At 39.5% G+C, this 70,880-nt stretch overlaps 8 protein-coding genes across 8 annotated transcripts in view; 3 read left to right on the top strand and 5 right to left on the bottom strand.

The window, feature by feature from the left end:
• LOC6042586 (probable RNA-binding protein 19) overlaps positions 1-7,657 on the bottom strand; it is an 8,135-nt gene extending 478 nt beyond the window's left edge. Inside the window, exons 1-3 of the mRNA XM_038248057.1 lie at positions 7,500-7,657; positions 5,894-7,439; positions 42-669 (exon numbers count right to left, since the gene is read on the bottom strand). Of these exons, the coding sequence (XP_038103985.1) occupies positions 42-669; positions 5,894-7,439; positions 7,500-7,535 (2,210 nt within the window). The 5' untranslated portion in view covers positions 7,536-7,657. The remainder of the gene's footprint in view (positions 1-41; positions 670-5,893; positions 7,440-7,499) is intronic.
• A 423-nt stretch (positions 7,658-8,080) lies between these two features.
• On the top strand, positions 8,081-8,645 carry LOC6042583 (28S ribosomal protein S14, mitochondrial). Its single transcript, XM_001852600.2, has 2 exons — positions 8,081-8,214; positions 8,283-8,645. The coding sequence occupies exons 1-2, from the start codon at positions 8,152-8,154 to the stop codon at positions 8,604-8,606; spliced, it is 387 nt and encodes a 128-aa protein (XP_001852649.1). The 5' UTR covers positions 8,081-8,151; the 3' UTR covers positions 8,607-8,645.
• A 3,708-nt stretch (positions 8,646-12,353) lies between these two features.
• On the bottom strand, positions 12,354-13,063 carry LOC119771191 (iron-sulfur cluster assembly scaffold protein IscU). The gene has a single exon (XM_038266814.1). The coding sequence runs from the start codon at positions 12,936-12,938 to the stop codon at positions 12,489-12,491; it is 450 nt and encodes a 149-aa protein (XP_038122742.1). The 5' UTR covers positions 12,939-13,063; the 3' UTR covers positions 12,354-12,488.
• Positions 13,064-18,975: 5,912 nt separating this feature from the next.
• Positions 18,976-19,820, bottom strand: LOC6042582 (translocator protein). The gene is given in 4 exon segments (XM_001852595.2): positions 18,976-19,304; positions 19,366-19,544; positions 19,547-19,566; positions 19,568-19,820. Coding segments are annotated over 4 exon segments (522 nt in total). The 5' UTR covers positions 19,684-19,820; the 3' UTR covers positions 18,976-19,097.
• Positions 19,821-30,030: 10,210 nt separating this feature from the next.
• Positions 30,031-30,875, top strand: LOC6042581 (translocator protein). Its single transcript, XM_001852588.2, has 2 exons — positions 30,031-30,487; positions 30,553-30,875. The coding sequence occupies exons 1-2, from the start codon at positions 30,164-30,166 to the stop codon at positions 30,748-30,750; spliced, it is 522 nt and encodes a 173-aa protein (XP_001852638.2). The 5' UTR covers positions 30,031-30,163; the 3' UTR covers positions 30,751-30,875.
• A 7,343-nt stretch (positions 30,876-38,218) lies between these two features.
• Positions 38,219-40,324, bottom strand: LOC6042580 (translocator protein). The gene is made up of 3 exons (XM_001852584.2): positions 40,012-40,324; positions 38,553-39,876; positions 38,219-38,490 (listed from the first exon to the last, which is right to left on the bottom strand). Exons 2-3 carry the CDS (start codon positions 38,871-38,873, stop codon positions 38,299-38,301), a joined length of 513 nt encoding a protein of 170 aa, XP_001852634.1. The 5' UTR covers positions 38,874-39,876; positions 40,012-40,324; the 3' UTR covers positions 38,219-38,298.
• Position 40,325: 1 nt separating this feature from the next.
• On the bottom strand, positions 40,326-43,521 carry LOC6042579 (zinc finger protein 311). Its single transcript, XM_001852580.2, is given in 5 exon segments — positions 40,326-40,590; positions 40,664-41,073; positions 41,076-41,244; positions 41,306-41,887; positions 43,353-43,521. Coding segments are annotated over 5 exon segments (1,518 nt in total). The 5' UTR covers positions 43,470-43,521; the 3' UTR covers positions 40,326-40,350.
• Positions 43,522-43,708: 187 nt separating this feature from the next.
• Positions 43,709-44,821, top strand: LOC6042578 (peroxiredoxin-2). Its single transcript, XM_001852564.2, has 4 exons — positions 43,709-43,898; positions 43,972-44,032; positions 44,088-44,229; positions 44,292-44,821. Exons 1-4 carry the CDS (start codon positions 43,866-43,868, stop codon positions 44,752-44,754), a joined length of 699 nt encoding a protein of 232 aa, XP_001852614.1. The 5' UTR covers positions 43,709-43,865; the 3' UTR covers positions 44,755-44,821.
• Positions 44,822-70,880: the final 26,059 nt, after the last annotated feature.

Below are 70,880 nucleotides of genomic sequence, written 5' to 3'. Positions count from 1 at the left end.
GTTAGTAAAGAGTATTCTAGCTTAAGTTCTTCATAACTCACTTGAACAAATCACGTAGTTCCTTCACGTTGGCCTGGAACGGTACGTTTCTCACCAAAATCTTCGTTCCGGTTTGTTTCTTCACCTTCGTGGCCTTTCTTCCACCCGCGGCATCCGTGTTCAACGTCCTATCGCTCCTCGAAAGCTCCACCTGACGGCCATCGATCCGAACCGACTGCATGTTCTTCAGCGCTGTGTCGGCCGACTTGCGCAGCTTGAACTGCACGAACCCGTAACCGCGACTCTCGTTCCGTTCGCCGTCCTTCCGGCGAACCACCTGCACTGAGTGAATCGGTCCCACGTGCCTGAACGTGTCCCGGATGGCATCCTCGCGCGTTTGGAAGCTCAGATTTTTTATAAACAACGTGGTGCCCTCTTCGGGCTCGCGATCGTCTTCCGTTTCTTCCCGCTTTTCCACCGGGGTTTCCTCTTCTTTTTCGAGCGTTTGCGCGTCCGTTTTGGATGATTTTTTGGTCTCCTCAGACTTTGCAGCATTTTTGCGGGATTCCTCGGTTGCGAATGTGTTTTCCGGTGCCCACTCCAGGTAGAGGGGTAACGATTTGAATCGCGTGTAGGCTAACTTCTTGAATGCCTTTTTGGCTTCGCTTGGGTCCAGGAACTCGATGATGGCTGAGAAAAAAAATTGTACTTAGTCCAATAAATTTCTCATAAATTAATATGCACATCATTTCTTTTAATTGATTTTTTAAGCTCAAGCCACTTTTTTAAAATGCGTTTAAATTTTTTATGTAAATTTCTTACAAACATAACAAATATTGGACTCGGATAAATACATACAGAAATTCCCCATCCCAATAAATACATACAGAAATCCCCCACAGCACAGTGCACAGCATGATTCGAAAAAAATAGTTCTCCGATCGGGCTCAAAATTTTTCTTGGGGATCCTTGGCCGAAATAATTAGACCCGTATTTTTTTGTTTGGCAATTAGGGTGACCTACGCCGTGTTATGGTGTTCCGAAAAATGGCAATTTTCGTAGATTTTCCCAAAGACCACTTTTTCAAAAAATCATATCTCCGCGCCATTTCATCCGATTTTACCTGTCCTAGACGCAAAAGAAAGGTGATTAGTTTGGCTTACTGGGAAAAATAGTAAGAAGTTTGAAGAATCTAGCTTAACTTATGAAAAAGTCGCAATTCGCAATTTTCAGTGTAAGAACGGGCCTTGACCGATCTTATGCACTAGGTTCCCGACGAACACGCACTGCCCTTACACCTACATCTCACCCTTGCTCTGAGTCAGTACGAGCGACACGCTAGAACACGCTTTGAGTGTTCGTGCCAGGCATGCACACCTTCTTTTCCGGTTACGCATTTTAACTCGGCCGGGGGTGGTACATTGCGTAGGGTTTGATGTAAGTATAAGCGCCTAACCATTGAAAGTGTGCCTATCAACTTTCATTAAAGCAAAAACTGTTTTATTTTTAGTTTGAATTCAAAAACTAATTATTTTACTGTGTTTTGTTTTCTCCTGAAATCTTTCCTAGTGTTGAGTCGTGTTTAGATGTTGCTATTTCTCTTGTCGCGGTGTTTTGTAACAATTTTTGGTCCTAAGCATTTTATAAAAATGATCATTCCAAAAAATGAGTAAGGGCTCGAACCTCATTTGTTTGAAGAAAAGGGTGAAGGTTGAAAACAATGGACAGTGAAAGAAATATACTATTCTAAGAATCAATAGTAAAAGAAAGATAGTAATTTATGAAGTAGATGAATAAATTAACAATAGTTTATAAGAAGAGGTAACTAATAAGCTTAGATTGTATCAAGTGCAATTTATAGGGCAGATGAAAAAATATTCAAATAGATAAATAAAGATAAACAAAATTGACATCGCTGCCAAATTAAGGGAAAACAGACAGTTTGTTACAGCAGCATCAATTAGTAAATAGAGTGGAAAAGCGTTGAGAAATAAGAGAATCATGAAAGTAAAATCGAAAACAAATGGACGATAATAAACAAAAGGCGTGTTAGAGAATCAGTGAAACAAAATAAACAGAATATAGATGGTAGATAAAAACGGAAAGAATAGAAATCCCGTTGTGCGATGTTTCAGGTACATCCATCCGTTTCCACAGGCCACCAGCTAGGTCATCATGAAAACCAAGCCAACGTGGAGGTAAGAAACCAGAGCTATACTGTCATGATCAAGAATGATCTAACAGGACTACGGACGTAGTCAGTGACGCTCCTTCCAGGATGTTCCTCGCCTGAGCGTCAACTGAAGAGGTATCATCAGCATCATTCGCCCTTGACCTGCTAGCTTAACTTATGAAAAAGTCGTATGAAAACTTAAAATGCTGTTTTGAAGGTCTCGGGACCAAAGAGCTTATGTCTGAAAATATTTTTATCGGATTCCTCGGAAAATTTCACGTAATATATCAAAAAATGGTGAAGTTATTTTTTAAATACTTTGAAATACGATTTTTTGAAAATAAATACTGGGTTTTTTGACGCGCAGGAATGGGAAAGTGACAAAAACAGGGGAAAATCGACTTTTTTCACTAAAACTGAGATAACTTGAAAATTTCAGCGATGACCTATACATCTTAGGGTACCAACATTTTCGTAATTGAAATACGCAGCATTCCCCGTTTTCGTCATTTTCCCATTTCTGCGTGTGGCGCGTAAAAAACCCAGATTTACTTTCAAAAAATTGTATCTCAGAGTATTTTTTTTTTTTTTTTTTGGGAGGGTGATCCAGCCGCACATCGTTGATGTCGAAACCTCTAAACTGGGCCCTCGTCCTGTCACGTCCGTCAGTAGTCTTGTCGTACATTACAACTAGAATCAGATCTGCCAATGAATTAGTACACTTCGACCAAATAAACACTGACGCTGTATGGATCTGACTCTAGAATAAATGCACAGTTGTGTGTTATTCATAAGTCCAAAATGTTCAATTATTCATATAAGTCCAAATTTTCATTTGCGGATAACTACCTAACTTGAATTGAATACAAGATTTAAAGTAACCTATCCAAAAGCTACTCTTATCTCTAATACCCGACATTTTAATTAATAGCCAAAAAATCTAGAACGTTTCTTTTAAAATCTGTCTGGCTTCTTTAAAAAAAAAAACAATAACAAAAAATAGATAAACAGTTCATATTTTACAACTCGTGAATTGAAAAAGAGACGACCATTTGATCGTCAGAATTCCAGTAGATCCTCGATTCGCAACAATGATCGATACAATCATAATCCGACAACCGTTAGTTCAACAGATCAACGAATTTGGTCCGATATCATTTCACTATTGATTGATCGAGACTCTACGGAAATTTTGACAAATCAGAATGGTTTTTATGCTACTTGAATGAAAATCACCGATTCTGATAGAATCACTAAATTCACTATTACTAATTTTGTCACTAAATAACTAAAGGCAAAATATAAAAAGTTGATATTTATGGTTAAAATCCTAAATTCTACAAAAACTAAATTTTTAAAAACCCGCATCCTAACCTGACACCCACATTAAGATAGGGAAAAATCACATATGTTGCGGTTCATTGTACAAATGTGATATTTCCACTATCGGAGAACCTCCTGGTCTCGATGACAGCTTACCGGCCATCGATTAAGCCCTGAGACTGCGTCAAAGTGGGTTCTCGTAGCATGAAGTGGTGTCCATGTGTAAAAATGGAAGCTTCAGCAATATACTGGAAACTTCGATTTTAATTCCACATCGGATCAAATCATACTCTTTGCCAAACAAGCATCAAACCTATGATACTCATTATGACAAAGCCCAGGGACTTTCAAAAAAATTGTATCTCAGAGTATTGAAAACATAACTTCACCATTTTTTGATATGTTATTTGAAATTTTCCGAGGAATCCGATAAAAATATTTTTAGACATAGGCTCTTTGGTCCCGAGACCTTCAAAACAGCATTTTAAGTTTTCATACGACCTTTCCATAAGTTAAGCTAGATTTTTTAAACTTCTTACTATTTTTCCCAAATAGCCAAACTAATCACCTTTCTTTTGCGTCTAGGACAGGTAAAATCGGATGAAATGGCGCGAAATATGATTTTTTGAAAAAAGTGGGTTTTGCGAAAATCGACGAAAATTGCCATTTTTCGGACCACCCTAACACGGCGTAGGTCACCCTAATGGACAAACAAAAAAAATACGGGTCTAATTATTTCGGCCAAGGAACCTCCAGAAAATTTTTGAGCCCGATCGGATAACTTTGTTTTCGAATCATGCTGTTTTCGTGGGGAATTGCTGCAATGCTGCATATGTATATATTTAAATAGTTATAGGTAGGGTGTTGATAAGTATGTAAATTCAGTGCAATATAATCCGTTCGCAGAATCTTCTCGGCGGTTAATTCAACGCAGTAGGCCTGGCTAATGAGGGTTGTGGGGGTTGTGTGAAAAAGTTAACTATAGCCTAAGAATTAACAAAACAACTCCTCATAGACAATCATAAATGCAAGAAAGTCAATGCGGATGGCAGCGATGGAATAATCGCAAAAAAAATCAATTTCGCTAGCGAACTTTTTTAACCCGCGAAAGAGAGAGGAGACAAATCACTCCCGAAATTCTTCAAGAAAATCAATCTGCTGGTGATTTTTTTGTGATTTTCCATGTCAGCACAATATTTATTTCACTTTGTTTACACACATTGCCCATCTACAAAATGTGACAGGTCATTTTTCGACGTGTGACGTTACACTTGCAAGTGTAGTAGTGAATAAGATGTTCCGCCGAATAATCAAGACGATGTTTTTTTAGATTCCTTTTAATGATCTTTCGTGCGCGAGACAGGAGAGCCATGCTCCCTTCGGATTTTTTCTCTTGATAAACGTCCAATGATTTTCTTTTGATGATGTTTATTCCATCGCTAGCGGATGGAGAGAAAATTAAACTCTCCGTTCACAGAAAAAAAAATCAATATAGAAAAATATTCAACAAACTACATCAATCAAACTTCAATCAATGTTCAAATGTAAGATATCATTTAGGAAGCAAAATAAATTGCTTCCTTACTTTTTGTTGTTTTTCTTTTATACGTTACTTTTTTAACGGTTCACAACTCTGTGAATGCACCAAGTCGATCATAAAATGCCTTCTTGAAATACAGGTTTTCTATTACAGTTAATTCCCTCTGTGTCGATATTAAAGGGACCGTCGAGAGCGGGATGTATCAAATTATCTAACGAAAAATCAAAGCATGCTATTTGAAGGGAATGAAGAATCCATCAATCGATGATCGACAACGAGTCAAAAAAAAATATGAAAACTTGGTTGAACGATTCAATAGGTCATGGAAAATAATCTTTTCGTTCATAGCAAAGCCTCCCACAAAGTTTCAGCAAATTAAAAAAAATCTTTCCAATTTTCATAGAGAACTGCTAATCAAAAGCACCGACCAACAAAATGCATTCCCTCGAAATGGACATGCACAGTAGTTTTTGCCAATTTTTGTAGCCTAGTTACCTAGTGTAAGCGATAAGAGAAATCGAAAGCTTTCACACTAAAAATGAGGAGCACAGGCGAAACTTACTAGAGGATATCTTGGAGAATTTCCCTTATCCTCTTAAAAAAGTGGAAAAACAAAAAAACCTTCTGTCAAATCCCATTATACCTTAGTGTGCGATGAAAATGGAAGCGGCCGGCAATGAACGCCTGTCATGGTGTTAAGAATCTTGGAGAAAATCCAGTATTCCATCTCAATCGTGTACACAAAAAAGTAAAAAAAAAATCTATTTTTTGTCTCTTTACCTGCGCTCATCTGGAACTTCTCAAGAATCATTTTTTAGGTAAATGCCGTAATTGCTTTTTGTCGATAATACAAGATTATCACCGTCCCCTTAACTTACCCGTAACTCCACTCGGCGGCAGAATCACCCGGCCTAGCAGTCCAAACTTGCCGAACCGCTCGCTCAACTCGGCCGGCTCCGTTCCGGCGGGCAAATTTTTGGCCAAAATAACCGCGTTCGATCGGCTTTTGGCAACCCCGTTGAACGCATCCAGCTGAATTCCCGCCTCCTCGAGGAATTTTTGCATCTCCATAACGATTTCCGTTTCCCCCAGGGCCAATCGCACCGCGGCACTCGTCGTTCCGCCCTCGCTGCTCAGCACTTCCTCCTTGGTTTTGCCGTACTTTTTCGCGACCGCTTCCGCGATGGCGTTTTCACCCATGAAGAGCGTGTTCCAGTTGTGGGAGGATTGTGCTGTTTTTTTCAGTTGCTTTTCTTTTTTTTGCTTGAACGTCAGACCGGAATCGTCTTCGTCCGCTTCGGCGCGTTCTTTTTCGTCCACCTTGGCGGGAAGAAGGTGAAACATGCGACCGTGGAAGAACGTTCCGTTGAGCTCGTTGTACGTGAGGACCGCGTGCTCCGGCATCAGGAAGGTTACCGTTCCAAAACCTTTCAGCTTCCTGGTGTTGGCATCGATGGGCAGGTCAATCTCCGAGACGGGTCCGTACTTTTCAAACAGCTGCTTCAAGTCCTGCTCCTGCACGGAATACGCCAAGTTCCGGAAGAAAAGCTTCCCAGTTTCCACGATGCTTTCGCTGCAGACCGATTCTTTCTCGCGAACCCACTTGGGATTCTCTTTCTTATCCAGTTTCGAGCTTTCCTCCCCACGCATGCGATCTTTTTCGGTAAAGTCCACGACTTTCACCTGCTTTCCGCCGAGGAAGCTTTTGTCCTTGAGCAGCGCCTTCCGCAGCTCAGCTTCCGTTTTGTATCCAATGTATGCAAATCCCTTCTGTTTCGGGGGAATCCGAATCGAGTACGGTTTGATGGGCTTAAAGAATCGGAACAAGTCCTGTCGCTTCGTCGTCGACGGAATGTTGTGAATTTTGGCCACAAACAGATTCGTTATCTTTCTTTCCTTTTCCGGCTTTGCCAGACCTTTTCCTCCTTCCAACTGTTCGTCGTGCTCCTGCGTCTCTTCTTCATCTTCCCCTTCCGAACCCGACTCGTCCTCCTCTTCGTCCTTTTCCAGCTGATTGTCCCAAACCGACTTGCCGGCCTTGTTCTGAACCTGTACAAATTCCTTAAACTGAGGATCGTTCTTGCGCTGCTTCAGAATATCCTCCGACGTGGGCGCCTGTTCAGTTTTCTTCTTTTTGTCCTTGCCAGACTCCTTCGCCGGCTTCGATTCCTCCGGTTTTTTGCTGTACTTGCTCCAGGATTTTAGTTCCTTCACCTCGTTCAGCGCCACGCACGGAGCGACGCTCAGCTTCGACGTCCGTAGGAAGGTGTTGTTAAAGTGCTGGATCGCTTTTGCCGCTTGCTCCTCCGACTCGTACCCGACGAAGCCAAAGTTTCGGAACTTGCCCTCCGGCGTGTACTTGAGCTGCACGTCCGTCACGATGCCGCACCGGCTGAAGTGGTCGCGCAATTTCGATTCCGTGAACTGGAAGAGTGCAAAATCGTCACATATACATTTAAAACCAGTGCTAACATCTGTACTCACCCCATTAGGCAAATTTTTAACAATTATTCGGGACATCTTGATTAGGAAATTCACATAACTTCAGGGAAAAAAGTCGTAATTTTGTGAGACAAACTAAATTCTTCAACGGCAATGTTTACATCCGATGCACGTGCGAAGTCTCTTTACGCGCATGTGTCAAACATACACGCCAGAATGGTTCTAAACAAAATTAAACTAAAAGTCACACATTGAATATAATTTGGCGAAATCTGTTAAAATTCAATCAAATACACCTAAACTTGGGTTGTTCGAGGGGTGCATAATACATTGTTCACTACCAATCCAACTCCATCGAGAAATTAAAAGTGAGAGTGTTTGCGTGCAACATGGAGTTAAACTTTTCGAAGTGCCATGGAAAACTTCACAGCAACTTCACAGAAAGTTTAACTCCATGTTGCAGATTTGACAGCACGTCCCGTCCGGATTGTTAAACAATTGGGGTTACAGAGTACTTATTTTGCAACTCGTTACATAAACTTCTATTGAATTTAAGCATTACAAGCCAAACGTGTAAGTTTCGAGATAATTTAAGTTATTCTTCGCAATCGTGTAAAATTATGTAAACATCAGAACTGTCATTTTACATAATCAACAGTGGGCGGGTTGTTTCTGCTTTCCTCTTCAGTGCACGATGTCGGTTCCAAGTTTACTGTCCAGGTTGACCGTTTCCGGCTCCAATTTGGCCGGGTTTGGCGTAAGAATCACCTAGTGGAGCAAACAAAAGTAAAAAGCTCGTTCACAAATTCTCTTGTTTCCGTACAGTTCCAGCAGGTTCGCACCAAGTGGACCGACTGGCGGATGCTGAAGGACGCAAAACGCCGCAAGTGCGTGGTTGAATCCGCCAAGGACCGGCTGCGGGTAAATTCGCTCCGCAAGAACAACATCCTGCCGGTGGAGTTGCGTGAGGTGGCCAGTGCCGAGATACACGCCTTTCCGCGGGATACCTCGCTGGTGCGAGTTCGGGAGCGGTGTGCCGTTACTTCGCGTTCCCGCGGTATCGTGCACCGGTGGCGCGTTAGCCGAATCGTTTGGAGACAATTTGCCGACTATAACAAGCTGTCCGGCGTGCAGAGGGCCATGTGGTAAGTGGATGGAGTGGTAAATATAGAATAGTTTCAAAAAATACGAGAAAAGATTGGTTGATGTATTTTCCATGCTTCTAAAACCTGCCGAAAGACTTGTCTCTTCAGAATATTTCCTGACTAAGAATAAATGTTGCACAAATATCAAACTTTCAGATCCTAGCTAATACACTCAAACTCCGATGGTTTGACACCAACTGTTGTCAAACGAACGGGGTCTTTTTTTAGTTTGACACCCCTTTTACACGAAGTTCACACACACTACCAAACGGTTCTTTTGATAGTGTGCGTGAGCGCCGTGTAAAAAGTGACAATTCGTCACTTTTTAGTTTGACTTTGACCAACCAACGGGGACAAACTAAAAAAGTGTCAAACGAAACAGTGACCAACGTTTGGGGGTTGAGTCGGTTGAGTGTACAATTTATCATGGTCAAAAACGCATTTCCCAACTTTCACTGCCCTTGTTTCAGTCGCGAAATTCAATTCAATTCAATTGTGTTTTTATTAGAATTTAACTGTTCTTCTCCAGGATGTTAGGGAGCGTTCTTTTATTACGTAACGCAATATTTGGGATTTTTACCCCCCTCCCCCCCTTCGGAACAAAACGTAACAGATGAGCGATCCCCCTACCCCCCCTGTAACGCGTAACGCACGGTCTTTTTGCAATTTTTTAAGAATTCTTATATGAAAATTTTGCGTTACGTAACATAATTTTTCAGCACTCCCCCCCTCCCCCTATTTTCGTAACATTTCGTAACAGACACCGACACCCCCTCCCCCCCCCTAACTGCGTTACGTAATAAAAGAACGCTCCCTTACACCCAAAAAGCAAAAACTGGAAATTTGGTTTATTGGACCTTTTAAAAAAAAACTCCAGATTTGCAATTCAATTTGGGGACCTTTCAACTGAGATCAATTCATAAGCCTTTGCAGGGAGGATACGAAATTCTCAGCAAAAATAATTGCCTGTCTCAATCTCGTGTTAAGCGCTTCCGTGTGACATTCTGTTTCTCTCCCATTCCCGGATTCACAATAATTCCTTTTCAACAAAGCATAGCCACAAAAGCCTTTAGAAAACAAACATTTCCAACGCAGTTTAACGGGACGTAAAGTGTGGTCGGTTCCCAATCCCCCTCTCGCATTCTTTGATAGCAGTTTTCTGAGAAAACAAAAGAATCTTCGACGAGTGTGTGTGAGCGAGAAAAAGAAAAGGGGTGATACAGTAGTTGTTCGGTAACTGGGCGTTGTTTAACTGGGCTGCTTTTTAACTGGGCACTCGATAACTGGACCGTAGCCCAGTTAAAAAGCAGACAAACGTCAAAAAACCAAAACAAACCGAAACGACCGAGGGGTTATTGGATGCAAAGTTCATGTTCAATAAATAAAAAAACTTTTTTCAAAATTTTATTTAATTTCAAGTCACAATTTAAGAAATATGAAAAGTAAGCATTGGAAATAGGCGGTCCGCGGATTTGAATTGTTTAGTCGGTAGTTTTTATAGTAAATCGCGTGAAAAGTAGTGAAAAGAATTTAACAATGTGTAGATTTCATGTGGAAAGTGAAGATTTCCTGCAAGTTTGGGAATTTGGACAGTTTTTTCGCGATTTTTGTTTTTTATGCCGCTTGGTCAAGGGTTTGACAGTTCATCGCGGCGGCTCCGCTTTTGCAGTAGTATTAGTGTGATGTGGGCTAGCTCGTTCTAAGGTGATATTCAACTCGTTAAAAAAAAAACAAATAGTGCGAAAGAAATAAAAGCAGTTTGCCAAAGAATATTTTTGGAAGTGTCATCAAGCAGCGCTCAAGCCATTTCAACTGATACTGGAGAGGGTGTTGCAGATCGAGAAAAAGTACTTCGAAGATCAGCAAAGCTTGGTGGGCGGTCTGTGATCGGTAGAGGTTGGTCGGAGAACGTGGATATCGTGCTGAAGCAACAGCTGACCAAGAATTGCCAGCATATCAGTACGCCAGGATTTGAGTCGTGTCGGTAGGAATAGGATCAAGCTGCTCGTGATAGAGGCTCGTGAGCGCAACTGGAATTCCGAACGCATACGGCCTAAATATGGGACAACTCCCAGAAACCAGAAACTTGGTGAGATCTATCCAAACTGAAATTTTCATATTTTGCCTACTTTTCAAAAATTATTAAATACGCGTTGATCCCTGTTTTGCCTTATGGGATTGGAAGTTTAAAGATAGGTCGAGGACCCGTCTGGTTCTTGTACTATGTTTAGGTGGGGCCAGACAATGCACTATGGGGTTTCAGGCGGCCATAAATCGAAAAACCGACATACTCTAATTATTTTTTTGGTATTTTTTTTCGAAAATAAACATTCTAACTAAGAAAAATCCGGAGTTTGAAAGTTGTAGGATCAAAATTCACTGAATTGCAGACCTTCAAAGGCGAAAATGGTAAGAAAAAACATGTTTTTTGACAAAAAAAATGATTATTTTTCATAGTTGTACTGTGTAGCTGTTTATGTATTTATGAAATAATGTACCTACTATGCATGTTTTGAAATTGATTTGATATTCATGACTTTGTTGGTACTTAGGTACGTTTATTAAAATTAGAAATTCATTCAAAGAGAGGTGGATTTTAACTGAAGAAGAAGGGGAGGGAGATTGAACGTAAATCAGAAACTTTCACATAGCATAAACCGCCATTCCGTGCATCAAATAGACAGAGCAAGAATATTAAAATTCACCACTTTAATGCATGTGGCCTCAAATATATGAAAAAATCGAAAATTAAACTTTTTTTTGGAAAAATATCAAAATTCATTTGTTTTCATTATACTAAGTACAAACAACACAAAAAAGTCACAAAAAAGCAAAAAAATATTTTTGGCCGCTCGCTTATATGGAAATACCCCATGGTGCAATGCCCAATGACCTCGGAATTGGGCCGCAAGGATCTCTGCCATTCTGAAATGGGTAAGCATTGGAAATAAATTTGAGTAACTTTTATTTTTACATTTCATCTGGAAAATATTATGCATCGGTGGTTCCCTCGTTATTTATCGTTCAGCCCAGATACCGAGCAGCATTCGGTGACTGGGCTACGTTTTCAGCCCAGTTACCGGACAAGTACTTTAGAAAGAGAATGCCCTTGCAAGAACAAGTTAAAAGAGGAGAACTTGCATACTAGCGGCGGTCGTATAATGACAATGATGTATAGGAATCACCAAATGATAGTTTTTTTTCTATCACTCATTCATAACACCGGCTGCCATATTTGTAAAACGATATCGATTAGGCCATTGCCAATATTTTTGTGATGTTTATATTTATGATTTTAACGACGTTGAACATTTGATTGTTGTTTTGTAATCATTAGTTTTCAAAATATCTATGTATTGACGGAAATTATTTTTTTCCCGAAAAAATCTTTTTGTGGGATTGTAAAATGGTATTTCATCAGAAAATCAATAAAAAAAGTTCAAACATGCTAAATATTACTAAAACGCTTACTTGAAGTGAATGCATAAGTTAGTTAGAAAGAAACATGACGTTAAAGTCAACACTAGTACAACTATGTCACTAACATGAAAAATAATTTTTACACATATCAAGCAATACAATGTGAATGGTTCTTCGGCTTTAGCCCATTAATATTGTTGTTTGCTTGCATTTTATTACATTTCCCTTTGAATAGATAAGATCCCTCTACAAAACAATATCGATACGCTGATTTCGAATACGTGCGGAAATATTGCTGTCCACTCAATGACTAGGCAATTGAAAATCTTAGTTTTCCTCTAAGCAACTCTTTATTTTTCTCTCTCAAACCGATATCAAGTTTAATAACACCATCTTGCATAATCAACCACACACACTCTAATTACAATGTAATATACCTTTACACTAGACTCTTTGCGCTCCCTTTCTACTTGTCCTGCTTCTTCTTGTAATCCTCGAGGGCCGCCTTGATGGCATCCTCGGCCAGCATCGAGCAGTGCAGCTTGACCGGCGGCAACGACAGCTCCTTCGCAATGTCCGTATTCTTGAGCTTTTTGGCCTCGTCCAGGGTCTTTCCCTTGACCCATTCGGTGGCCAGAGAGCTGGACGCGATGGCCGATCCGCAGCCGAACGTTTTAAACTTGGCGTCGATGATTTTGCCGTTCTCGTCGACCTTGATCTGCAGCTTCATGACGTCACCGCAAGCCGGAGCACCGACTAGGCCGGTTCCGACCGTTTTGTCCTTCTTGTCCATCGAGCCAACATTGCGCGGGTTTTCGTAGTGGTCCAGCACGTTCGCGTGGTAAAGCGCCCCGGGGACGCTCTGGACACGGCGGAGCTTTAGGAGAACCGGAACCGTTCCACGCAGCGAAGCCATTTGTTTTTGTTTTGCAACTTGCACGAATTTCGCAATAACACACAAGAACGTTCTTTACTTCGGAGCAGTCACTTCCTGTCTGATGCGCAGTTGTTTTGGGGAGAAGGAAAAATTGCTGCTGCAGCTGATTTTGACGTTTCTCCGATAACAAACCTTTGTGTTGCACGAGTATTCAAATCTACTCAATATATCGCTGGTCTTCAGCTAAGTGTTTTACTCAATTTTGATTTCTACCCTGAAAGCCCGACCATAGAGCTATCTAAGCCCGATCTCACGCACACTAGCACACCATTTGTTTTGCTGGCTGGTACAAAATTAAACCTCATTTTTTTTTCGTGTACGTACACGCAATACATGCGCACGTAGATAACTCTATAGAGTTATCTACGCGCGCATGTATTGCGTGTACGTACACGAAAGATTTCTAGGTTAAAATTTGTACCCGCCAGCAAAAACAAATGGTAAGCTAGTGTGCGTGACATCGGGCTTAGATAGCTCTATAGAGCTATCTAAGCCCGAGCTCACGCACACTAGCACCCCATTTGTTTTGCTGGCGGGTACAAAATTTAACCTCAATCTTTTTCGTGTACGTACACGCAATACATGCGCACGTAGATAACTCTATGGTCATTTTAAGAACACCATTACCAAAAATCATGACTTTTTGAGTTCCAAATCCCACCTTTCATACAATTTTTTCAGTTCAACCCATATAACCATTTTTATGGTTGTAGTACCTGAACTCAAAAAATCGTATGAAAACTGGGATTTGGAACTCAAAAAATCATGATTTTTGATAAGGGTGAACATTTCTGGAGTTTTTTTTTAAAGATCCAATAATCCAAATTTCCTGTTTTTGCTTTTGGGTGTTTTTGAAACCGCCTTGAGTCAGGGGTATTAAATACACCCAAAAAGCAAAAACTGGAAATTTGGTTAATTAGACCTTTTAGAAAAAAATCCAGATTGGCTAAAATGCTGCTTTTTGCCTTCCTCAACTCAATGAGAAAATGCTATACAATCGTAGACCCATCTTCACGTATACATATCGACCTAGAATCAAATTCTGAACAAATGTCTGTGCGTGTGTATGTCTGTATGTCCGTGCACCGAAAAATATGCACACGATTATCTCCGGACTGGCCAAACCGATTTGGACCGTTTTGGTCTCGTTCGATCCGTCTTAGGGTCTCACAAGACCCTAGAGCAACTCTCTACGAAATCGGCCGATTTCGACCATTTTTATTTTTTGTATTTTTTTATTTGGCTCAAACTTTGTGGGGGCCCTTCCTATGGCCAAATAAGTTATTTTGTGTCATTGGTTCACCCATACAAGTCTCCATACAATTTTGGAAGCTGTCCATAAAAAAATGGTACGTACATATTCAAATAGCTGTAACCTTAGAGTGAATTTTTTGATCAATTGGGTCCTAAAATAAAGCTTAGATTGCTGATATTATTGTTTACAGCGATAAAACTTATTTTTCTGAGTACAATGACCCTTTGCACGACCACAAAGAGTTTAAAATGGATTTTTAAATCAATTTTGAAAAATTAACCTCGTGGTCCTTCTTGACAGAAAAGCTCCTACTTGACAGCTCGTTCCAAGGGGACCATAGTTGATCCATCGGAAAAATGTTGTCTTGTCAAAAAAAAATTTGCATTTAAATGAAAAAAAGTGATCAGAAATTGTTTTTTATCGTGTTTTTTACCGTTGTACATAAAAATTTACATAGGGCTTTAGTACCCAATTTGCACGGAAACTAAAATCATGATTTATTCTATATGGCAATTGGGTACTAAAGCCCTATGTCAATTTTTATGTTCAACGGTAAAAATCACGATTAAAAACCATTTCTGATCACTTTTTTTCATTTTAATGCAATAAAAATGACGAGACAACATTTTTTCGATGGATCAACTATGGTCCCCTTGGAACGAGCTGTCAAGTAGGAGCTTTTCTGTCAAGAAGGACCACGAGGTTAATTTTTCAAAATTGATTTAAAAATCCATTTTAAACTCTTTGTGGTCGTACAAAGGGTCATTGTACTCAGAAAAATAAGCTTTATCGCTGTAAACAATAATATCAGCAATCTAAGCTTCATTTTAGAACCCAATTGCACATAACTTGATTTTGAACTAGCGTAATAAAATATACACATTGTCGATTTAAACATTATATGTTCCATATATAATTTAGATAACAAATCTTCATATATTTTATATGCGCGTTGCACATAACCGAGTTTGTTTTCTGCTTATTAAACGATATTATTCTCGCAAATAAACTTTGTGAGCACCGCATATAAGTTGTATGTTCACGATAGTATAGATTTTTGCAGTATGCTTTTACACATACAACTTATATGCAATGCTCACGAAATTTATGAGCTCAGCATGCTCGAAGGTGTGCAATGCATAACCACTCATAAATACAACATGGCGAAGAATTGAACAAAATCGGTTTACTCGTGGTTTTGCAGCAAAATAATTCCTAATTTTCTTAAAGAAAGAGAAGCTAAGCAAACAAGCTACCAGAAGAGATTACTTGGCCGAATTTGGACCGACGTCTGAACCAATGCCAGTTGCAGCAGCTACTTCGAATGATTTGTGCGTTAGAATCTGCTCGGAAGTATGTTGAACTCCCTTCAAAGGTCCACTTTAGTGCGGATGAGAAACGTGCTCGTGTTATTTCAGCTGGTGCCGAGTTGACCATGTTAACGCAGCATCAGTTGCTGCAGGAAACGCCAAATATTCGTTCCGGGGAGAAGTTGGTCGCGATTCATTGGGAATTGGTGCTACCTCCTAACCCACCTTCCCCGTCCCGGACCACATTCGGCCTTCTCACGGATAGGAGCACGTTGAAAGGAAAGTGCACCCTGGCGGCGAGGCGCGTCAGCAACGAATCAATGCCACCAAGATCCGGCCACGTACCAACGGCCTGCCAAAAGAGGTCACCGCTATCGAACGCGATTATTTAGAGTATTTATAATGTAAATAAAAAACACACACACACAAACATAAAACCCTCCCCCAAAAACAAAAACACTTACAAATAAAAAAAAAACGTAAATTAGTAACATCATAAAAACATAGTTATGAATATTGTAAGAAAATTGAAACTGAAAATTTACATTAGCAATGCCAAACAAAAATAAAGCGCGTTTCTATTAAAAATCAAATGAAAAACAGAACACTGATGAAGTCTGCAAGTAGTAGACGAAATACGTATCTGTCAAGATATTAAAAATATATAGCGGAATTAAAAGGAACAACTCGTCTCTTTGTATTCACAGTAATGCATTCTGCTAAAACGCTCAACCAAACCACAAATGAAAAACATATTAAAAACTATGAATTTGCAACATACATATTATAAATGGGTGCATTTAAAAATCTGTGAGCATTGCATATACTGTTCATATGCTTTGAACATACATTTTATATGCGTTAGCATATTTGAAATTCGTGTCCATGTATATGTAATGCTGATAGAGTTTATATGCAGGGCTCACACCGTTTATGTACAGAAACATTTTGCAAAAATCTATATGCAAAGCTAATAGCAACAATCGTGATATTTATTTCAGTGTGGTGTCTTCGGCAAAGTTGTAGGTATTGTTGAGGACTATTGAGAAAAAATAGGTACACGGAAAAACAATTTGCAGATTTTTTAACCAACTTTTTTTTCACAAAAACTCAATTTCCCGTTTTTTTTTTTGATTTTCGAGGTTTTTTAAATGTTTTAGGGGACAAAAATCCGCAACTTTTGAGCTATAGAGAAACAAGATCAAAAAATCTGCCGCCGAGTTATGATTTTTGAAATAGATTTTATGCAAAAACAAATTTAACGTAATTTTTTAATGCAAAATTGAATTTGCAATCGAAAAGTACTTTACACATTTTTTGATAAAGGGCTCTGTTTTCTAGATATATCAACTGAAGTTTGATTTTAGCGAAATATTTGCAGTTTTTTGATTTTTAAAAATAGTGACCATGAGTGACCACTTCTGAAAATATTTTATTTGAAAAGTTCGGAAAATTTGCTATGAAATTTCTAAGAGACATTGAAGATTGGACCTCGAGTTACTGAGATAAAGCCGCTTTAAGAAAAAGAAACACGAAAATTGAAGTTTTCTAATTCTCACCTAAACAACCCACAATTTTCTAATGTCGATATCTCAGCAACTAATGGTCCGATTTTCTATGTTAATACATGAAACATTCGTGAAATTTTGTGATCTTTTCGAAAAAAATATTTTGAAAATAATCAAATTAAGAATAGCCTTTAAAACGGGCGTAATATTCAATGTTTGGCCCTTTTAAAATGTTTGTATTGATTTAAAAAATCAAAATTGTTTTTGCATGAAATTTCGATTTTTTCCAAAAATCACTATTTTTTCAAAACTTGGCTGCAGATTTTTTTGACCATGTTTCTCTATGGCTCAAAAGTTGAGGGTTTTAGTCCCCTAAAACATGTCAAAAAAATTCGAAAAGCAAAAAAATACGTATTTTAGGAAATTGAGCTTTTGTGAAAAAAAAAGTTGATTAAAAAATCTTCAAATTTTTTTTCCGTGTACCTATTTTTTTCTCAATAGTCCTCAACAATACCTACCACTTTGCCGAAGACACCAAATTGATCAGAAAATTCACTTAAAAGTTACAGCTGTTTGAATTTGTAAGTACCATTTTTGTATGGACAGCTGCCAAAATTGTATGGAGACTTGTATGGGTGAACCAATGACACAAAGTAGTTTTTTTGGTCATAGAGAAGGCCCCCACAAAATTTGAGCCAAATCAAAAAATACAAATAAAATCCATTTCCGGTTTTGGTAGACAATTGCTCCCTAGTTAATATTATGACGTTTAGAAAAGTACTTAAAAAGTTATGCTTAAAAAACGATTTTAGCTAAACTTTGGAAGATTGTTAAAAAGGGTGGTTTTTGTAAGAAATGCTATACATTTTTAGAAAGGTATTTAAAAGACCTTTCCAACAAGCCCAAAACGTTGAAGATCTATATGTCAAAAGTTATAACCACTTAAGTGTTATTTATACACTTTTTAGAGGCCGGATCTCACATATTTTGATGAAAACATTGTCCGGATCTACCATGCGACCTGTCGTTGAATTAGTAATCAAGAGATCTTTCCAAAGAGTCCAAAAGATTGAAAGTCTGACAGCTCTATCAAAAGTTATTAGCACTTTACTACCGTTCTACGCATAATTGTCCCATGTTAAAAAAAAGGCCAGATAGAGGACAAAAAACCCACCTCTTGCAATTTGAAGCATCCGAATTCCTCCACTCAAATTCCCCAAGCAAAACATTCTGACCCAGGACCGACCCAGGGCGGACATTACGCATCGGCAGACGTTACTGATCGTGTGGTCCGCCCTGGCGGACCGAGGACGGGTCGCCTGGGTGGTTGAAATTTGACGTTTGAAATTTTTCAATTTCTTCCGCCCTCCATCCGCCTTGGCGTGCCATGGGTGCATCGCCTGGGCGGTTCAAACTGATCGCTGAAATGTTTCAATATCGTTCGCCCCTCAATCGCCGCGGCGGTTTGCATCTGAAGGAATTTATTTCGAATTTGACATTTCAGTCAGTTTTTACCGACCGTGTTGTTATTTAATCGGCGGCTGCTGATTTTCGTTGTACAGTTTGTGTTCGGAGAACTGTTTTGTTGTTTTGATAGTTTACTTATGTAAACACACAGTTAAAAGTGCGTTTTAATGAGTGGTTGAAGGTTATTTTGAAAGAATAATCGTAATTGTTGGTGTAATTTCTGTGACACCCCTTATAAATATTGTTTGCAGATGTGCAATCATTTGAAATACCTGAAATTTGATATGTTTCATTGTTGTTACGATTTTTATGGAAATTTGATAAATCCGTTGATATTCGTTACGTAATAAAAGAACGCTCCTTTAGCAAATTTGTTCAGATATGAGAATACAACCGTAGCGAATGCGCTATCTTACCCAAATTATTTATTCAGACGTGCGTCATGATAGCCCAATGAAATGCTGATAGACAATTGATTCAATAAGTCAGATAAATATATTATATAAAAATATATTCTACACAACTGCGTTATATCAAATACAATACTAACTAAAAGAGCCTTTGATCAGCAAAATGCCGGTTGCATAATTGATAATTTTTACAATTTCTGCTTGCCTTCGGTGATCTCCTCAATGGTTGCGGTTTGCTTGGGATTGCGCTTGTAAATTTCATAATTCAATAGAGCCGCAAACGAGCACCACGCAAAGTATGGAATGAACAGGTAGCCGGCAAGCTTGTTCACGTTGAAAAATGCAAATCCTGTGGCAGCGACAGATCCGGTCAGCGCGAGCAGTTCCACGAAACTCTGCAAGGAGAAAGATAACATTTTCCACTAATCTTTGGTAATTAAATCATATGAGTCATACCCATTTCAGCTCATGGCGCTTGAAGAAGATTGGTGTCCAGGCCCAATTCAGCGCCAGCTGAGCTCCGTACAGGATCAATGGTCCTCGGGCGATTCCGTTGAATCCTCCACCGTCTCTCCACACCAGATAGGAAGCGTAACCCATTCCTGCATAAAGAGAGGTCCACACGGGTCCAAAACCCAGTTTGGAGGTCGGAACGAGGAAAGTTAAGCCCTGGTACCAGCCCTTAATTTCCTGCCTGGTCAGGTACCCGTTGACCCATCCACCAAGCTGGGGCAGCGCGATGGCTCCGACGATTTTCGGAATTTCACCACTCATAATTATTGCTGCTGTCCCGGAATGTACTGAAGATTTTGTTTAATTAAATTCGGCGGACGTCAAATCTCCTGTCACTGCACCAAGTAACTGCGATAAGTTTCGAGTTCGTGTGGCCGGCCAGCCAAAAAATGCTAGAAACATCTATCTGTTTACCAACACACAAGCAGGTATTAACTTGGGCTGGTGTTTGCAAAGGTGACCTATCTACCATTTGGAATTCTTTTTGACTGCAATAACAATATTTTCTGTTAGTCCAATATTGAAATTACTTTAAAGGAAATAATCGTAGAAAAACTAGTACCTAGTAGTTTTGAACTAAAGTTGACTTTTAGTTATTGGGTAGAAAAAGAGCGAACCGCTCAAAGAGCCGGTTCACTGAAAAGAGCGAACGAACCGTGGCTCACAAAAAAAGAACCGCGGTTCTTTTTTAAGCTTCGGTCTTTTGAAAGAACCGTTTCAATATGGCATGATTTTTGTTATAAATATAATTTATTGAATTTCCAAAATACTACATAAATTTGTTTTTGAGAATTGAAAATGCAATTTCAAAAATTTCTATGCTTATAAAAATAGATCCCAAAAGTAAATGATTTTCTAAACAAAATGAAATAAACTTTTCATTGTACAACTGAGTGTACATTAAAGTAATACTGGAACACAAATTTGAGCATTTCAAATAGCATAATTTTTTATATATTTACAAAAATCTACTGAATATTTGAAATACTTTGGAAAAAATAATCATTTTGTCCAATTAAACTTAAGCGTTTATAGACTTTATAGATTAAATCATAAGTTCAATTCTTGTAGAAATGAACGCAATTTTAAAATTAATAGCAATTTTTCCAGCATCCTAGATTAAAGTGTGGATGCCTTTCAATTACTCGAATATTTAGTTTTGAGAAGAAATCTTGACATAGAGACCACCAAGACCTATGGTTTTCAAGGGCATCTTCTCGTGTTCAGTATTTTTTTATCAAATATTGCCGTTAAAAATATTTTTCAAAGTTTATGTCACCCCTCCCCTTAAAAATCGGTCCGAAAAATCAGGGGGCAACAAAATATTTTTTCAAAAAACTTCCAAATTTTAATGGAAAAGTTTTATCAACTGAAAACAAATTCAAAAGCATTTTGGGATCAATCAAAAATATTTTGGATTTTTGTGAAATTCCGTTGCACAGTAATGCAAAAAGTTTTTTTTCAGCATAAAAAAAAGTTCATCAATACTTCGATATTTTAAAACTAATGATTGCAATACAGCTGGGATGTGTAAAATATTTTGTACGGCCCAATTTATAAAAGTCCAATGTGAAATAACTCATAAAATCACACGATTCTTGAAAAACCCCTTTTCATCGAAATTTTTAAAAAGAGCGAAAGAGCCGTTCAAAAGAGCGGCTCTTTTTAAAGAGCGAACGAAAATGAGCGACTCCTAAAAAAGAGCGGTTTTGCCCACCTCTAGTTTATACGGATCATCGAGGAAGAACCGTATGAGTTTACAGAACGATGCAAAATGACGAATCGATTCATTTTTTTTCTGATTCCTAGGGATAGAGTCATGGCAACGTCCAACAAACAAAAACAAACGGATGTCAAACTCTCTACAAAGCTCCGTTTCACAAAGAAAACTGTCTATGCAAGCCATGAGCAGGGATTCCAGGTTGCCAGATAAATCTGGCATTGCCAGTTTTTTTGAGTGACAATTTGTAAAATTTTATTTTTGATTTCTTCCTGACTTTGTTAAATTGATTAATGATGTTTATTTTGTGAAGCTACAATGTATACAAAGTGAAAATACACAATTTTTGAACACAATGTTGCTCTCTACTTTGAGAAAAGTGGCTTGCCAGGTTTTTTTCTAGTTGTTTTGCCAGATTTTTTTCTGTTCAGAGCTGGTAACCTTGACAAAAGGAGGGCATTGTAGGGATTATGGGTTGCAGGATTGAATATGTAATAAATTATTAAATGAGTATTTATTATAAGATTGATATAATTCATAAATAAGAGTTTAGAGCGCAACAAAAAGTACGCACCTTCTTGAATATTGCCTTGTTAGCAGACAGATTGCGGATTGAGTGCGAGAGCGCGCTAGCGAGCTGCGAGAGAGAACAACGAGCGAGAAAACAACGAGATGCGCGCGGCCGGCGAAAGAGAGAATGAAGATTGTCAAATCAGTTTTGTGGTTAATTTCTGTGGAATAAGACGTGTTGTTTGTTAACTGCAAAATATCTGTGTTTATATTATAAAAGAAAGTCCCCGATCACGACAGGCATTTTTAGGAGAAATACCTTCAATCTTTCCTGCTTTTTGTGTGATTTTGTGTAACATTCTGAAATATGTTCATGAATTCTGAATTTTAGAATACTCTTTCAAAATTGTTACATTGCTGGTTTTAATGTTGACATAATTTGATTATAAAAATAGTCAAATTTGGTTGTAAATCCTTTTGTAGATAATACTCATTGTGTGTTTTTTTTAAATATAGTTATGGTTTTCTTAGATTGAAAGATACTAAAATTTGTCCACAGATCCTGGTAGATCCTGGCGGAAAAAAAGTAAAAATTCGAGTTATTTAATTTTCTATGATACGTCAGCGAAACAATCAGCTTGTTAAAGAGACTGCAAATGAGACTTTTATGCGACCACATGGCTAATTACACAATTTTTATCACTTTTTCCTCAGCGCGATACGCACGAGAGGGCACGCCGACGAGACTGAATACAGTGGAAAGAGCGAGTGAGCGCAACCTGGCTGTGTGATGGTGGCTGAATCAAATGTTAGTCCCGGCATGTTTGCGATGACAATGCAAGAAAAACAAAACTCAATCAGATGTTTCGTGGGCTTGTCGAAACCAGTTTTGAGCAGTTTTTTTTAGATACCCCATAGAAATTCGAGCCGACGTTCTCAACGATTTAGTCGGTTTCAGTCTGTTGAATCGACCGACTAAATCTACCGACTAATTTTTTTTTTGTAAAAATTTGTTTATTTATTTGTTAATTGTACTAATAACCTTAACATTACAGTACACACGAGAGGCGAAATTCTAATGCCTGCACCTCTAACCTATTGTCAGAACTATCACAATAGTCTAAGTATTCGCAGAGAAGTTTTAGTATTTTAAGTCTTTGTCTTCTTCCGGCTCCCTCTAGGGCAGGTCTCAGCAGGTTCTCGAATGAGATAGAACGCCTTCCTCGCAATATCACAGTGACCTTGTTTTGAAACATCAGCCACACGTCTGCCACGCGTGAACATTCACTGAATTTATGCTGCAGCGTTTCCACAGCAGCGCCACAATGAAGGCAACTCTCACTGTTCGCCCTCTGTATCGTGTGAAACAACTTACGATGTTCAGTTTTTTCGTTCACGAACATGTACAGTTGATTCTGTTGTGCAGAAGTGAGCCCTCTCAAAGCGATGTTTTTCCAAATTCTCCGCCAGTTGACCGCTGGGTTAGCTTGCTGAACCTTCGGCTGTTCGGTTTGCTGCTCAACATAGTACTGATGTAGTCGAACGGTAGTTGGATTTTGCAGGATGTCGGGAGGAATACTGGGTTTGTTTAGAAATATTTGCTTGAGGCAGGGAAATTCAGTGGGAGGGATAATCGGGATGGGATTGTTTTGCTCAATGTAGGATCGATAAAATGGGATGGACGCTAGCTCTGTCAGGTGTCGGTTCATCAATAATGCCTTGCACTTCAGCGCTGGTAGCTGTAGCCCCAGTCCGCCTTGTTCCCGTTCACGCGCTAGCTGTAGAATGGGCACTCTCGCTGGAACTCTGCTCCACAAAAACGTACCCATCGTTGATGTAATTTTGGCAATGTGCAGGTTGAGGGGAGGCACTATTGAGGAGAGATACCAAAGTTTGGCAGAAACAAAAGTGTTGAGAAGTATCACTTTTTGTTGCAGCGTCAAAGTGCGCCAAGCGTGCATCCAAACGTGTCGCGAGAAGCTTGTTACGAGTGCATCCCAGTTTAGACGAATCATTGAGCGGATCGAGTTTGCGTAAATCACTCCCAATATTTTCACCGAACTTTCGGTTCGTAGCCACGGAACGTCGTCATCAGCACCGGTTCGTCCTACTTGGATACTCGTTGTTTTCCGCAAGTTGAGTTTGGCCCCAGACACACGTTCAAACCTCGTAAAGAGCGTTCGTATTTGTTCGAGTTTGCGTGTGGAGGTTACCACCACACTGATATCATCCGCATACGCCGCAGCTAAATCCGAACCACACTCTCTCTCTCGATCCGACAAAGCAGCGGGTGCAGATAAATTACGAAAAGATGCATCGACAAAGGATCACCTTGTCGAACCGAACACTTGATGGGAAAGGCTGACAAGAGGTGACCGTTTATCAGCAATCGGGACGAAGCTGCCTCAGCTATCCGGGACAGCAGACCGACGAGATCACTGTTGATTCCAAGAGAGCGCATGGTCCGGAAGAGATAGGCATGGTCAACACGGTCAAAAGTGTGGTCGAGATCGAAAGAAACGACCCGACCTCTCTGACCACGACGGATCAGCTGTGCGATTCTATCTTTCAGCGCCAATGTTGCTTCGTAAATATTCCTCTCCGAGTTGGAACATTTTTGAGCAGGGCTGAGGATTCCGTGGACTCGCATAACTCTCTCCAGTCTTGCTTTCAGCACTCTGGAGAGAATTTTGTAGTCAAAATTCAGGAGCGAAAGAGGTCGAAAAGAGCGAGCCGTGTTTCCTGCATTTTTCTTCTTCACAAGCACGATTACCCCGTCCACGAACTCTGGCGGGAAGGCTCCCGACAATGCCTCGTTCAATACAAGGTTCAGCTCCCGATGGATGACGTCGAAAGCCCGAAGGTAAAACTCCTTAGGTAGACCGTCCGAGCCTGGCGATTTTTTGGATGCACTCGTTCGTATCGCCGAGAATATCTCCGTTGTCGTGATCTCACACATGCAAGCCTGATTCGTCTCATCTCGTTCAGGCACCGCACGCTCACACTCGAAAGTGTTATCAGTGTGGTCGATGGTTTCGTCTCTTCCGTACAGCCCTCTGAAGTATCGTAACAGATGCTGCTCAATACCGTCGGAGCAGCTGATATGGTTACCCTGCTCGTCGTCCAGCCGGGTTATCGTGGTACGTTTTCTCTTTCTCTCGCCAAGCTGGAACGTTGAGATTGGTTCACCTGCTACAAGCGTTTCATTGATGCGAACAAACATCTGTGTGAAGTTCCTCTGCAAAGCTAACAGCTGACCCTTAATATGATTGATGGTTGTGAGCATGTTTGGGTTGCGGTAAAACGCATCATACGCAAGCCGAAGCTCCTCGTATAGCCGTTGGTGTTTTAGGTGATGATCGTCGATTGCTGCTTTCGATTTCCATCGAAAAAAAAGCTTGATTTTGGGCTTTGCGTAGCATATCCACCACTGCATCCACGACGGATAGTTCCGACGATGACGTGTCCAGAACTGCCATTGGTGTTGGAGCTCTTCAATGTGTTCATTCGTCAGCAAGTGTGGGCGAAGGGACCAGAAACCCGTGCCAGTGGCCCGACCAAGATTGGGCAGGCTGAGTCGTACAGTAACCGCTTTGTGATCGGAGAAGGAGCAGACATGTGTATCAGCTGATCTAAGGTGCTCACACAAACCAGCACTAACATACACACGATCCAATCTTGATGAAGAGTTCTGCGTGATGTAAGTGTGGCCTGCTACAAGAGGATTTATTTGCTCCCAGACATCCCGCAGCTGTAGTTGTCGCACCGTATTCAGTAGAGCAGGACTTGTGTTGGTGCCCGTAGCATCACATTGCCGAAGCACACAATTAAAGTCGCCTGATACGACGACGTGTGTGGGAAGGTGACGGAGGTAGAAAGCAATAGTGTTGTTGAAAAACCTCTCACTTTCCGACCTTAGCGCAGAACCAGAAGGAGCGTAGATACAACAAAGGGTGACGTCTTGAACTCGAAGTGTTATTAGCCGGCCGTCGACGCTCTTCTCGATGCTGGAGAAAACGATGTAATCCTTCAACGCAATCGCTGTTCCTCTTCGCATGTGGTCTACGTTGCAGATGACGTTATAACCGGGCAGACAAAGACGATCGTTTTCTACCTCCTGCAGGAACACTATGTCCAGCTCTTGGGATCGGATGAAGCAAAGAAGTGCGTCAAGCTTAGTGGTATTGGTGATGGTATTTATGTTTATAGTTCCTATTTTATAGCTTGAGAAATCCATTTTGAATTTTTGGTTTTTTAAGCGTTGAGTTTTTGCTTTTTGTGCCTCCGAATTGGTCGTCCTTTGCTGTCCGTGGAGATTGCAGATCCGTCACTCGCGTCGCCTTCATCGATGGCATCCGCAGCACCAGCGCCATCAACTTCCAGCAGAGGTGGTTCAACGTCGTTCTTCTTTGTCTTGTTTCGTTTTTGGAAAGCGAGTGGTTTTTGTTGCTGAGGTCCAACCGGCTTGGAACTTGGTCCCGGTCTCTGAGGCAGGAGCTTCGGCGGAGCTGGAAGAGATTGTTGCTGAGCAGGTGCAGCCGGTTTTTTCGGCTTTGTCACCTCTGCGTAGGAAGTTTTTTCAGCCGCCAGCTTCTGCGCCAACAACTTTTTGTTTGTGACGCAAGATATGCCATTGTGGACAAAGTCAGCACAGTGGCGACATGTTTGGCGTTGCCCGTAGAACGAGATGCTGGTGATCTCGGAGTCGATGACGACGTATGATGGAATGTTGGTTTTGACCATCATACGAACGATACGGATACCCGTCGGGAGGCCCTCAAATTTGAAGTTCTCACCCCACACTTGTTCGTGGATTGAGATCACTTCACCATACTGCCCCAGGAACTTCACAATCTCGTCATCCGGTACATCCTCTGAAAGGTCGTTGACTTTCACGTCCACTGCACCATCCTCCATCGAGATTTTGATGGGGTAGACTTTGCCATCAGAGATCATCTCGTGCTGATCACCGTGCTCCTCAACCACCCTTTGTGCGATGGCTAAGTCGATGACCTTCACGAAGGCGCAGCTCAGGCTTCTGCTGCATTGGATTCGTAGCACTTGATCGCGTGTTAATCCAAGCTCCGTGCTTACGAACTCGTGCACTTCTTCAAAAGTAGGTTTAGACGGGACGTTCGCGTAATCAACGCGAAAAGTGTTTTCGCGGCGTCTCATCGCAGGTTGGCACACGCGACGCAGAAACAAGCGAGCAAAGTTGTATTGCTTGTGAGACTTCCGTAGGCCTAGCTAAGCGCGATACACGTCTACTCGGCTCGGAAGTTGAGCGACAACTGAGCCGTTTGTTTCACCGACTCTTATGGGAGCTTAACACAGGGATCGACCGACTAATCGGCTGACTAAATCGGCCGACTGCAACTGACAAAATCGATTGATTGATCGATGGATTTAAACGGCGTTCTGGAAGAATCCGGCTGGCCGGATGGACCGGATTGAGCCGGCTGTCAAGTACACAAGAGCAGACTCTTCCAACACATTTACACCCCGTGTAGCCCCCAATTGGTAGCTGACAGAGTTCCCAAATGAACCGGTTAGGCTAGGTTCACCAATAAAATTGGTTCGGCTTAAGCCTTCTTTTGTGGTTCAATCCTGGTTCAGTGAACCATGAACCATGGCTTAAGCCAGGCTAACCCGGCAAATGAAAACCATGACTATGCATAAGTGTTACGGTGCAACAATGCTACCGTGTAACAAATATAATGATATAACATTGTTACACCGTAACATTGTTACACTGTAACATTGTTACAACGTCATATTTGTTACACCGTAACATTTATTACACCGTAATATTCGTACACCGTAACATTGTTGCACCATAACATTGTTACACCGTAACAGTGTTACACCGTAACAGTGTTGCAACGAATGTTGATACACCGTAACAGTGTTGCAACGAATGTTGTGGTGTAACACTGTTACGGTGTAACACTGTTACGGTGTAACACTGTTACGGTGTAACACTGTTACGGTGTAACACTGTTACGGTGTAACACTGTTACGGTGTAACACTGTTACGGTGTAACACTGTTACGGTGTAACACTGTTACGGTGTAACACTGTTACGGTGTAACACTGTTACGGTGTAACACTGTTACGGTGTAACACTGTTACGGTGTAACACTGTTACGGTGTAACACTGTTACGGTGTTACACTGTCACGGTGTAACAATGTTACGGTGTTACACTGTTACGGTGTTACACTGTTACGGTGTTACACTGTTACGGTGTTACACTGTTACGGTGTTACAGTGTTACGGTGTTACACTGTTACGGTGTAACACTGTTACGCAGTAGTAGATTTAGGGTTGAACAGTATCATGGTGTAACAGAGCTCGCCGTTTAGCCTAACATCTGATCAGGTTCAAGCCTGGTTCAAGCCAAAGGTTCATTTTGGCTAGCCTCGCTTGGTTTGAACCAAATGAACCATGGCTCACGGCGCTCGTTGAGCCTGAGCCGAAGATGCTAGCCGACGTGTGGAGTGAACCTGAACCAGAAAAATGAACCTAGCCTAGCCGATGACTTAGGCTAGTGGGAACACTGGTAGCTGATCAGGGTTTGAATCAAATATATAAAACTAACCTCAATTTTTTCGACTGTCTTCAATAATGTTGGATGTTCCGGAAACCTGCAGCAGGAACAAGAGCTGTCATCATAAACTATTTGTCCGCATGTGCTATTGTCCGGATCTTTCAAAAGTATTTGGAATTATTTATATTCGCGCTTCGTATTGAAGCACTTAGAAATTTATTAGAAATTAGAAAAACCTACAAAAAATAATTTTAGAAGTAAGATTTTATCAAGATTAGTATAAACTACACTTTCTACTTAAACTTATGCAATAAATGATTGACTTTATGAAAAACATACCCAATATAACTGTGTGTGTGTGTGTGTGTGTGTGTGTGTGCAACCAACCAAACGGGACCACGCGGTCGCTTCTTACAAATTGAGTTGTTTCCATGTATTTTTAGATCTTCATTCTATACATACAAATAACTCGCATAGGCATTTGGAAGGTGTTAGCTCTGCCGAGCTTTGGTGACCCATTTCTACGCTGGCTAGCCGAGCGCGAGGTCCCTCAGCTTTTATCGACAAGCCCCGCCCTGAAGAACGTTTGCACCAATCGGGTTCAAACGTTATTTAGAACTTCCGAACCCTTGTCAAATGGACAAGGACCCAGCGCGTATATAGTTGATGGTGGTAACAGTATTCCTAATTCCAGTCATAGCCCACCAAGTCGCGATGGCCTAGTGGTTAGCATTTTTGCTTACCAATCCAAAGGACGGGGGATCGAACCCCGACTCGAGCGACTTTGATTTTTCGTACATGTTCAGAGTTTCAAGATTTATATTTCCTATACTTTCTCGTTGGGAGCAGATGGGAATCGAACCCAGGACCATTCGCTTACAAAGCGAACACCGTAACCAGTCAGCCACGGCCGCTCCTAACAACATACCCAATATAACTGCTATCTAAACAAATTTATTGAAAAACAAACTGCAACCAAAATTTTTGCTAAGTCCACTTTGTAAACAATACTAAAACCGATTTAATCATTCAATTTGTAGACCGATTCTGTAGGGACCGATTTAGTCTATCATTTCGTTGGTTTTGAGAACTGTCAAATTTTTATGGGGTATTAGCTAACATGTGATTTATATCAAATCATCTTTTTAAGATTGCAAGTGTAAAACAAAAATTATGGGAATCTAAGAACAAAATTACAATGATGGTACGGTTGTTATCCAAACAGTGATATCTAAAATTGGTTCTGTCAAGGTTTAAACATCCGGCTTTTTAGGCTAAACATACCGGCTTATTAGCCGGTGAACACAATTCGATTCATTTAGGTTCATTCGCACTTTCCACTCTATTCATTCTCGTTTTGTCCTCGTGCTTGCGCACTAGAGAAGACTGTTTTTGTGTGATCGTTTCATTACATCCAATAGGGTGATACAAATTTGAGTTTTTTGGGAAGTCGGGTCCGGTGGCGCAGTGGTTAGCGTGGTAGCCTCTCACCCCAGTATAGTCTGGGTTCAATCCCAGACGGACCCGGTGGCATTTTTCGAGACGAAATTTGCCTGATCACGCCTTCTATCGGATGGGGAAGTAAAACGTCGGTCCATTAGCGTAAAAGAGGTTTTGAGTGACTCACCACACATAACCTTCGAACGCCTAGAAATGAGCAGAAACTTGCAACAGAGACCACAAAAGACCCGGGGTCGTTAAAGTGGATTGCTTTGCTTTTTTTTGGGAAGTCAATAGCTCGATCTCTATTTTGTACTGAGCCAAAATTCCACCGAGCTTACATGCTTTTCTTAAAAAGTTCATCGTCAAATTTGCTTCACCCTAGTTTCAACATGCCTGTTTGTATTCGTAGAGATAGATGTTTCTAGCGCTTTTTGGTTGGCCCAGCTTCAAAACTTAAAACTAATCTCTTCAAGATTAGTTCAGTGTCGTAGCTTGCTGTCCGCGGTTAAGTCCCGTGAAATGATGAGAAGTGAGATTCCAAAAATCATCCTGGCCATCGCGCTACCTTTGGTTGGCGGATGGATCAACGGATATCTGACCAGGCCGGAGATTGCTGGCTGGTACCAGGGTTTGAACTTGCCCTCGTTTCGACCTCCGAACTGGGTGTTTGCTCCAGTGTGGACATCACTGTACATCGGCATGGGTTACGCTTCCTATCTGGTGTGGAGAGACGGTGGAGGGTTCAACGGAAAGGCCAAAGGACCACTGATCCTTTACGGAGTTCAGCTGGTCCTGAACTGGGCTTGGACGCCGATCTTTTTCAAGCTGCACGAGCTCAAATGGGTATGATTAATTAAAATCATTTTCTATGTTTTTTTTTTGCTTATTCAAATAATTTGTTTATGCAGAGTTTCGTGGAATCACTAGCCCTGGCCGGTGCGGTTGCCGCCACCGGATTTGCATTTTCCAAAATTAACAAGATTGCCGGATACGTCTTCATTCCGTACTTTGTGTGGTGTTCGTATGCCTCGTTGCTGAACTTTGTGATTTACAAGCACAATCCTGAGCAAACTGCCACCATCGAAGCGATCACGGAAGGTAGCTGAAAATTTCAACTCTTTAGATTTCGAGCGCGCTTAAAGAACCTACTTTTCTATAAACACATCCATTTATTAGAGATCTGTTAAGTTATGATTGTATTTTACATCTACAATAAATGCATTGAAACGTATTACACTTTAAAAGTAATAAACAATTGTATTCATAGAAACCAAAATCTGATATTTAAATATATTGACCTTTTTTCAATAAATAAAAAAAGGAGAAAATTGCGAAGACAAAAAAAAATAATATCATTTTCTCTATTTTTTTAAAACTCGTTTAAACTATGGTAAATAAAACATTTTCATCTATCGAGTTTAAGCAAGGCATGATCGAGCAACAACACACTTTTGATTCTACAGAGGAGAAAAACCGTATAGAAACCGTATAAAACATTGCAACAGGTAGGTCAGGTATTTCCATCGATCCCATCAGCACTTTGATGTTAGATAAATGCTTCTGAAAGAAATAGGAAATGAGCTCGTTTCTGTCATAAGCTATACAAAATCAATATTTAAAATATTGAGGATCGGAAAATTAGGTGGGAAATCCTAAACCAGTCAAACATAAAATGCTTTTAGGAGAATTTCTCATATATAAGTGTTTCAATTCAATTCATTTTATTTATCGAAATAACAATTTTACAACTTGTGTGAATAACTGGTTCATAGGGATTTGGTGTTCCTTGCAACTATTTCCTTTTCAATAACCGCTTGGTAACAGAAGATTTTTCAAATGCAATTAAATAAAAACTAGGGAAAATCAGCATGAGCATGAGCATGGTTGACTGCCAATGAGCTGCTACTCCGTTATTGACAGATCAGCTGAAGTTAAACAATGAATCAAAAACAGGGTGGCCACTCAAGTCGGGAAATCGGGAAAGTCGGGAAAAAGTCGGGAATTCGCCAAAATCCGCCAAAAATCGAGAAAAAGTCGGGAATTTATGATTTTTTGTCAAAAAGTCGGGAAAAGTCGGGAATTCTGAGCATACTTGATTGAAAATTATTTTTTAACTCTTGAATATTTTTTTAATATTTTGTAAAATTTTTAAATTGAATTCACTCATTTCTGCTTTAGTAACTAACTTTAAATTTAAGGTTCTTTTCACTATTTCAACACGGAGAGACTGTGCCCAGAAATTTTAACAATTAAAATTGTTGATTTTACTTTCGTAAATTTTAACAAAAACGTACTTGTCACTGCCAATTTTCAGTTAAATTAACCAAAATTCAGTATTAATTTAATAACCTGTTTGTTGAAAATGCTAAAGGCAAAAAGCTAACAGATTTCCCGAACTCGAATGAACGTGCTCGGCTGTTAGCTTTGGTTTTAGAAAAATCAAGATTTTTTTTGTTGAATATAATTAACAATTGGTTGAATATTTAAAAGATAAACTTGGGTTTGTTTACGTCTGTCATTTGAAGTCTGGATCCAAACGAGAGCGGTCGATTTGTTGAGTTTGTGTTGTTAATTATGAAGTGAGAGGATGTGAATGGTGAAAATTACACTATTTGCCTAATGTTGAAGTGGCAAATCAAAGTGTCGCAACTGGGGAGGTGGAATTGGAGAGTAGGTTTGTTGATGGTTTCTTTGCAGGTGATAAACTATGATGAGCAAGAGGACGACCTTCACCATGAGGACCTCTAATGCAAGTGAGTTGAACACGTTATAAGAATGTTTGATGGAAAGAGAGGGCAGTAGAAGGGAGATGCGGGCCAACTCTTAACGGATGGAGCATCCCGGGCAAATTTAACAAAATGCTGGTTAATCCAAGTAAGTATGGGTTTATTTTTGCACAATAGTTTATCTAATGTGATTCTTATAAGAAAACTGAATCATTTAAAAGCTTCACGCTTACGACGGATATAATCTTAATGAACCATTATTTTTTTTCAGAATCATCAATTATAAAATACATAGAAATGCGTACATGACAACATAAAAAAATAGAGTTGAAATAAAATATCAAAAAATAAAAATATATAAAATATATAAAAGGAGATAATTATTATCTTGAAAGTTTTGTTGCAATACGACTGCTCAATAAACTGGTAAGTTAAACTTTAAATATTTTTTTCAGGATTCGGAGTTCGTTGTATAAATTAAATCAAATGCAGTAAAAGTGTGTTGCCAAAAGTAATTGTTAAATTAATGCAAGCTTGGTAAGTAGCATTATTGATATTTCTTCTTTCCTCATTATAATTACATTTATTTACGTTCCTTTTTTCAGTCTATAACCAAAATTAAGAATTTTGTATTAAATTACTAATAAATTCCAAATGTCTATTTGCAGCAAAAGGTTCACTTTGGTGAAAATTCTGTGTCCTGAGACCGTTGTAGATGATGATGACTTATCGGATGATTTCACAGTCATGGTAAGTGAATACAACACTTAATTTTATACAACATAATACAAATATAAGCTTAAAGTTTGGTGAAAATTTTGCTCGGTTTCTATTTTTAAGGAATTCACGAGAAATTTGTAGTATGCTTTTTATTTTTATTTTTTTAGATTAATGCAATGTAATTTTTTAAACATTAGTCAAATTTCACATGTTTTATAACAACAGTTAAAAAAAAAATGTTTTGATGCTTTTTAACAGTAATTTAACAACTTAATGCAACAAAAAAAACCAATGAGTACAAAACGTTAAATTTTTAGGCAGAATAAATGCGAAAATAAAAAAAAACTCAGCATTAATTTGTGAGGCATTATTATAAAATTTACTGCAAATTCAATAAAAATATTGCTAACAACAGCTAATTATTGACTACATGTACGAATATTTTTTGTATTCAAGTAAGGCATTAGTTAAAATATAGCTAGAAAATCGGCCCAGCCTATATCGTTAGATAATTAAAGAAAATATATATCAACACTTACATAAATTATGTCTAATTAAGAAATGTTTTGTTACAAACCACTAATAATTTACTCCATGCAAAAATATTTCGGTTGATACAACGAAAAAAAAATGTTGAAAAATAGTTGAAAAATATGTTCCAGCCAGTTTTTAACAGAATATTCCACAATATTTCAGTTGAAAACAAGAAATTTTTAGTTAATTTTCTGAAAAAAATATTCTAGCAGTCGACTGCTAGAATTTTTTTCGGTCATTTAACCAACAAAAAATGCAATTCCAACTATTTTTTTAGTTAATTTTAATTACTGGTGGTCAGCAATTTCAGGTTAACAAAATCAACAATCGATTGTTGAAAAAAAGCTGTGTAAAAAATTAACCCATACTTTAAGTTAAATTAACCAAGATTTTCTTAGATTTGCCCCGGCCGGTCTCTCCGTGAATATATTTGAGTATAGAAAAGCTGTTAAAGGCATTCAAAATCTTAATGAATATTGGAGTCTTTGACACAGATTTTCATAATATTTTTTTTATGAATCAAATGATCGCTTTAATTTTTGTTCATCAAACAAGAGGTAAAGTTAATGAAGAACTAATATAAAAATAGAGCATAATGGCCAGCTTAGAATTATGATTCTATTTCATTTTGTCACATAATTGGATATTTGGTAAAAGATTTCAACTTGAGTTTGGCAATGGGTTTTTTTTGGTGAATATTTTTAATTGTTTAACTAAAGTCATTTAGGCCGATGCAAATATTTAAAAAAGTTTTTGTCCCTCGGCCCTGGTCGAGGTCAAGGGGGAGGCAAAAAAATAAAAAAAATATAAAAATTTAAATAAAAAGCAATAGTCTTTACATTTAAATGAAAAAAGTATTTTAAAATACATTTTACACTAGTTCAGTTGTTTTGCAATCTCTAGTTTTCAAAAAATCTAAGATCTGACAAAAATAAAAATTGTATCGAAAAAAAAGATTTTGCATCGAAAATTTTCAAAAAAATTTAAGATTTTTTAATAAACCCAAACATGCTCAAAATGATTTTAAACGCAGAAGAATGTATATTTTAATTTGATTTCAGCTGGTTGCACTTGAATTTTCATTGAAATTTTGAAGTTTATTGTAAAAATATTTTTTTTGCCCCCTGATTTTTCGGGCCAATTTTGAAGGGGGGTGACAAAAACTTTTAAAAATATTTGAACCAGCCTTAGTAATTTAAAATATTTTTTTTTTTTTTCAAATGTTGCCCTTGAACTTTTTTTTTGTGAGTATGGGTAAATTAACTACCATAGAAAAAGCTTGATTTTCAGTTTTCGGAAAACCTAAATATCGAATAAAATCCAAAATTGAAAAACTTTTTTAGGTTTTGGACACATAACGAAAATATTGAAATTGCAAAAAAAATAATCCAAAAAATTTTTAGTTATTGCAAGATTGTTTAAAAAAATAGTTTCTTCAATTATTTTTCTAAAATATGTGGGAAAACATAAAATCATATCAAACTTAATTTTTATTGAAAAAAAAAACAGTTAAATACTGACCACTAGATAAATTAAAATTGATCAGAAAATTTAATATCAAAAATTACAAAATTAAAATGAAATTTTATGAATTCCTTGACATTTTTCTAAATCCTTTGAATGAATAATAACAGCAATTATGTTTCAATCATTCTTTGATTTAAAATAATGATGAAGTTTTAAAAAATACTAACGCTATTTTAAGTTCAGTTATCTTTAACTCTTTGTCATTTTCAGTTAAAACGAAGTATCAAAAACTATACGTTTGCCAATTTAAAAAATAACATGGAAGTTATTAGTATTGTTGAACTTTCGATTATTTTTTCAAAGACTAATTGTTTGTGTTTCTAATCTGAATCATAATAATGAAATTCCATTTTCGAAGTGTTTTTTTTTATTTATTGTTTAGTTTTTGTATTTACAATGTGCATAATTGGCAAAGAGAGCGCGTGGTCGTACAAAATATTCGGAGTGAAAAGTGATTTTTTTTTGTGTGTGCCTTTTGTTTCGCATTTTTGTCGTGAATTGTGATATAGTTTTCAATAAAAACGATCCGAGTTCGTTAGGTTTATCGTGTAACAAAATTATTTTGATTCATTAAGAACGTCGTGTGGTGCGCGAGTCTTTTTTGTGTTGAAAAGACCTTCCCATAGCTCCGTAGCTCGGAGGGCTCGACGTCGGTTGTTTATGTGTTAAGCCCTCTCCATAGCATCGTAGCTCGAGAGGCAACCAAAATCAATACCTTATCTAGCTAACAGAAAGAAGATCGGAAGGCACTTGATGATTGAGTTCGTCGCTTCTATTCCGTAACAAATTCATGAACTAAATGATTATATAATTAAAAATCAGACTACGCTATCATTGCAGCATTGCGTTTAACACCTCATTTTATAAATAAATATTATTTGGTTTTATCTTTCCACAGCCGGCTGTCTAAGATTAAACCATTTCATTTAAAATTTAACAACAGTTAAACGGGAAATGTCTCATCCGCAGCAACTGATTGTTTGCCTTGAGAATAAAATATAATACCTTCCAACAAACACTATGATTTTGGTTCGCATCATCATCTTCTATGATGAATCCTGACCATATACCCTACCCTACTAACACAATTTTCAGGTTTCTGGCGCTCGTGGGGTGTAAGCACAGAGTAAATCAGCTGCCCTAGTAGCAACCTGCGCTAACTAACATTCCCGTCCCTTAAAATCGAGATCTACAAACTGACATGGCGGGCGCCATTGGTGGCCAATGACTGTTACCTATTCGCAACTGATCTTGTTCTGGAAATCATGGTGTTTTATCTTTTCAGCGCATTTATAAATGTCGAAGCCTATGATCAGTAGTGCTGAAAGGATATTACGGTTCTGTTCAGCAACGGAGAAGGACACGGGTGGTCTCTCATGCTCATGCTCATGCTTATTGTTTAGTTTTTGTATTTACACAAAATGCCTATATTTGGATTTTTTTTTGAAAATCATTGTGATTTTTTTTTTCGCTGGTTAATATTGACTGCTCTTATAGAAAGTTTTTTGTTTGAAATCATTCTTTAGATAAGAAATGCCTATTATTTGAGCATTCTGTAAAAGTCTGGAAAAAAGTCGGGAATTTGAAAATGGAATTTGAGTGGTCACCCTGCAAAAATGATCAGTGGGAGCCAACCATCCGTTCACTGTTTAACCTCTGAAGATCCCTACTTTATTAGTCAATACCGGCGCCCTCCCAAGAAGCCTGCAGTTCAACGCAAGGGAGGAATGTTAGTCCGATAGTTGAAGTTGCAGACTCATCAAGCACATAGTTTTTCGCTATATACTTGTTGATACCGCTTAAGACCGTTGAATCCACAGCATCTCCTTCAAGCATCACGTGAATGATATTTTAATGGGTTAGTAGGATAAGGTATTGGCTTTTCGATGCCTCCCGAGCTACGACGCTAAGGGAAGAATTTTCATAACAGACCCGTCGGCGAGCTTTTCGAGCAACGATGCTAGGGAAGGTCTTTCTGGTTAACACACAAAATCACTCACACACAGTTATTTTGCTCCACTATTAACTCGACGATCCAAATTGTCAGTGCGTCTTTCGATCACCGCAAAAAAACCTTATTCGAAAAATTTAAACACAATCCACCCGACGCCGTGCCATCCGATCAACGATGATATAGGAAGGGCTTTGAAAATCACAAAACAATTAATTAAGTTTACAAAAGCACACAAAATCGATCGACCCTGTCAAGCCCCACCGCCCGCAGGGCGACACACACAATTCACGACAAAAGGCACAAAAAAAATCATTTTTCACTCCGAATATTTTTTGCGACCACGCGCTCCCTTTACAAATTATGCACTCGCCCTACACGAACAGCGGCACAAAACACACAAAAAAATTAACCTGAATAATCACGACTTCGCGTCCCCACTTCCAGCGCACCAATCTAAACAAAAACTAGGGAAAATTTGGCCAAAAAACCTAGCGACATCGAATATATAAGTGTTTGATCTAATTGGGTCCTAAAATGAAGCTTAGATTGCTGATATTATTGTTTACAGCGATAAAGCTTATTTTTCTGAGTACAATGACCCTTTGTACGACCACAAAGAGTTTAAAATGGATTTTTAAATCAATTTTGAAAAATTAACCTCGCGGTCCTTCTTGACAGAAAAGCTCCTACTTGACAGCTCGTTCCAAGGGGTCCATAGTTGATCCATCGAAAAATGTTGTCATGTCAAAAACAAAATTTGCATTAAAATGAAAAAAGTGATCAGAAATGGTTTTAATCGTGTGTTTTACCGTTGTACATAAAAATTTACATAGGGCTTTAGTACCCAATTGAAAACGGTGTTCCATAGTTGGTCTGATGCCGGTATTTCTGAGTTGTTACTTCAGTTACATCAGTATGCCGCCTAACCAAGGCTGCGGAAAGCCTTCGTGGAAGGCTACGTACGCGTTGACTTTGTACAGTCGGTGACTGGAGACGGACAGCACAAGATGGATTATCCTGGAAATCTTAAATTAGTCCAGCGTTGGGTCGAAAGTCGTCATGGCCTGATCTTCCGACTCATAGGATAGGTGTGATTCAAAATAAACAAAATAATTCATTAGAAAAATATATTTATAAAAGAATATACAATCCACAGCTCAGCAGTTCCTTGCTCATGAAAACTTGAACCAATTTTAAGAGCTCTCCTCTTCAACGGTTGCGCCTTCGCCTGGATTGCGAATGTAGAACTCAAAGTTCAGCAGCGAGGTACACGTGCACCACACAAAGTACGGAACGACCAGATAACCGGCCAGTTTGTTCACATTGAAAAACGCCAGCCCGGTGGCCGCGACCGCCCCGGCACGGACAAGAGATTCCAAGAAGCTCTAAGAAGGGAATGATTTGCTTAAAGAAGGAAATCTTTGAAAATCACTCAAGAGATTCGTACCCATTTAAAACAGCGCAACTTGAAGAAGATCGGCGACCAAGTCCAATTCAACGCCAGCTGGGTTCCGTACAACATCAGGGGTAGTTTGGCGTTTCCGGTGATGCCTCCGCCATCCTTCCACACCAGATAGGACGCGTAACCCATGGCGGCATTCACGCCGGTCCAGACGGGTGGGAACATCCATTTCGGGGGTACGACCGGGAGAAAATTCAACCGCTGGTGTCCCCGTAGCAACTCCGGCAGCGTGAGGTACGCGTTCGCCAGCCCGCCAACCAGAGGCAACGCAATGGCCCCGGCGAATTTCGGAATTTCACGGGTCATAATTTTGAAGGAACAAAGTTGGAAGTGGCAGAAAGTTTAATCTGATTTGGTGTGGGAACGTCAGTTGTGTCCTCACGGGGCAGAGGTTGCTGTGATAAGGTTCTTTTTTCAATTACCCAACAAAACTATGCAAAAGTTCTTTCTTCAATTTCTAACCCGAAACGGAATAAGAGTGTACAAGGCATAACAAAATTGGTTTGACGGAATTGGTCAAAACCCGGAATCGGAGATGTTCCAACAAGGGGACATTTGTCCAAATTTGGCAATTTGGGTATCAAACTTCATGGTTTTCGGTAACGGTCACGGAAATTGACGGAATCTGACATTACCCGGAGCCTTCGATGATGTTCCCATGAGGAGACATTTGTCGAGTTTAAGCAATACGGGTGTCGAGCTTGATGAATTTCGATTCAGTGCATGCATATGGTATTTAGATGGAGCCTTTTTAAAGGATTCATGTAATGATTCGTTCAAGAACTGTGACCAACGGTTGAATTAAGGTCCGTCTCACTTACCGATCGTTAGCTGCGAATTCTCCGGTGGTTAATTGTTTAGAAGGCTTGTTCACATATCACAATCCTGATGTATTCCGGCCGATTCCAAAATCTGAATTCAGTTATCTAATCTAATCTAACCCTAGCGCAGCCAGTCTTTCGAGGGCATCCTGGAAAATGCCTTAGTTTGAATAACGCCTAGCATCATCTTGTCATGATTAACACTTGCAGGGCCCCAATGCATTATATTGCTTTGAAACATAAAAAACGTTAAGCGGTCAGGCCAACTTCGTAAAGTTTACCGCAAAGATGACTCGTTGAAGTGGATTGAGTACGAATGTTCAGCAGGGGAATCCCCCGCTCACGTTCCTGTTTGTTTAATTAATAAATCGTTGGAAGCCACCATGCTTAGAAATTTTGATGCTCCGGGACCCTCGGGGATGGGACATTGGATTTCCACAAATGCCATGGACACTATTTGCCGTGGTTATAGCGCCCCAACTCGCTCACTGTTGAAAAAAAAATAGATCATTAAGAACATGTTTAAGGTAAAGAGTTAGCTAAGGTTAAGGGTGAGAGGTTAACTTAAAATTAATTAAGTGCTGGGCGCACACACACATGCCCTGAAAAAGAAACGAGCCTACCTCGAAATTTGGTGTTCCGAACCTCTCCGGCTGGTGCCCGTATGCAGCACATACTCCGGTGTGCTCCTCACATGACTCTCGCAAACAACACGAACACGATGGCAGCAAATCAGCGCCGGTGTTGTCTGTGTATTTGCAGTGTAGCGTACAAGTGTTAACTCGACGAACCGAGCCGTAATGATTCGTTCAATAACTGCGACCAACGGATTAATTAATGTCTGTTTCACTTACCGATCGTTAGCTGCGAATTCTCCGATAGATGATTGTTTAGAAGGCTTGTTCACATATTACAATTCTGATGTATTCCAGCCGACTCCAAAAATCTGAATAAATTTATTTTCAGAAACTCATGTTGATCCCGCTGAACATGGCAGGAATCTGCGGCATCTGCAGCTCCTCCTGCTTGGGTTGCTGCATCGATTGTATAGGTTTGACCGAAAGTTTTTCCCCCGTCGAGGACCAGCACACCGGCTCGGTCGAGTGCGTTTTGTAGTGCTTCCGTAGCGATTCCTTTTTGGCGAACGCCTTTTCGCAAATGTCGCAGTTGAACGCCTTCACGCCGGTATGCACGTGGGCATGCTGAAATGGGTAAAACACAAGTTATAGGTAGAATCTTGGTTTTATGAAGTGTTTCTGAATAATTGAAAAGTACCTGAACCAGCAGAAGCTTCGTGCGGAATGCTTTCTGGCACATATCGCAAGAAAAGGGTCGAATGTTGGTGTGACTCATAGCGTGGGATTTTAGAGCCTTCTGGGAGGTGAAGGACTTGCCACAAGCGTCGCAAAGCAGGTTCAGTATCTTGGTGTGAGTCGCGGTGTGCTCGTTCAGTTCGCGGCGCGTTTTGAACGTCAGATCGCAGCACTTGTACACGTATCCAAAGTCAGTTTCATCTCCGTGGACTTGACTTTTGTGATTTTCGAGGTTGAAGACGTTCGAGTAAACCTTTCCACACTGGTCGCACACGTACTGCGGCCGCTCACTGTGGGTTAACTTGTGCTGGGAAAGCATCTTCCTGTTCGCACAAACCTTGCCGCAAACTTCGCACGTGCTGTTGACCTTTTGCATGCCACGCTCTGGTCCAGATGACCCTGCAGTTCCTCAAAGCTGCTGAACTTGCCTTTACACGTTACGCACACAAAGTGGCACGGATCCTTCAGGTTAATGACGACACTTTGCGCCGCCGGAGCGCGTGGCCGCGGCTTTGGCTTAGGTAAATGTCGTCTTGTCCTCGGCTGTTCAAAAAAAAATCTAAATTACCATAAATACTTCAACTAATCAATCTCAACACCTTACCTTCCGCTTCCCACTGTACAACGGCGTCGGCGTATAATCTTCGTCTCCTTCCTCGCTCAACGCCTCCTCCAGGTAACTTTCGTGCCACTCTTCCGAGTCCGAGTGGGACTCCTTTACGTTAACCGAGACAATGTTGTTGAAGCTGGTCTGTGCTTCACGCTGCGCATCCTCGTCATCGGTGTCGTTGTACTGAATCAAGTCCTCGGTAGGAATGTTCTCAACCTCATCGTCCAGCACCTCCATCTTCATTGCTAGGAACTGCTCCACGCCCGACACTTGTGCATTCCGGTCCGTAGACTTGCTGTCACCGGTTTGGACTTTTTTCACCGTCAAGCCGGACCCGAGCTTCTGCAGGACGTCACTCAAGCTGGGCTTATCGGCGGATTTAGGCTGAGACGCTTTCGACGCCAGTGAGCGGATCTCCGACGGAGAGAGGACATTGTTAGCGGGCTGAGGACGACCTGTCTTTGCCAGCAAGTTCCTCTCGGTTTCCTGTGCTTTAAGAATGAATCCTTCCGTTTGCTGGATAATGCTGGCGCAGTCCGTGCAGGCCACTTTTGGGAGGGAATCGGTGGAATCAAACTGAAAACAAATTTTATTACAAAAACTAAGCTCATACGACCTTATGACACGACTTCTGTAACAACTTTTCAATAGGGCGAAACGCTCAGATGTAAACAAACTGAGTTTTTGTCAGAATCATATAAAGCGAACAAAACTGATTCTAAAACACCCTCCATCATTACAAAATTCCGAAAATACGTAGTTTTACAAGCAAAAAACAAAAGGGCTAATCAACAACAACAATCAAAACAAACCAAATTGAGTTTCCGCCCTTGTGTTTTCATCCAATCACGAGGGGCGAATGTAGTGTTTTCTGCAAGTTCCGACGTATATTTAGAAACACTAATTTTTCGTTATAATTTAGTGAATTTTAACCTGACAATCCTCAAAATGGATCAAAATGTATGTTTTTGATGTCTCTGATCACAATTCCACAAAAAACAAAGATTTGTATGATTCTAAATACATAACTTTTTAATTTCAATTATTGTAGTATCGGATCTGGTCTGGATTCACAATCTAGATGTGAAGGTCCATAATTTACCGGTTCTTGGGACATCCGGGGATTCTAGGTCGAGCAGTTGCAGGACAAAAAGTTAGTGTAGGGAGGTTAAGGAGGAATGCCGTACAAAATCATCGCCTCCGTAACCATCGAAGCTATGCAAAGATTGAGAAGGCCGGATGGTGTCTCCCACTTCCGGCGGGGACACCCCAAGGAACGTCACTTCAATATAGACTACATCGTCAAACCAACTTGCTACTTACGGTGTATCCTAGCTCAACGAGTCTTGGCCTGAATCGGACTCCTTATGAAGGCTTTCTAGACCAATTTTTTATCACTGCAAATATCACTGTATTATCACTGACTGTAACGTTTCACAATGATAAAATAGTTGTTTCACCACTTTTTTCTTTAAAAACCCGAAAAATGAACAAAAAACAAAAGGGCGAATCTGTTGTTTACTTTTGCTTTGTGGCGTAACCTGACGGGCTAAACCGTTGTTTTGGTTGAGGGAGCGTTCTTTTATTACGTAACGCAGTAGGGGGAGGGGGTCGGAGGCCGTGTTACGCTCCATACAAAATTTTTAAAATTTGTATGGAAATTTTGTTACGAGGGGGGGGGGAGGGGATCTAAAAGTCCGATTTTTCGCGTTACGTAATAAAAGAACGCTCCCTGAGTGGGTGGCGAATACGGTGGGGCGAAAATGGAGGCACGCTCTTCAAAAAGGCGTAATTTGTTTTTCTCAATTTTTAATAGCAAAAACACCTTAATTAATTTCAAATTGCTCTCTGTGATGAAATTATTGCTAATTTCTATTACGTTTTGAAAAAAATGATGGTTTTCATGCTTTTTTGTGAAAATAGGAATTGATCGGAGTTGCAAAATTTTGAATGTTGATTTTCTCGAAACGGCAGGATCGTAGGTTTCGCCCTTTTGAAATGTTGTTACTGACTTAGTATCGCCACATCAAAACAATCTTACCTTAAGGGGAAAATATTTAACCAATTTATCGCACAGCTGGGACGATATCAAGTCAACAATAACGTCGTTGTGTTCTCCGCAGAAGCGGCAAACGTCCGGGTAGTGGTGAGCTGCCATCCGGAAGCTCCTAACTATCTTTTTTTGTGCGCAAACCGCGAAAACTGCTCAATTCGGTTTAGTGCTGCGGCGACAATACTGCAAGCGCAGGATATTTCACTCTAATGACATTTACACGTTAAATGTGAACGGTGATAAACAAGCAAACATTACAGGAGAGGGCTAACTTCACGTCCCCTATGAAAAGAAAACACGCCATTTTTTCAATGAGCTGTTTTTCATCAAAGTGTATTCAACTTCCAACTGTCATATTTATGTCCAGCTGATTGCGTTGTGTGCGAGAGTTGATGTTCCGGTACCGTTTTTGATCAACATCATCAGCAAAGTACACAATTTTCACCGGCAAACATTTAATTTATTCTGTAATTGCTCAGCTAAATATTTCCTCCAAACACCATGTCGTTCGCAACTAAAGCCCTGCTCCGCAACGTAAGATATTTTGAAGAATTTTAAACAATCATCGCTACACGATTATGTAATGTTTTTGTTTTCCAACTCTCAGATTCCGCAGTTATCCAAGCTGGCCAGCTCCGGAACCGTCCAGAAGAACCTGTTCCATACTGGTGAGCAATTCACTTCGTTCCCTTTTGAGTTAGTTTCAGCATGATTTGCTTTTAGCCCGCGCTCTGAGTGTCGCTCAAGTCCAAAAGCCGGCTCCTCCATTCAGCGGAACGGCCGTCGTCAACAATGACTTCAAGGAAATCAAACTGGCCGACTTCAAAGGAAAGTATCTGGTGCTGTTCTTCTACCCGTTGGATTTGTAAGTTTACTCTAGTTCAGTATTTAAACAAATGATACTAATTTGACCACTCCCCCCTTCAGCACCTTTGTCTGTCCCACGGAGATCATCGCCTTCAGTGATCGCATCAAAGATTTCCACGCGCTGAACGCCGAAGTCGTCGGAGTGTCCGTCGATTCGCACTTTTCTCACCTGGCCTGGTGCAACACGCCACGAAAGAGCGGCGGTCTTGGCAAGCTCGAGTACCCGTTGCTGGCCGATCTGACCAAGAAAATTTCCGCCGATTACGGTGTGCTGCTGGAGGAGGCCGGAATCTCGCTCCGTGGTCTGTTCATTATCGATCCGAACGGAGTGGTGCGTCAGGTTACGATCAACGATCTGCCCGTGGGCCGCTCGGTCGACGAAACGTTGCGCCTGATTAAGGCGTTCCAGTTTGTGGAAAAGCACGGCGAAGTTTGCCCGGCCAATTGGGACCCAAAGGCCAACGCCGATACCATCAAGCCGGACCCGAAGGGATCGAAGGAATATTTCAATAAGCATGGTTAGGTGTTGATTTTGTGTTGTTTGGAAGTGGAATAAACGTATGGCATTTGGCTTTGAAAATAAAATTGAATCAATTCTTTTCAAATTTTAACCCTCTACAACCCAACCGCGCACTCGGATCGCGACCGGAAGAGGGAAAAGGACCGTCATCAAGCAGGGTGGCCACCAGATTTCGATTTTCAATTTCCCGGTTTTTTCCCGGTTTTCTCCAGAAGGAATTTTCCGGAATGTTTTTAAACCAAATTACAATGTTTTTTAGGCTAACGTTAATATCATCATACTTTTTGAACGCATACATTTGGTTCAAAGTTTGAATCCCTCAAGAAAGCTTTCAAATCTTGAGTAAAAAGTAAGTAAGTTGTAAACGAAGCCGTTTTTATTAGTTATCAATCAAACCTCTAATTTTCAAATTATTGGGTTTTTTCATCAAAAGTCATTTTTATTTTCTTAAATAAGATAAATTATTAATAGAATTTATTAATTTTGTAAAATATATTAACAAAAATACATTGTTATCAACATTGATGTAAATGCTCGTTAATTTTCTTTTAAAAAGGTTTTGTGTATTCAAAAAGAACAATTCTTCCAAGAATTATAAATTTCTGTGATTTTTTTTTTTGCTTAAATTATGTGAGTACTTTCTTTTTAACCAAAAAAGTATTTTGCAAAATTAGTCTAAACAAAAATGTATACACGCAGGAAAAGTGCCATACAAATGTAAAAAAAATCGATACCTGAAACTTTCTTTTAAGAATAATTTTAATAAAAAATACTTTCTAAAAAACCCAAAACACATAATGGTAAAAACAATTAAGAAATTATCGTGCTGTGATTTTTTCAACAACACATAAGGCGGCTACAAATTTTATTTAAAGTTTTTGTTGCCCCGAAAAATCATGGGACAAAAAATTATTATTTTTTTTTTCAAAAAACATCAAAATTTTAATGGAAATTTAAGTGAAATCAGCTGAAATCAATTTAAAATGCATTCCCTTGCGTCTAGAATAATTTTTAAGCATGTTTGGGTTGATTTAATAATCTTTTGAATTTTTGAAAATTTTCGATCTTTATTTTTTTTTTCGTTCATTTTTTTTGTTTTCGTCAAATCTTACATTTTTGAAGACTTATGATTGCAAAACAACTGAACTAGCGTAAAATGCATTTTTAACACTTTTTTCATTCAAATGTTGAGACTATAGCTTATTCTTTGAATTTTTAAATATTTTTTTCAGATTTAAACATACTACACATACTTTTTTGAAGTTGTAGCTATTTTCAATTAAAAAATAATTTTATTTTATCTCTAAAAAATCAAATGGTTGAGAAAATTCGTTACAGCATTCTTTTATGAACATTTTTGATTCATTCTTTTGTTGCTGAGATACAGGCCAAGAAAAATATTTTAAAAGAGTGTATTTTGTGTGACAATTTGAAGGAAAAGTCTTGATCTTTAAATTTAGAGAAATATTTACTGTAATGTTGTTTTCGTACCATGATATCCATATTTTCCACTTACAAAAAAATCCTAATTTTAATTTTATGCAAAACTAATAGTTAAGCAAAGATGGAGTAAATGTCCGCCATTACGGGGTTTGTCTTCCGGACCCCCTGAGACCACTCGTGGTACCCCCAGGGGTACATGTACCCCAGGTTGAGAACCGCTGGTAGAGCAAAAATTTTGCTTTATTAAAAAAACAAATTCGCCTGGTAAAAGTATCATAGGATACAACAGAAAAAAAATCCATAGCCAAGAAGCACACAAATTCAAACATAGATTTCGCGAATTCTTCATTAAGAATTAACAGGACTAATATTCTTATTGAGAACATATTGAATACATTAAAGAGGCTTTTGTCAAATTTTAACGAAACTTAAAATATTTTCCCGGTTTGTCGGTCGAATTCCAGAGTTTTTCCCGGTTTTCTCCCGGTGGATAAAAATCCCGGTTTTTTCCCGAGGTGGCCACCCTGTCATCAAGGCACAAGCACAGATCTTCGCTGGTAAAACGTCGAGATTGTCGTCCTCGAAGCACTATCAAGAGGAACCCCACAGAAAGCTATCCCACTCATCGTCGTCCTCGGATCGGCATCCGCAGATTGTAGATTGCTCCAGCAGAAGTCTCAGCGGGTAGTCGTGTTTTTTCGCGGTGTGTTTGGCGCATTTTTCACGGCGATTCTGAGTCGACTGCGGTCGGCGGACAAGTTTTCGGCCAGGCCAGGCCGGAGACAAATCCCGGTGTTCGTGTGTGGCTGGCAGCAGGCAGCACAACACAACAATGAGCGCGCGCAAACGAGCTTCCCGCTGCGGGCGGCAGCCAGTGCGGTCAGTTCGGCGGTGAGTGCGAAAGGCGAGTTTTTTGTTAGCGTTTAGTTTTTTTTCTCATAGTTTTTTTTTGGTTAGTTTTTTTCTCCTTTTTTACTTTTGCGATTAGTTTAATCCAACCCTCTGGCACCACTGTAAATGGCAAGAACGTTTGACAGAGAAAATATGCAACGGTTTTATCGCGAATAGCAAAGCCGTTTGCAGCGCTGTCGTCGCAGAGGAGATTTGACAACTCTCCCGCGCTGCTCTCAAGTGTAAACAACAATAATGAAAAGCACGTCGTTGGTCGTTATCTCATTTTCATCAAAAGTTGTATGCCTCCTTTCGTCGAGAAAATTTATGTGTAAATCAAAAATAGGTTTGAAATGGCGAAAGTAATTATTTTGAGTATCGTTTGAGATATTTTTTTAGTAAATTTCAGAGCAAAAATTCAAATTTATTCAAAAAATTAGCATCATCAAAATCAAGTTGGTGAGAATCAGAATGCGACTCCTGCAAAGGCTGTGGGGCACGGAAGTCTACATTCAGGATTATTCTTGCAAGTGGCAATAGACTACGAGATGGCGTTAGTGTATCACACGCCATGTTTTTACACACGATTTTCAAATTATTTTGTTCTAGCTGCTACGTCTGTTGTCTGTGATTCAATATTGCATTTTCCTGTTCTTAGGTTCACAGATTCCAATCAAGTTTCTTGGATTTTGATAGCATTCTTAATTCTTCTAGTCAACTAAGCCTCGATGGTCTGGTGGTTAACACTTTTGTCTGCTGACCCAAAAACGGGGGATCGAACCCCGCCGCAAGCTAATGATTTTTTTCGTTCATATTCAAGTGTTCAGAATTCCTTCTTTCCATAATTTCTCGATAGGAGCAGTTGGGAATCGAACCCAGAACCTTCCGCTTACAAAGCGAGCAGCGTTACGGTTCAGGCACGCCTACCACGTCTTTCAAGCAATCACCAAAAACAGCTTTAATCGATTCGTCTCGCCACAATTCTGTTGAATCCTTTATTTTTCTTAAAAAAATCAACTTTTCTTCCAGTTTCTTGTCTTTAATCTCACGGCAGTGCTCCATCGTTTTTTTCGATTTTTTTCGCCGTGGTTTACCGTGATAAGCCGCGAGTTTGCTCCTGCAGCATGCCAAAGGCCGGCCGTGGCCGTGGCAGTTCGAGTGCGGCCTCGAAAAACCCGCGAAATTCGTCTACCGGCCTTGTGCAAAACAAACCAACGCCGTGTCGGCCGCCATCGCGCAGGGGAGCGTGAGCGCAGATGGAATCGACAAAAAGTTACTACATCCCGGATATGTTCCAAGATCACCAGTGCGAACCCGTTCGGGTACCTCCGGTGCCACGACCAGTGCCAAGTCAATATCCACCAACATTCCCATCAGGAACGAGTTTCAGATGCTGAGCGACGACGAAGAAAACAACAACACCGACGGTAGCAGCACTACCGACGACGACGACGACGATGATGGTCGTGGCACCGGGTCCCTTTTTTCCTGCTCCTCAAGGTAAGACTTGCGCGCGACGCTTCCGCGGTAATTGTCGGTATGGTTGCCATCACAGTTCGCGCACTTTACGCGCGGCTTGGTTTGTTCCGCCATGTCCCCCAAGTCCGCCTCACCGCACTTCACGCAGCGGGGCCGGAAGTTGCAGTTCCGCGAGCCGTGGCCGAATTTCTGGCAACGGTGGCATTGCGCTACGTCCGTCGGGTTCTTGGTGTAAAACCGCCAGTTTACCCAAAAACCGTCCAACGTCTTAGTCCGCCGCAGATCTTGGATCTTGACGGTGCCGCGGTCGAAGTACAACAGGTACAGGGAGTGTGTACCTGTGACTGTTGTCTTTCGCGAGAGCACTTTTATCTCCCGTGGCTTTATTCCGGCGTTCGAGAGGTGTCGCTTCAGGTCGGCGATCGGACGGTCTTGGTAACCCTGCAAGACGACCTTAACAGGGGGCTTCTCTGGGTCGTATGTGTAGAAGTTAAAGTTTCTACGCTTCAGTTCTTCAAACACCAGGTCGCAATCTTTTCTGTTCAGTGTGATCACTTGCACTGCCGACTTACCGATTTTCAGACAATATCCGAGGCCTTCCAGCAACTCGTCATCATCGTCCGCCAACGTGTCCAAAACAAAAATTAGAGGTGGTCTTCGTTCCGTTGGAGAATTGTTCTTTTTTGACGTCGGCTCTTTTTTCCGTGCACGACCATCATCGTCGTCAGTAGTGCTGCTACGGTCGGTGTTGTTGTTGTTGTTTTCTTCGTCGTCGCTCAGCATCTGGAACTCGTTCCTGATGGGGATGTTGGCGGATGTTGATGTGCCACTGGTCGTGGCACCGGAGGTACCCGAACGGGTTTTCCATTTTCTAATGACGATATCTCAGCAATTAATGGTCCGATTTTCAATGTTAATACATGAAACATTCGTAAAATTTTCCGATCTTTTCGAAAAAAATGTTTTGAAAATTTTTAAATCAAGACTAGCATTTTAAATGCGCGTAATATTCAATGTTTGGCCCTTTTAAAATGTTAGTCTTGATTTAAAATTTTTCAAAGTATTTTTTTCGAAAAGATCGAATTTACGAATGTTTCATGTATTAACATTGAAAATCGGACCATTAATTGCTGAGATATCGTCATTAGAAAATGGTGGGCGGTTTGGGTGAGACTTAGAAAACTTCAATTTTCGTGTTTCTTTTTTTTAAGCCGCTGTATCTCAGCAACCAGAGGTCCAATCTTCAATGTCTCTTAGACAATTTTATAGCAAATTTTCTGAACTTTTCAAAAAAATTATTTTTAGAAATGGTCACTCATGGTCACTATTTTGAAAAATTGAAAAACTGCAAATATTTCGCTAAAATCAAACTTTCGGTGGCTATACCTTGAAAACGGAGCCCTTTATCAAAACATCTGTAAAGTACTTTTCGATTGCAAATTCAATTTTGCATTAAAAAATAATGTCAAACTTGTTTTTGCATAAAACTTCGATTTTTTCCAAAAACCACTATTTTTTCAAAAATTCATAACTTGGCGGCAGATTTTTTTACCATGTTTCTCTATGGCTCAAAAGTTGCGGATTTTCGTCCCCTAAAACATATCAAAAAATCTCGAAAATCAAAAAAATACGTATTTTGGGAAATTGAGTTTTAGTGCTAAAAAAGTTGAGAAAAAAATCTGCATTTTTTTTCCGTGTACCTATTTTTTTCTCAAAAGTCCTCAACAATACCTACAACTTTGCCGAAGACACCAAATTGATCAGAAAATTCACTCAAAAGGTACAGCTGTTTGATTATTTACATACCATTTTTGTATGGACAGCTGCCAAAATTGTATGGAGACTTGTATGGGTGAACCAATGACACAAAATAGCATATTTGGTCATAGGGAAGGCCCCCACAAAGTTTTAGTCAAATAAAAAAATACAAATAAAGTCCATTTCCGGTTTTGGTAGAGAATTGCTCATATGGATCATATCCGTTTTTTCACTAACTGCAACTGTTGCACTGAAAATGGTATAAATATACCGAATTCTGGTATTACTTATGCAAATATCAGCGACCAAAATGTGCTCTTGGTTGCCCAGTAATAGATGGTAAAATACCATGAAATCAAACCAAAATCATGTATGTGGAAGACCACAGGAATACCAAAATCTGATTTTCCAAGGGCGCGGGAATACCTAAAAATAAAACCATGTCAATACCAAGTTTTGGTATTCAAGCAATGTTCAAAAATCCAGAAGACCTATTATTTTACCCTTGGAATAACATTGTTTGGCATTGTTGTGCCCTTCTACATATAAGACTTTGGTATGATTACTGGGCAACCAAATGCACATTTTGGTCTCTGTTATTTGCCCAAGTAATACCAAAATTTGGTATTCCCGTGTTATTAACCCCTGCTCGGGATTTCCGGACCATTTATCAACCACGTGAACACTTTTTTGAAATCTCAGCCCCCCCCCCTTCCCCTCTTGGACAATTTCCATACAAAACTAATCTTTTTTGTATGGAGCGTAAACAACTGCTGAACTCCCCCCCTTCAAGGTGTCCACGTGGTGTATGGATGGTCCTTTCAGAAAGAGTTTGTTGTGCAAAATAATTCTGCCGATCGCCACCAACTTTGCACAGTTGCTTAAAATAGATTTAACAAAGAATTTTCAAAATTGAAAAACAATATTTTTAAAGAGAGAATAATCAAAATGATTTAATATTTTATGAGTAAGCATTGTTAATTAAAACCTCTCCTAATTATTTCGACATTCATCTGAATTACCGATGCATGGATTCCGCTTTTATAAGGAATTCAATCAAGCTCTACCTCTGGTGATGGAGGAGAGGGCAGCTTCGCTGATTCGCCAAATGAGAGTGCACAAACTAACAAAGTTCATCCTTCGTCTGCCCGGAACGTGCTGTGCTGCAAGCGTGAGCCTTCGATCAGGAAAAAAATGTCGCCTCATCTGGTCACGAAATAGTGATGAGGTCTGTGAAGAGCTCACGGAATAGAATTACCATCCGGGGAAATGGAGTAAAAAAAGTGCACGCCGCATGCCTATCAGTCATGAGGCCTCCAGAATGAATGCGTTTTCTCGATACATCACCGGGAAAATTGTCACTGGTTTTGTAGGCTTGTGAAATTAAGAGCGTTCGTAGCAAAATATAGTAATAACGAACTTCACTAAAAAAACATCTCTCAAACTGTAGAGCATTATGTATCGAGCAAATATATGATTTTAAAAAGTTTCAACAAGTACCTAATTAAAATCAAAATAATTCAAATTTGACCAGCCTAAGTCACATTATGAAAAAGTAATACTTTTTGGTGGGTCGAAGCTGACATGCTTCAATTTGAAATTACCGCCATCGGTGGGAAGAATCTACCTGAATTAATATTCTGGCTCAAAATGATGATCCATTTTTGGATTCAAAATATATAATTGAGAAACACATGTCAGTGAGTGAGATATTTTTTTAAAACTAATTGTCCGTTAATTTCCCATATTGTTTTAGCAAAAAGTCTGCTCAAAAACAGAAGGAAACAAAAAAAGCAGAGGAAACGCGCAATTTAAGCATATTATTTGATTTTAGTTTATTATTTAATAACTAATCAATGTTTAGTTTAAATTATATTATTTATATTAAAAACTAGTTCATAATTTTTAGTTTGATTTTGTATTTATTGAATGAAAGTAGAAGTGCAATCAACTTATTTTTTTATTCTTTGCTATAGATTTTCAGTTGCGATCAACTGAAATTAATGTAAAGAGCCATAAACTATTTGGTATATTGGCAAACGAAAGACAAAATTTAATTTTATCCTTTTTGTTGCGATTCTGCCGCCTTAATTTATTAAAACTATAAATACAGTAACATAGCAAGGCAAAATCCAATAAGAACTATAACTAATTTTCTAGTAGAGTTGCTAAACTATCAGCCATAGCCATAGTTTGTCAATATTTGAGTATTTTTAAGCTAGATTGAGAACATGCACATTTTTGGACGAGTTATATAACCACGTGTACACTGGAACGCGCAACGCATGTCCAACTTACACAGACGCCCAAGCCTCCCAAAAATAGTGGAACGGTAACTTCAACTCGCTAGTTCTCGGGCATTACTCAACCAATCGGGACAATTATTGTTACCTGTGATTTGTAAGAATGTCTAGATGATCCTAAAATTTTGCAGAACTTGGTTTGAACAAATCTGTAATTTCTGCGACCGAAAACATCGTTCCACCTTTTTTTATTTGACTGCCTCCGTGGAATTTTCGGCGATTTTTTTTACACGCGAAAAAAAAAGTTGGAACGATGTTTTTGATCGCAAAAATTACAGATTTGATAAAATAAGGTTCTGAAAAGAAGAATCTTAATTGGTTAAGTTATGCCCGAGAACCATCGAGTTGAAGTTACCGTTCTAACTTTTTTGAAGTCTTGGCACGGCGTCTTTTTCAGGGGGGTAGTATTTTTTGAGAAATAGCAAGAAAACTGTCATATACATATGAAAGTGTGGAACATCCCCGTTCATTTGCTCAACTGTATGTCACATTTATGAATTTTGGATTTCACCGAATCAACATATTTTTGTGTGTTTTGGTTATAAAATGTACCGTTTACATTAAATTTTCACTTTTTTTGTGAGTACATGGTCCACATGATATTTTTTTATCTAATTGAGACATGCAGTGTAAATACAATCACAGGGTTTCTATTTCTATGCCGAGTTGCTTTGGAGAATTTGAACGGTGCGCGTCGCGGTCAACCCGCCGGATTTTCGTTGCCGTTTCCGTCTTTGTTTTCCTCCGATTGTGTGCGTATTTCGGTCCGGGCGGTTTCGCGTTTTCGCATTTTATTTGGTTTTATCTTTCCACAGCCGGCTGTCTAAGATTGAATCATTTATGCTAAACTCAACACCAAATAACCGGGAATAATCTCATCAGCATCCTCCGACTGTATGCCTTGAGAATGCATAATACATCACATCATTAAACAAAATTTATTGATTATTGGGTCGCATCATCATCCTCTATGATGAATCCTGGCCATTACCCTTTCCCTCTAACAAAATCCCAAGTAGAAGTACACGCAAAAAAATCAGGCCTGTTTGAATCAACAATAGTTTTTGTTGTTTTAATTTTACGATTTTTTGTTGAAATAACGCTCAAAACCAATTGAAACAACCCAAAATTTTGCGTTGAATTGACTCGATGTATTTTGTCAAACACTTATGAAATAACAACAAAATTATTGCGTTGATTCTACCAAAACACGGCATTGAATCAATTTGGCTTTACACGTGCCCACCATCTGTCAAACATTTTTTTTTGTTAATTCGTCAACGGTGCGGTTCAGTCTTAAATGTCTGTTTTTTCCGGGTTTTGCGTCTGTTCCGTTCACGCAATCTACCCATCCAAGGGCTGTTCGCTAAGCGTCAGCGGAATTTCGTAATATTCAATAAATTTATCCGTGGAATTCGTGGTGAGAAACGGATGCAGCAGGAGCCAGAAATTACACCGCCTGTTACTCCCGCGGCGGATAATTGTCCCGGATTTGTCCAAACTCTCAGCGTAACTTGTTTGGTAAGAACTTCGGCATTCTATCTTAAATGACCTCGTTTCTAAACGCCCATTTTTACTCTTTTAGACCTCTGTGGAAAACAACCTCAATATGTTGGACGCCATTAGCCACACGACCCATTCAACCCGCGGATACAGTTTGTCGTTGATTCCTTCCGAGGTGACGACAGCATTGGCATCAGATGCGGTTCAGCCAAACTGCACACGAACCGAGGTTAAAACGTTTGAAGGTGCAGAGTGATTTTTTTTCTTTTTTTTTTAAATAAGTAAAATAAATTGCAATGTTCCAACGATAATGAGCATTTTAATTTCAATTAAATGTTTTTGTGAATCAAATAAATTTCAGGTCTTATTTTGAAAAAAATGTCTGCCTTGTTTCAACAAAAACGTTACTTTGATTCAACAAAAATCTGATTTGAACACACTTTCTGTCAAATATTGATCAACAAAAATGAGGGTAGATCCAACAAAAAAATAGCTTTGAAACAACAAAACATCCCGATTTGAAACAACAAAATGCGAGAGTTGATTCAGTGCAATAATTTTGTTGATTATATTCAACAAAATATTTTGTTGAATCAAACCTCGTACAGGCTGATTCTACAAAACATTTTTCTGCGTGTAGTTTTCCGGCACACGTGGGGGTGTGGATATCGTATAGAACCCACCCTTTGTAGCAACCTGTGCTAACTAACATTCCCGTCCCAATCCCCCCGAGATCTACAAACTGACATGGCGGGCGCCGTTGGTGGCCAATGACTGTTACCTATTTGCTTCAGATCTAGTTTTAATGATCTTGATGTTTTATCTTTACAACGCATTCATACATGCTGTTGATAAGGGAAACACCATTAGATCGTTTAAGCGTATGGTCATTTGTATTGATAGGATATTACGGTCCTGTTCAGCAACGGAGAAGGACAACCATGGGTGGTCTCTCATGCTCATGCTCATGCTCACAGGGTTTCTATTTCTATGCCTTTTGTTAATTTGTATTACCATTTGGGCTATATTATTTGTATTGAAACTACAGAGATGAACTTGCAATTATTGGTAATAACATAAATATGGCGTAAAAATCATTAAAAAGTTTATAAGTATGTAAATCTATTAATTTAATCTCAAATAATTGAGCTTAACATACTAAACAAGTCTGGCATCCACATTTGAAACAACGAACAATACAACAATTAAATTGTTTTGCTAAAAAACAAACAAATAATTGATCCTTTTATTCACAGTGGCAGTGCGTGGCCGAATGGTTACGCTGTCCGCTTTGTAAGCGGATGATTCTGGGGTTAACTATAGTTAAAAAAATGTTGATGAATGTCATTATTTTAAACTTCTTAAAGTGTCATGATTTTCTCAATGAACATGATTTTCAATCGGAAAACGGAATGCATTTTCGGATTCTTTGGACAATTTTCCACTAAGAGAAGGTTAAAAATGTTTGTAAATAATAAATAATATGTGTTTTTGAAACACAATTAAAAAAAATCTCACAATTTATAGGCAATTTCAGTTGAACAAATTTCATGTAAAATGTGAAAACTTGTGATTCGTGCTTCGAATTCAGTATAAAATGCAATATAAATCGATAATTTTATAAACAAAACTAGTTTTAACAAATTTCAGGCAAAATTCCGACTTTTTAACAATTATACCTAAAATTTATATGTATTTTGCTTAAAAGCTTATACACTTAGTTAACTAAATCTAAACATTGTTTTTTTTTTCTTAAAAACTATATCAGCTACTTTAGTGACTAGTGCATGGACCTTGTGTGGTCTACCCCAGTACATGTTTTAAAAATAATAATCTTGAGAAAAACCTTACCTGTTGGAAAATATTTTAAAACCAATTTGAAATCCTATCAAAGTCACCCCGGTTTAGGGTACGTGTTAAGTTTTCGCGAAAAAACAGGATTTCCTCCTGATTTCTAGAACAAAGTACTGGATGTTATAGGCTCTTTTGAAAGAGCACACAATTTTGAACAAAACTCTTGACAAAACTGCATCAATAACTCGAAATCGATGAAAATGCATATGGGACATTTATGCGATCAGGGGCAGCATAGCTATAACAAAAAAACATAAGCGTCTTTCTGAATGCTTTTTTCATATTTGAATCATTTTTTATTTAGGTCATTCTCCGCAAACTTACACAGCAGTGATGGACGTCCGATCGTACAGAGAACCGAACATCGTCTCTGATCACTTCCTGGTAGCGTGCAAGATCCGAGCTAGGCTGTCGAACGTGCTGACCCCGTGGACGGCGAGGATAGCGCAGTTGAAAGTCCAGCGCCTCTCGAGCAGCGACGTTGCTGCAGAGTACAGTCAGAAGCTCGACGAGCGGATCAACGATGACGCGCCTACGGGTAACCTGGACGAGCAATAGGGAGCCCTCCAAAGCATCGTCAACACAAGGGCTACCGAAGTGATCGGCACGACCAGAGGACGCAAACCCAAAAGGTGGTTCGATGCGGAGTGCCAGCAAGTGACGGACGAGAAGAACGAGGCCAGGAAACGTATGCTGGTTAAGGGTACGCGCCGAAACTGTGAGCGATACAGCGACCTGCGAAGAGCTGAAAACGAACCCACCGCCGAAAAGAACGGGAGTACGACGAGAAAGTAGGTACTTGCCGAAGCTCAAAATCGAGTATCCTGGAAATCTTCGATTAGTGCAGCGTTGGGTCGATAGACCTGTTGCTGATAAAGTAAAGTAAGTAATAGTCTATTTCTGTGGAATACATCGCTTTTGCTCGTGTCCAAAATATTCCTCGGATTGATCCGATAGTTTTCACCTGATGGATTGCGGACTTGTAGACGCAACCAGCGACGCAATTCCTACTCGTGCTGTGCATCTATAAGCAGCAAGCACCGCTACCGTTTCGTCCGTCAGAGGAACTACTCTCTCTCTCTCTCTTATCGTTGATTCCTTTTTTTATCATCTGACTGACTATTTTCGATGCATTTTTTCGTGCACTGCACGTGCTCAGGAGCCTGTCAGCTTTGCATACATTCATGCCATATGATCTGGCGCCATTTCTTGTGCCATCAGCATCCGCCGTTACGGTTGGTTTTTTAAACCATTATTGTAAATATTTATAGTTATAAATAAGGCTACCAACTCTTGCTGAGCAAAAATCCGTACACTTTGCCGATATGACACCATATATCAAAAACTGTCAATGAATGATTTAGATTAATTAAATTTAATATATTTGAGAATTAAAAATATAAAACTATGTCGTTTTTACAGCTTACAAATTTCACAAAATGCTATCAAAGTATTCATAAAATAAACCGTGATTTGAATCAAATCATTATGTTCTTCTATTTTTTTTTGTTAAACGTAAGTTTATGAAATGTCAAGTTTGCTTTTACGAATAAATCGTTCTAAGTGTTTTCACGAACACTTTTCCAGAGTTTTTTTTTATTGAAAATGACATGTGAAACACAACAGTATATAGGACCTTTAAAAAAAACTCTAGATTTGTTAATTCAAATGTTCAAATGTTTTCACAAGTTTTTGAAAGCCTTTGCAAAGGTATGTATAGATTTAGTAAGGAATTTCTAAAAGAAAAATTCTAGATTTTTTTTTTAAAAAAGGTCCTTTTAACATATGGAAGACAAAAGTTCAAAAACTCTAGAATTATTGATAATCAAGTTTGAATTGAGGAAACCCCGGAAAACTCTCCCTTTTTAAATCAAACTCACAGAAAAATACAAATTTCTAGTTAACAAAAGCTTCGAACAAATCAAAAACGCAATTCAATGATTAAAAAGTTGTTAAAATTCCGTACAAATCCGTATTATGCACAAAATTCCCTACAAAAATTCCGGCCTGTTAAAAATTTGCGAAGAGGTTTGAAAATCCGTATGGTAAGGAAAAAATCCGTACAGTTGGTAGCCTTAGTTATAAATAAGGCTGCTATACATTTAATTTCAAGTTTTTGTAACTCAGCTTCTGGCCAAGGTCGAGAAGAATTGCAACGAAATTTAAAGAAAAAAAAAACAATTTTCATGCCCAATATTTAAAAAAATGTGAGCCGGACGTATAAGTTATGCACTATTACAGCTACGCTGCTTTCATAAATAGTGTTTATTTAAAAAAATATTAATTAACACATATTTTCAATGAAAATTTATTTTGTTGCCATTTTTTGTATTCTACTTGATTTTTGGGGAAGGACAAAAACTTGAATTAAAATTAAAATCTTTATTGGTCTTAACCATCAATAAAAAACGAACAATAGTTTTAAAATATGTAAAACAAAAAATGCTAACCATTTAAAAACTAACACAATAGGATTAGAAAACTTTTTTTCTGTTTAAACACCCAATCTCGATTTCCCCATAGGTGAATCAATTGCGTTCTTTTTCTCATGGATGTTAGATGAAGGAGTCCAATTTTCAAAATTAAACATTTTTATGCACTCTCCGGCAATGCATGACTTCTGGCCCGAGCTCGTTATTTAGTTAGTAGTGCTCCTGTTCGTTTCCAGGAATCAGCGTCAGTCAGCGAGGGTCGTTGTTCGGTTGTCCGCGGAGGTAAGGGAGATTTCGTACCTTCCGAGGATGGGTTGTTATGGAGTGTTGGGGATTATATTATTAATGTTTTTTTATTGTTGTTAATGTTTATCAAATCATTTAAAAAATTTAGTGGTTTCTATCATTTCAAATTGAAATTGAATATTGTTTAAGGATAGTTAGCATTTAAACATAAAATTACAAACAAACTTTGAGTATTCCCGAAATGCATATCGAGAGTTTTTTTTTAAATTGTCCTAAAACATAGGAAACCCCCTAGTTTGTATTACCTTAAAATGAACTATTTTCCATAAAATAATGGATAAAAATGCTGAACCTTATCAGTTACAACAATAAGGTACAATGGATCAGACATTTTGCAAGAAACTTGTTGGCTCTCGAAACTAAGTAGGGGAACTATACCCTTTTTCAGCCCTTTGATCATGAATTACAGCTTAAATGAAGTGTTTTTGACTGTTCCAAAGTAATAAATAGCTCAAATAAACGTGAGCAAGCAACTCTCCATTGTTGATACATCTGAAAATGTTGATTTAATAGCGGAAAACGGCAAAAGTGATGAGAATTGGTCGAACGGCTTAGAGTGATTAAAATGGGTATATTTCTTCTATTTTGAAGATTTTTTTAAACTTTAATAAGAATAAGGGTTTTATGAAACTTGACATTATGAAACATTTTGATTTATTTTAATTTTTGGATATTTTTTGTATTTTTTGTCGCCCTCCTTCGTTGTGACCAAAGCCGAGTAACAAAGGATTCTTAAAAAATATAGTTTTCTTTTTTGAAAGAGAAGAAGGAAACTGAATCATATAGAAAATATTAGCGCTTTAATGTTCAAACTAGCGACCCCAAAATTCCTTATTTTTCCTCCATATACGGAAGGTGTGTATTTGATGGACAAGTATCTCGGCTGCGTTGATGATGATTATTTTTTTTTGTTGCTTTCTTTTCCACCACCAGCAATGCACGCTGCATAAGCCATGATGGCCACACACGTGCGGCAGACATATTCTGTATCGCGACACAAGGACTCAGAGTTTTGGGGCGTCCCATCAGGAAAAAGGTAACTGCCGCACAGATAATAGAGATGGATTTCGGATGTCTCTGTTGGAACTCATTTTTTTGTCTCTCCGCGAATGCAATCCCTTACTGGCGGTGCTTTGTGGCTCCGTTGAATCATAATAAAAAGAAGATTTATTAGCGAAAAGTTGATTCAAAGAGTTTTGCACTGGTCCGCTGGTCCGGTGATGACCACGGGATGAAAAATGCACCATAGATCTATCAAAAGGGAGCAGATGGCAGTTCCAACTGGACACAAGAAATATCATTTTTATCTCGCAGGTTCGTTTATTGTGTCTCGGTGATTTGGTGCGGTCGGTGGAATTATGATGGTAATCAAGCTTGTCAAGCTTGCAGTTATGAAAACATAAAGAGCAACTGTAATGAAGGTCTCATGCCATGTGTTATACAGTATCTATACAGTAGAAGGAGGAGTTGGAGTTGAAGAAACCAGCTTTTCCTATTTTGTGCTTACTAAGCATGTAGGCAATTTTGAAAGATGTTCTGTCTTCTCCCAATGAACAAGAGAAGCTCAACAGGAAATAAGCATCGACCAAATAGTATTTAAAGTATTGAAAAACAATTAGTTTTCACTTTTGCAAATTGAATAGAAATTGTACCGAGTCGTTAACAGGTCTACAACAATCAATGAAAAAATTCAAACATTTTTTGGATGAGTGTCCTTAATTTGCCTATTGCAATAACAATTGTTGTTTAGTTGGATTTTTAAATTGATTTATTTTTTAAGTATTTCTCATATACAGAGAAATTGATATACCACATTAAACAATTTTACACTTCCACATTTTCAAAGTTCGCAAGAGATGTCGAACAAATTAAACCTTATTCCAAACCTTTTTGGAAACTTTCAAAGGTTCTTAAGAAACCTCAAAAACCCATCCCTTCTTTAAAAGATGGTGATAATATTCTATTAACTAATGGGGAAAAAGCTCAAAAACTTGCTCAGCAGTTTGAGAGTGCTCATAATTTCAACTTGAATGTTTTGAGTCCTATTGAAAATCAAATTTCAATAGAATTTCAGAATATTGTTGAACAAGAATTTTCATCAGATGAAGTTTTTAATACGGATCTGAATGAAATAAAATCTATTATCAAAAAATTTAAAAATATGAAAGCCCCTGGTGAGGATGGCATTTTTTACATTTTAATTATAAAATTACCAGAAGCAACTTTAAGTAGCTTGGTCAAAATTTTCAACAAATGTTTTGATTTGGCATATTTTCCCAGTAGTTGGAAAAATGCCAAAGTAATTCCGATTTTGAAACCGGATTAAAATCTTGCTGAAGCCTCAAGCTATCGGCCCATTAGTTTGCTTTCATCTATTAGTAAATTATTCGAAAGAATAATTCTTAATAAAATGATGACGCACATTAATGAAAATTCAATTTTCGCTGATGAGCAGTTTGGATTTCGCCTTGGGCATTCAACTACTCATCAGTTGTTGAGAGTTTCAAATTTAATTCGAAGCAACAAATCTGAGGGCTATTCTACTGGCGCTGCTCTTCTAGACATAGAAAAAGCATTTGACAGTGTTTGGCATAAAGGATTGATTGCGAAATTGAAAAGGTTTAATTTTCCGATTTATATCGTGAAAATTATTCAAAATTATTTGACGGATCGTACTCTGCAGGTATGTTATCAGAATAGCAAATCTGATCAACTATACCTGTACGTGCTGGCGTCCCTCAAGGAAGCATTTTGGGTCCAATTTTATACAATATTTTTACTTCTGACTTGCCTGATTTGCCCCCAGGATGTCAGAAATCACTTTTTGCTGATGATACAAGCATCTCCGCCAAGGGTAGAAGCCTTCGTGTCATCACAAGAAGATTACAAAAAAGCTTGGATATTTTCAATTCTTATTTTAAAGAATGGAAAATTACTCCAAATGCTGCAAAAACTCAACTTATTATTTTCCCTCACAAACCAAGGGCTGATTTTCTTAAACCAAAAGTCATCACATTATAAAGATGAATGAGGTAAATTTAAAGTGGGAGGATCAAGTGAAATATCTTGGACTTGCTTTTGACAAAAACCTTACTTACAAGGATCACATTGAAAGTATCCAGGTTAAATGTAACAAATATATTAAATGTTTGTATCCACTAATAAACAGGAATTCTAGACTTTGTCTCAAGAATAAACTGTTAATTAAGTTTAAATTATAATTTATAAACAAATTTTCAGACCTGCCATGCTTTATGCTGTGCCGATCTGGACAAGCTGTTGCTTAACCAGGAAGAAAAAACTTCAGAGGATTCAGAACAAAATTCTGAAAATGATTCTGAAACTTCCTCCCTGGTTCAGCACCAGTGAACTTCGTCAATTAGCCGAAGTTGACACTTTGGATGTTATGTCCAATAAGATAATTGATGCATTTCGACAAAAATCATTGCAGTCTTCAGCTACATTGATCCGCTCTTTATATAGTTTATAAGTTAGTTTTAAGGTATCCCTTTTCCCTTTTGTACATGTAGGACCTCCTACATTTGAAATCACTGAATAGCGAAAGCTACAATATTTCATGAATAAATGAAAGTTGCTAGTATTTAAAATTGAGGTGAAAAGTCATCGTTTGTGATTGGACACTCAATAATATTTTAACTGAATGAATGTACATGGAAAAGAAATTTGAATAAATATAAATTAAAAAAAAAATTAAACTTCTACATTTTCCATCAAAACAAAATTTGGGTGCAGCCCAAATTTCGACTCGATTCTCCAGCTTGTCCAGATTATTTTTCCCATTAATAATTGTTTCCTCCTTGTTTTCTTTGACGCTTCCGACGGTTTAAGCCACATATCAATGCTGGCGCCAGCTGAGCTCAACTAGTCAAGCAGACCAATTTGAATTGCCAAAACCCAAACTGTATACCAAATCGAAACGATTTGGGCTTTTCGCAATGTGCTACGTGAGTCGAATTGCTGGGAAAGGTGAAAGAAGCAGCATTATTTCTAACTTAAGCCCTTCTGCTGTTGAATCTGTTGAACCTCAATACAATGAGAGGAAACGGGAACGGTAATAATTCCAAGTAATTATAATTTTAATCCCGTTAAGCGCATTGTTTCGGTGCGGGCAATCAAAGATTTGCAGGCGTAAAGGTAAAAATCCTTTCGGCGGCGTTTGGCTTATCGCGATGGGATGAGGGCCAAGTGCATTTCAGGTGTAAACTGAATCAACGGCCTATTTTCGACGGAATCCGTTTTATCCTCCCAACTCGATTCCTTTGGGAGAAAATGTCGGATGCAAATGAAGTATGAAATCAAGTGTAGCGTAAAGAGCGATTTGTTCAAAGATGTTAATTAAGATAAACAACTTTTTTATATTGTTTGTGTACCGACAAACAACATCCTTGTTTGATATTTTTGGAACATGCAAAGTGAATTATGTTTACGGTATTGTACTCGAGATATTTCAGAACAAGTTAAACTAAGATTTTGGTTTTGGTAAGTAACATAAAAAGGTTGGGAAAAAATTGTTCAGTGAAATATAAACTTTAAGAATACATTGAGCAGCGATTTGAAACTTATGGCTTGGCCAGCACAGAGCAAGAGACTCAGACCGAGTAGTCCCAGGGTCGGCATTGCTACTAGGTGATTCAGGGGAGGTGACGGACAATCAGGAAAACCACGAATTTAAACTTTTTCACAGCACTTTATTGCGGGATCTTTGGGAAGTTGGAAGTGGTGTGTGGGTATGTCAGTGTGGGTCGTTCAGGGGCTATTCTTACCGCGCAAACTCAGCTGATGACCGCGCGCCGGCGACGTTCGGGCCGGCAGAGTGGCTTCCAGCCTCGACTCTGCGGCGACGGTCCCGTAAGGGGGGGTTGTTTGCTGGCTGCGGCGGCTTGTTCCTGGCTGCGTTCGTCCGGTCCTTCGGTTGCCGGATGCAGCTTCGTTCGCCGACCTTCGTAGGCGGCTCGATTCTACGGCTTCGTGCCGGTTCCGGGTTGATGGACGACCAGCGGGCGTTGCTGGCTCCGACGGGCAGGCGTCTTCCCTCCTTGACTAATCGGCAAGCCCCGGAGTCCACCGATTTGGGCTCGCCGAGAGGGGTCCCTCCTTTACGTTGAAGGCCAGCGGCCTGAGGGTGGTCGTCCTTGATGGTTATGGCGCGGGGAGGCGCCAGACGACGGGTTGGGGTCCTTTTACGTTTAGACGTAGGCAGATGCGCAACGCGACCTACAAAGCCTAGGCCGACCAATCCGAGACGGAGCGGGTGCTCTCGGAACCTCCGGGTTCCGACGATGGCGAGGGCGATTGGCTACCCTCCGCTGGAGCACATCCGAACTGCTCGGACGCCTGATTAAAAGAGGCCGATTTTCCCCAAATCGCGCTCTCTTGTTGATTCCCGAGTCCATGATTTCCCACCAATTTCCGTTTGACGTAAGTGGGCGCCGCCATGCTACCCCACAGGAAATTGATGGACATCAGCCTCGTTCACACTATAAGCTTCGCCCCTTCGCAACTGGCGTAGAGTGTAATGTGGTGAATATGGGAAATAAAGTGTTGTGGCGAAGCCTATATTCGTCAGGATTGGAACCAACGGTTACACTATCCACCACCCCGGCGAAAAATGTGAAAGCACGAAGTTCATGAACATTTTTTAACGCAAAGCGTTTCAAAATCATCTTCGGCTCTCCTTCGGTTCGTGGACTAGTGTAATTGGTCAAATTTCTATGAGCACGCCTCATTTTAGGCAAAAATGTACTTGTCCAACTGCTACGCAATCACAGCTCATATCAATGTATTAACAAAATAAGCCAAATTGGCAAAAAAAAACAACAAAAACAATTAAATAAATTAAAGTTTAGACATGCACTACATATTAAAAGAATAAATTAAAACATTCCCAAAACTTTAGTAGACAACTCTATTTACAACTCGTATCAACGATGTTAATTTTCATGAACTATTTACAATAAATCCACTTTTAGATCACATTCGATCTGATTCGGAATTCACCACATGGGTTTCATCCTGACTGGGCAACTGATTGACAGTTCCCAAAATGACATTCAACGGTCAAAGTTAGCATATCGCAATATTTACAGATGCGAATATGCCAAAGTGTAGTGCAGTTAACTTTTCGTGACAAATTCTGGAGAAAAACGTCGAAAACTGGCCTTGTTCTCGACGATATGTTGCAGGTAAGTAACAATACGTTAAATTTTAACGAAGCGCTTCAATTTATAGGGTAAGTCGACAAATCCTTGTCCGTCCCAACTGGGTTGGACTGTGGCGTGGAACATCGCTGCCAGAACGCACTTTTTTCGCAAAAAGTCGCCTGCAGGAGTTCACTAATGGTCCCGGGACACCGTGTAAGCCATCTTGATCAGCAAGATGCAGCTACAGGTGAGTAAAAACAAGTGTACACTTTAAAAAGTTTGATCACTAATTAGATCATAAAAACTTTGTTTAGGCCTTTTGGTTTTCGGGCGATCCCCTCACCGCAACACCACCAGCCGCGCTCTGACCGAGGGAAATTACATTTTAACCCCTTGGTCGTCCACGAACTGGCCCGTTGGGCTATGGATTCCCGATTTACCTGGTGAGTAGTTTAGGTTCGTTACAGCACCAAGGTTTATGCCATCTTGCAACTCTCATCCCTTTTCACGAAGGTGGGATTCTCCACCCACACTTCTTTAGGGGAGAGTTGCTAAGATCAACACATACAAACACACACTAATCCTACTAACAAATTAAAACCAACAAACGGCTAATTTTATCAGATCACGGTGTTCTAATAACTTTATTTTTTCAACTTATTTCTCTTTTCTTTTTCTTTTCAGGTACTCTCAACGTTTCGGAATGACTGCTGGGATATCGTGGTAATCCAGACCGGCTGACTTGGTCCAGGGAAGATGGGACAACGCCGCAATAAACCCCTAGCACCCAAGTCGGTGCCGATCTTGGCCACAGATTTCTTCAGCATCTCTTACTAAGTTTAAGTTCTAGAATTAAGAAAATTTAAAAAGAAACTAAAGAAAGAATAAAGTTTATGGGTCAGGGCTTTCCCCTATTTGGTTGCTTGTCTTCAATTAAGAAAGAAACAAGGCTTTCAGGTACCTATCACCTACCAGGGATGACGTCACTTGTCATATGGCTGGGTCACGGGTGAATCACAGGTGAAACTTTAGATTAAGGATCGCCTCACAGGACTTACTTATTGCCTAAGTTATCGGCTTCATCCAACAGGTAAGATTTATTCATTTACAGGTGCAAATGTCTCTCCAGGGATGACGTCACGTCAACAGTCTGGGTCTACGACAAATTGTGGGTTCAATCAGGTACAAAAGTTCCGCCGGTCTATGGCAGACCCGAACGGACTGTGTTGGGACAAATTCCGTCTCCAACGGACATACGACCAAACGGTCGTCAATCGATTATCTCGCTAACACTCTATTTTCTGCGCAAATTGCACTGGACGACTCGGTGGTGATCAAGCACCAAGCAATCCAACTCATCTCTGCTTTGTTCTTGTTGTTGTTGCTGTTGTGTGTGCTAGCGGTATTCACAATAAAGTTGATCGTCAAGTCCAAACACAAAGGGGACGAGACGAAATAAATAACACTGATGCTGCTGCGTTGATTGTCGTATGATCACACAAAGGACGTTTTTAGAGACACAAAAGTATGTACAAGCAGCATAAGTTTATCAAAACTTGCTGCTAACCAAAATCCACGAACTAAGTCGCGCCAAAGACGATTTTGGAAAGCGCAAAGGTTCCTCTTTTTAATCAGGACCGTAATTAATCGCAATTCGATGCATTTCACAATTTTTTTCGCTGGGGTAGGTGGACAGTGACCAACCGAGATTACTCGGATTCCTGCCACCTCCCGTTGGAAAAATCCTTGATTTTTCTGCTTGAGGCCACCCACCGTGATCACTTTTCGCCTTGTTTGAGCTGGGAGCCAAGTGAAACTTATGGCTTGGCCAGCACAGAGCAAGAGACTCAGACCGAGTAGTCCCAGGGTCGGCATTGCTACTAGGTGATTCAGGGGAGGTGACGGACAATCAGGAAAACCACGAATTTAAACTTTTTCACAGCACTTTATTGCGGGATCTTTGGGAAGTTGGAAGTGGTGTGTGGGTATGTCAGTGTGGGTCGTTCAGGGGCTATTCTTACCGCGCAAACTCAGCTGATGACCGCGCGCCGGCGACGTTCGGGCCGGCAGAGTGGCTTCCAGCCTCGACTCTGCGGCGACGGTCCCGTAAGTGGGGGTTGTTTGCTGGCTGCGGCGGCTTGTTCCTGGCTGCGTTCGTCCGGTCCTTCGGTTGCCGGATGCAGCTTCGTTCGCCGACCTTCGTAGGCGGCTCGATTCTACGGCTTCGTGCCGGTTCCGGGTTGATGGACGACCAGCGGGCGTTGCTGGCTCCGACGGGCAGGCGTCTTCCTCCTGACTAATCGGCAAGCCCCGGAGTCCACCGATTTGGGCTCGCCGAGAGGGGTCCCTCCTTTACGTTGAAGGCCAGCGGCCTGAGGGTGGTCGTCCTTGATGGTTATGGCGCGGGGAGGCGCCAGACGACGGGTTGGGGTCCTTTTACGTTTAGACGTAGGCAGATGCGCAACGCGACCTACAAAGCCTAGGCCGACCAATCCGAGACGGAGCGGGTGCTCTCGGAACCTCCGGGTTCCGACGATGGCGAGGGCGATTGGCTACCCTCCGCTGGAGCACATCCGAACTGCTCGGACGCCTGATTAAAAGAGGCCGATTTTCCCCAAATCGCGCTCTCTTGTTGATTCCCGAGTCCATGATTTCCCACCAATTTCCGTTTGACGTAAGTGGGCGCCGCCATGCTACCCCACAGGAAATTGATGGACATCAGCCTCGTTCACACTATAAGCTTCGCCCCTTCGCAACTGGCGTAGAGTGTAATGTGGTGAATATGGGAAATAAAGTGTTGTGGCGAAGCCTATATTCGTCAGGATTGGAACCAACGGTTACAGATTATTTTTCCATATTTGATAAGTTGGACACTTTTCAAATTTCACAGATTTTGAATTTTAGGACTAGAGATCGCAAAATACTTGAAAGTTTATGGGGACCATTCACAAATCACGTGGACACTTTTTTGGAAATTTCAACCTCGCCTCCCCCCCTCGTGGACAATTGTTCATACACAAACTTTTTTATATGCAGCCTTAACAATAGCCATTAAATTTAAATTTTCTTAACAAAGATGATCTTAGTCTTCAAAAATCATCCACAAACATAAGAAACTCTCAAGAAATACGTGAGGGTCAAAAGGTGAACTAATTTCTTTTCCCCATAACTGACATGAAAAGGATCTCCATATCAAAATTTTGTACGTGATTATAACTTTGTGTTTATTTGCCAACCCACACACAACTTTTCACCGTGAATCCAGCAGCATTGAGATGAAGAGCAAAGGGACGATGAGATGCGAATGATGGCAGCATCTTTTCAGTTTTCCGACTAATTTAGCTCTCAGGTAGAAAGCAGGCAGCACAGCCTGAAACGTAGAAAGTTGGGAGTAAAATGCTGGCTGCCTTCTTAAGTATATAAATTAAGATTTTATGGAAATCATAAAAAGAAAACTTTCTTCAATTTGGTGCTTTTATCTGGAAGAAGTGGGCGGTGGCTAATGGGATCGTAGCCATTGAGCAGGTACAGCAGAAGAAACATCATCATCGGTCATGTTTCTGCCGTGCTTATCAAAAGATGTTAATCTTGGATGTCCAAAAGTGCCATTTTAGTTTACCAAGTGGGGGAACGCAGAATTACGCAAGGTGTGTGTGTGTGTGGTGCTTACACTAAACATTTTCTTTGATATCTTTTCACATAAAATGAGATAGTGGGGGAGTAAAGTTCAAAAAAGGTCTTTGTTCATAAAATTGATTAAGAATGTCTCATTTAAAAATAATAATAATAATAATAATGGAACACTGATAAATATTACGAATTTGTAACATCTTTTTAAATGATGATGGAAACATTTTTTTTTTATAAAACAGAGCAAAAAAGAATGAAGTGAATTGAATTTCAAAATTTCATTGTGTTTTACTTTAATAATCAGTAACATCAAATATTCAACCAAACAGAGTAAGACGACCTTCTTGTTAAAAATAGTCATAAACACTATCTACAAGATCAGATAGATTCCATTGCAACTTTGTAAAACGGGTGGAAAACTTTGCTTCCACCTTTTATAAAATGGGAAAAACAACGTGCACATAAACGGCTCAAACACAACCAACCACACAAGAGCAGCAAACAGCTCCTCGGTCCCTTTTTCTGTGTAATAAAAACAGATGAATAATATAAACTTTTTAATAAGATTTTCTCCCACCCTAAGCGCCACTTTTCCCCGTAACTCTCACTCAGCCCTCCGTCGTCACCTTTTCACCCACCCACGTGTATCATTATCATTTATATGAGCTTTCGTGTTCGCATCTCATGAATGTTAAATACAAGTAACTCCTCTGTCCTTGTCGTCGTCGTCGTCGTAAGAGTTGGCGTAGTCTGAGAAAAACGAAATCCTCCCCGGCAACATGACGATGGAGCATCATCGCCCAGCTCTCGCCGACGAAAACCATGAGAATAGAAGATGTTTTTTATGCTGCTGCCATCTTGTTGGTGTAAGTTGAACGGAAAATTGACAGAAATTCATTAAAATGGCTGATATCAATAGGGGAGAAAATCGTGACGTCAGAAATGAACTCAAATCACTCAAAGTTCATTGTGTGAGTGACTTTAACAGTTTGGCCAAGTTTGATACACGCAGAAAAATATTTTGTAGAATCAGCCTAACGAGGTTTTAGGAACGTGAGCGGGGGATCCCCACGTTTCTTCCTCCCCTGTAGATTCAGAATTGTATTGCTGTTGGAACATTCGTGTTCAAACTCAATCCAATTCAACAAATCATCTGTGCGGTTAACTTTACGCAGTTGGCCTGGCCGCTTTAACGTTTGTGATGTTTCAAAACAATTTATTGCATTGGGGCACTGCAAATGATAATAATGACAAGAAGAGTGCTAGGCGTTAATCAACCTAAGGCATTTTCCAGGATGCCCTCAAAAGACTGGCTGCGATAGGGTTAGATTAGATTAGATTAGGTTAGATTAGATTAGATTAGAATCAGCCTGTACGAGGTTTGATTCAACAAAATTTTTGTTGAATATAATCAACGCCGATTTTGCGTTGGAACAAACCTTGATTTTCTCAATTCAACAAAAATCTTTTGTTGTTTTGAAAAAGTTGCTTTGACGTTTAGCGTTGATTCAACAAAAATCTTGATTTTCAAATCAACAAAACGTTTTGTTGATTCAAATATGCCTTATTTTTCTGCGTGTAGCTACATTGTCCTCAGTTTTCTGTGGAAGAGAAAAGGAGGCGAATACTTTATGATCATACCTGTCAAAATTGCTAGCCTCAAATATTTTGTCGCGGGTTGTTTTTCTCCTCTATTTGGCCTACACAGAAAAAAATATTCCTGTAAGTTTACATTATTTATCATGCACCAAAAGGTATCATGATAAATGATGTATATTTACCTCAGGTTCATTGGAAATTTATATTAGATTCATTGGAAATTCACATTAGTTTTGAAAATTTACATTAGTTTTGGAATTTACATTAGTTCAAATCAACAAATTCTGATTAGCCAATGGGAATGAGAAGCTCGACTTGGATTGCAGTAGGAAACGGGTGTGGCCTATGTTCTATTTTAAAATGAGTGAAGCAGTATTTACCCATGCTCGGGTTGCGCACTTTAGATAGGTGTTTACTAACATTCCTTCCGTTCCCCAAAGGATAGCTTGGACCCGGCGAGGACCTCCTTATGCCCTGGGCTGTATTACACACTCATCAAAAGATGAAGACATGGTATCTCCCGTGTTGGATTATTGTTCCGGATGAGGGTCTAACACAACCATACCAAACAGTGGGATAAGCGTTGTGGAGCCATCCGTGGATAGAGCGTCCTAAAATGCTAATGCTAATGCTAATGACCTAACATTTCAAAACGGCCAAAAATGCTTTTATGGCGGAATCGGGGTTAAATGAACCCGAGGTGATTTTTGTGATGCAAGTGGGTATTTTTACTGGATTCCTCGGACATTTTCACTTAAGTTACGAACATT

Source organism: Culex quinquefasciatus, chromosome 1 (assembly GCF_015732765.1).
Source record: "Culex quinquefasciatus strain JHB chromosome 1, VPISU_Cqui_1.0_pri_paternal, whole genome shotgun sequence".
NCBI lineage: Eukaryota > Metazoa > Arthropoda > Insecta > Diptera > Culicidae > Culex > Culex quinquefasciatus.
Note: the sequence above shows the minus strand (reverse complement) of the source record. Positions and strands in the feature narration are given on the sequence as shown.

Bases quoted from the DNA above. Each gene is read 5' to 3' on its own strand.
- LOC6042583 (XM_001852600.2), top strand. From the start codon at position 8,152: ATGTCGGTTCCAAGTTTACTGTCCAGGTTGACCGTTTCCGGCTCCAAT. The intron at 8,215-8,282 runs GTAAGAATCACC...GTTTCCGTACAG, and splicing joins CCAATTTGGCCGGGTTTGGC to TTCCAGCAGGTTCGCACCAA.
- LOC119771191 (XM_038266814.1), bottom strand. From the start codon at position 12,938: ATGGCTTCGCTGCGTGGAACGGTTCCGGTTCTCCTAAAGCTCCGCCGT.
- LOC6042581 (XM_001852588.2), top strand. From the start codon at position 30,164: ATGATGAGAAGTGAGATTCCAAAAATCATCCTGGCCATCGCGCTACCT. The intron at 30,488-30,552 runs GTATGATTAATT...TTGTTTATGCAG, and splicing joins AGCTGCACGAGCTCAAATGG to AGTTTCGTGGAATCACTAGC.
- LOC6042580 (XM_001852584.2), bottom strand. From the start codon at position 38,873: ATGACCCGTGAAATTCCGAAATTCGCCGGGGCCATTGCGTTGCCTCTG. The intron at 38,491-38,552 runs GTACGAATCTCT...TTCCCTTCTTAG, and splicing joins AGTTGCGCTGTTTTAAATGG to AGCTTCTTGGAATCTCTTGT.
- LOC6042578 (XM_001852564.2), top strand. From the start codon at position 43,866: ATGTCGTTCGCAACTAAAGCCCTGCTCCGCAAC. The intron at 43,899-43,971 runs GTAAGATATTTT...TCCAACTCTCAG, and splicing joins CTAAAGCCCTGCTCCGCAAC to ATTCCGCAGTTATCCAAGCT. The intron at 44,033-44,087 runs GTGAGCAATTCA...ATTTGCTTTTAG, and splicing joins GAAGAACCTGTTCCATACTG to CCCGCGCTCTGAGTGTCGCT.